The sequence below is a fragment of the Hypanus sabinus genome, chromosome 21, assembly GCF_030144855.1.
Source record: "Hypanus sabinus isolate sHypSab1 chromosome 21, sHypSab1.hap1, whole genome shotgun sequence".
Classification (NCBI taxonomy): Eukaryota; Metazoa; Chordata; class Chondrichthyes; order Myliobatiformes; family Dasyatidae; genus Hypanus; species Hypanus sabinus.
In genome coordinates, this window is record NC_082726.1 from 32,289,946 (window position 1) to 32,362,034 (window position 72,089).

Below are 72,089 nucleotides of genomic sequence, written 5' to 3' on the forward strand. Positions count from 1 at the left end.
AGAGGTTCACAGATTCTTAATTGGTAAGGGAGAAGGCAGGAGAATGAGGTTGAGAGGAAAAATAATTCAGCCATGATTGAATGGTGGAGCAGACTTGATGGCCAAATTGCCTATTTCTGCACCTTTGTCTTATGCTCTTATCATCATATTAATAGCCCAAGCAACAGTATATCTCCTTGATCTGTCTTGTAGCAGAATTGTTGTTAAGATATGCCAAGTCAAACCAAGAAATAAAAACATTTTATTCATCTCAACTCATAAACTGAAAGTGAAGTAAAGGGAATGAAGAAGATAGGATGGGAGAGTGATAAAATGGAAAGGAATTAAATGGTATGTAGTACACATTTTCCAAATTCCAACTGTAATTAAAACCTGAAGGAATACAACATCATACCAGGGAATATTAACTTTTCAAGGCAGAATGGATGCTTGGCAGTAATTAGAAATCAGCAAACTTTTTGAAATATACCTGCTTTGGACTAAGCTCCATTCCTGGACAGATTTGTGGGCATCTAATCTATCCTGCATTCCCCAGTGATTTGACTTGGGCTACATCATCTGTGTCGGTATAATTTTCATACTGCTCCAAACTAAGCTAAAAAATTCTCTTTCTGGTAGGCCCTTTGGACATTTAATCTTGTAAGATGGGTCACTGTTCATTTGAAGTTGTACCGGCACAATAGATCACAAGTGGCAACAGACACAGAAAGGACAAAAGGAAGCTTCACATCTGGGGAGTGGGCATGTTCAATCTGTATGACAAGGACCTGAGGATTTTCAATACTCTGGCTCTTGATTGGAGCTGAGGTATGCTATTCTGCAAAGCAGATGGTCCAGCAGGACTGCACCTGTGAAGGACATGAGAGATCAGAGATTGGAGGGCGAATAGTGCTGACTCAAAACATCAGAGTTTCATCACTGATAACTACCTTGAAGAATTTCAAGACAATACATGACTGTTTCAGAGAATTGGACAAAGCAAAGTACTTTCACTGTAGTGACAGTCTTTCCCTGCTGCTTCTGGGTAACAACCCCAGAAAAACTCATCACAATCTGCCTCTGTAACTTGCTTTGTAGAGCAGGCTGAAGCTGACAATTTGTTTTCCAACATTTCAAGGTCAACCTAGCTTAGAGAGACGTATAATATTCTGTGTTACAGGTGATCTGATGAAGAACACAATACAGAGCTCACCCAGTCTGTCTGTTTGGTGCGGGCATCAGAATTCCTATGACACATTTCAGGAGAGATTGGAATTCTTAGGCCTAGATGGTTGGCCTCATGAAGAAGATGAGTGTGCTAACATGAAGTGTCACTGTTGAATTCCATAACACCCTTGGGCTCCATAAAAGAGTGCTGCTTATTGTTTATTAGAGCAGACATTGTAAATCTGATATTTATGCTTCCCCAAAAAGATATTTACTCTTTATCATTTTTGAGATTATCTTTTTTTCAAGCCTTTAATAACTGATCTTTATATGATTAGAAAAGCTCACTTGATTGATGTGTGTTTGACATCTTCAAGCCCAATAAAATGTATGTCTTCCTCAAAATTAATGTTAAGCATTTCAACAGTCGACCACACTGTGAGTATGCACAATATACTGAACATACTCACCAGGGTTGTGTGATAACATCTAACCTTGGTCACCTCTAGCACTGCAAAATGGTGGGTGATGGTAGTAGGTGCATGAGAGCACCATCCTCTTTAGGTTTTCCTTGCACTCCATATCCTTTCTTGGACTTCTATCACCTTTCATCACTCTGGACTTATATTCAAATCTAGAATCCATGACGAATGGAGTTTCTGAAGGAAAAATCCTACCCCTGTCGGCACAAATTAGCTGCTAATGACTACTGGAGACAGCGGTTCCCACTTAATCCACTTTCTCAGTCCATGACTCATGCACAGTGAATGGGAAGATTTTTTAAATTATTGACAGATGGCCATGGGTTGAAAAAATATTAAACTACCCACCAGGCAATGCAAATGGTCCTGCCCAATAGAATACCACCAGCATCCTAGGAATTTCTAATTCTGTTGCTCAAATGATCACAAAAAGGTAAATCTGTAAAAAAAAATTGAAAAATATTTGACACTTTCTATTTGGACCTTCATAGAACACGAAGCCTGCATTTCTCAGTCACTAATTGTACTTGCGAATGTGTATTACAATGTAGTCATGCCAAAAGACACTTGAATCTTTGCATTTGAAGTAGTGTCTCCTCTGAGCGGCTCTGCAGAAACAAGTGATTAACTTCAAGTTCAAGTTTAATGTTGTCTGACTACCAGATGAAACAATGTTCTCTCAAACCATGGTGCACCCACACAACATATTACACATGATATATAAAACAAAATATTATAATATAAGTAATTTAATAAAATAAAATTCAAAATGCATGTAGTAAAGTGCAGCTTATATAAACAGTAAACAATTAACAGCTTGCTGACCTAGTAATAAAATCTCAATGGTGGAAGGGTATTCATTAGTCTCACAGTCTGAGGGAAGAAGTTATTATCCATTGGCAGTCATAGTCCTAATGCTTCTGTACCTCTTTCCTGGTGGTAGTGGGTCAAAGACGTTAAGGGATACTTTGGACCCTTTGCTATATCGCTCCAAGAAACTGTCACTGGGGGTGGGAAACACTGATGATCCTCTTGGTGGTTTTTACTGTCTTCTGTCGAGTTTTGTGGCCTGATGCCTTGCAGCTTCTGTACCGCACAATGATACAGCCAGGCAGGACAATCTTGATGGTGCTTTGTAGAAAGTTGCCTCAATCTTCGCAGAAAGTGTCGATGCTGCTGTGCCTTCTTGACTAGTGTGGTGGGTCCAGGTTAGATCATCCATTATGTGCTCACCAAAGAAGTTTGTGTTCTTCACTCTGTCCATGGCAGAGCCATCGATGTGCAATGGAGAGTGGTCAACCTGTGCCTTCCTGAAGTCCACAATCACCTCTCTTGTCTTGCCCATGTTAAGACTCAGGTTGTTATTCTCACAAGCCTCGCTACCTCTTCTCTGTATGGCAACACAATTGATGCTGATGAGGCCAACCACTGCAGTAGCATCTGTGAACTTAATGATGTGGTGTGGGCTGAATCTGGCAGTGCAGTTGTGAGTCAGCAGCAAGAATAGCAGTGGACTGAGGACAAAACCCTAGGGGGCATCAGTGGAGCCTGAGATATTCCTGCCAACTCAGACTGACTGGGGTCTTTCCATCAAGAAGTCCAAAATCCAGTTGCAGAGAGGGGTGTTAAATCCCAGTGAGGACAATTTATCCACCAGTCTATGACAGACAGACAGACAGACAGACAGACATACTTTATTGATCCCAAGGGAAATTGGGTTTCGTTACAGCTGCACCAAGAATAGTGAAGAAATATAGCAATATAAAATCATAAATAATTAAATAATAACATTAATCATGCCAAGTGGAAATAAGTCCAGGACCAGCCTATTGGCTCAGTGTGTCTGACACTCCGAGGGACAAATTATAAAGTTTGATGGCCACAGGTAGGAATGACTTCCTATGACGCTCAGTGTTACATCTCGGTGGAATGAGTCTCTGGCTGAATGTGCCTAACCAGTACATTATGGAGTGGATGGGAGACATTGTCCAAGATGGCATGCAACTTGGACAGCATCCTCTTTTCAGACACCACAGTCAGAGAGTCCAGTTCCACCCCCACAACATCACTGGCCTTATGAATAAGTTTGTTGATTCTGTTGGTGTCTGCTACCCTCAGCCTGCTGCCCTAGCACACAACAGCAAACATGATAGCACTGGCCACCACAGCCCCGTAGAACATCCTCAGCATCATCCAGCAGATGTTAAAGGACCTCAGTCTCCTCAGGAAATAGAGACGGCTCAGATCCTTCTTGTAGACAGCCTCAGTGTTCTTTGACCAGTCCAGTTTATTGTCCATTCATATCCCCAGGTACTTGTAATCCTCCACTATGTCCACACTGACCCCTTGGATGGAAACAGGGGTCACCGGTGCCTTAGCCCTCCTCAGGTCCACCACCAGCTCCTTAATCTTTTTCACATTAAGCTGCAGATGATTCTGCTCGCACCATGTGGCAAAGGTTCCCACCGTAACGCTGTACTCAGCCTCATCTCCCTTGCTGATGCATCCAACTATGGCAGAGTCATCAGAAAACTTCTGAAGATGGCAAGACTCTGTGTTGTAGTTGAAGCCCATACACATGATGTGTCAAGTTAAAAGCTGAGCTGAAGTCGATGAACAACATCCTGGCGTACGAGGCATTGTTTTCTAGATGGGACAAGATGGAGTGGAGAACCAAGGTGATGGCATTATCAGTGGACCGGTTTGAGCAGTAGATGAATTGGAAAGGGTCCAATGTTTCTGGAAGGTGGGATTTCAATTTGAACTAACATCAGAAATATGGCTACAGACCCTAATCCTTTTAATTTCATATAGTTCAGCATGGAAGATGATCAGACGAGGGACTAATGTGAACTTTAGTAAGTATATATTCATGCATCCTTGCCATCATTCTGAGAACTGCAGTTGAAAGACTGGGAACTAAATTTAGGAATGAAGGAATAACATAGCAATAGAGGTTATAGCCAAGAATCATAGTTAACAGCTTGAAATCAGAAGTTCTGGAGTTGCTGAAAATGTTACATGTATATGATATGCTATGGAACAAGATCTTGGTAGGTTCCTTTCAGTGCAGAAATTATGATTGGAATAGAAGCATTGTTCTTTGTAGACATGTGTAATTATTTCACCTGCAGAGGATTGAGAGCTCCTTGTATCCATTTATGTAACAGAACTTAGCGAATAATTCCAAATCAATGCAAGTTGTGTGCACTATAAAAGCCTATTTTAGTCATCTATTGTATATAAAGTGAGATTATTATTCATTCATTGTACTCAATACAACAGGCTGCACCAGCCCATACACAAAAGCATGCAAGCCTTCAGGTAGATAGGGTAGTTAAGAAAGCTTATGGGGTGTTAGCTTTCATAAGTCGAGGGATAGAGTTTAAGAGACTCGATGTAATGATGCAGCCGTATAAAACTCTGGTTAGGCCAGACTTGGAGTACTGTGTCCAGTTCTGGTCACCTCAGTATAGGAAGGATGTGGAAGCATTGGAAAGGGTACAGAGGAGATTTACCAGGATGCTGCCTGGTTTAGAGAGTATGGATTATGATCAGAGATTAAAGGAGCTAGGGCTTTACTCTTTGGGGAGAAAGAGGATGAGAGGAGACATGATAGAGGTGTACAAGATATTAAGAAGAATAGACAGAGTGGACAGCCAGCGCTTCTTCCCCAGGGCACCACTGCTCAGTACAAGAGGACATGGCTTTAAGGTAAGGGGAGGGAAGTTCAAGGGGGATATTAGAGGAAGGTTTTTCACTCAGAGTGGTTGGTGTGTGGAATGCACTGCCTGAGTCAGTGGTAGAAGCAGATACACTAGTGAAATTTAAGAGACTACTAGACAGGTATATGGAGGAATTTAAGGTGGGGGTTATATGGGAGGCAGGGTTTGAGGGTCAGCACAACATTGTGGGCTGAAGGGCCTGTACTATTCTATGTTCTATGTTCAATTTGGATCATGTCACCCATTTTGTTTTTGCAGTCCACATAGTCATATAGATTCTTGACCTCACAAATTGACTCAGTAAGATCTTGAATCTTATTGTCGACCTACACTTTACATTCTCCGTACTGTTCCATTTTGTTTTGCACTTTGTTAGTTAACCCTGTATTACCTCAATGCACTGTGTAACAAATTGATCTGTATATAAGACAAGCTGTTCGATGTACCTCAGTACATGTGACAATAATAAATCAGTTCCAATTCCTATTCCACTTCCCTAGATCCTCACGTCTATTTGCCTTCCTACCACAGGAACTGTGAACAAGATGAACAAGGGAAATAGCTGAGCAGTAGTGTAAAGTTCCAAAGGTCTCACGAAGATGAGAGTTGATTACCTCTATCAGTTCAAGGACATCTTGCAGTACACACGGAGCAGATGTGGAATCAGAATCTGAATCAGGTTTATTATCTCTGGTATATGTTGTGCAATTTGTTAACTTTGTTAACAATTATTTAGATAGGGAGATAATTCAAAATACAGAGATGCAAGGAGATTTGGGAGTCCTTGTGCAAGATACCCTAAAGGTTAACCTGCAGGTTGAGTCGGTTGTGAAGAAGACAAATGCAATGTTGGCATTCATTTCTAGAGGTATAGAATATACCTATATGGAAATGGAGAAAACATGGAAATCTCACAATATATAGCCAGGGTGATTTCCACCCCACTGAGCACAGAGTCAAGGACACAGGCCCTTTGGTCCATCTAGTCTGTGTCAAACTATATAAACTGTCTACTCCTATTGACCTGCACCCAGACCATAGCCCTTCATACCCCTGCCATCTGCAGAGTTCCCCTTGTTTTTGTTCTGGTCCATTGTTGTTTGTCATCTCTATCGATGATCTGAATTTTAATCTGGTTAACTAGATCAGCAAATTTGCGGGTGACACCAGGACTATAGTGGTCAGTGAGGAAGGCTATCAGAGTTTGCAGCGGGTTCTAGACCAGCTTGAAAAATGGTCTGAAAAATGGCAGACTGAATTTAATGCAGCCAAGTGCAGGGTGTTGCAATTCGGTAGGACCAACCAGGGTAGGTCTTAAGCAATGAACGGTAGGGCACTGTGGAGTGGGGTAAAACAAAGGGATCTGGGCTGCTAGTCTATAATTCATTGAAAGTGTGACACAGGTATATGGGGTTGTAAAGAAAGCTTTCAGCACATTGGCCTTCATAAGTCAATATATTGAGTATAGGAGATGGGATATTATGTTGAAGTTGAATAAAATATTGATGAGACCTAACTTGGAGTATTGTGTGCAGCTTTGATCACCAAACAACAGGAAAGGTGTAAGTATGGTTGAACGAGTACAAAGAAAACTTACAAGGAAGTTGCTGGGAATGGAGGACCTGAGTGATACGGAAAGATTAAATAGTTTAGGATTTTAATCCTTGGAACATAGAAGATTGAAGGGTGATTTGATAGAGGTATACAAAATTATGAGTACAGACAGGATAAATACAAGCAGGCTTTTTCCATCGAGGTAGGGTGCAACCACAACTAGAGGTCATGGATTGAGGGTGAAAGACGAAAAGTTAAAGGGGAACACGAGAGGAAATTTCTTCACTCAGAAAGTGGTGAGAGTGTGCAAGGAGCTGTCAATGTAGGTGGTGCATGTGACCTCGATTTCAACGTTTGAGAGAAGTTTGGGTAGATACATGGATGGCAGGGGTATGAAGGGCTATGGTCTGGGTGCAGGTCAATAGGAGTAGACAGCTTATATAGTTTGACACAGATTAGATGGACCAAAGGGCCTGTTTCCTTGACTCTGTGCTCAGAGGGGTGGAAATCACCCTGGCTATATATTGTGAGATTTCCATGTTTTCTCCATTTTGCAGATATTTTCAGCCTAGGGGAAACTCCCTGTGTAGTTTCAAGTTTTCCCTGTGACTGTGTGGGTTACCTGCAGAAGCTTCAGTTTCCTTCCATACTCCAAAGATATGTGAGCTGGTAGATTGAATTGGCTATTATAAATTGTACCTGCTGTGTATGGCAGTGGTAGAATCTGGTGGGATTGAAAGGAAAAGTGGGCAGAACTAAAACAAGAATTAATGTAGAATTGGTATAAATAGGTGTTTGACAGTAAGTTTGAATTTGATACTGTTGATTTATTTGACTACTGTAGGTATTTTATGACAGTTCTCATGACCCGCCCCTCTCCTTTCAATACCCTGTCCCTGGCACGTTTCTTATTGGCCAGGACATAAGAGTTCCTTGGAGTGAATGAGCCCTGCAGTCTCTTTCTCCTGGATGCTGCCTGCTGTCCGCTGCCACAAGAACTGTGCCAAACACTGGGGCTGAGGTCCTTCACTAAGTGTTCACTGGCATAGTGTCAAGAGCTGCCTAGAACTGGGTGAGATTCCACTGGGATTCCACAACTTTAGCATTTTTGTGTCTGCATGGAAACTAGTTTTAAATATGGCTAAGGTCAATTTTGCAATTTATTTTGTGGAGGACGTGGTTGAGTGTTACCTATAGATGCAGCCACGTTTTAACATTACAAATATGGGCGCAATCCAATTTCTAGGCAATTAACAGCAGCTGTGTAGCAGCGCTAATGGTTGTTTGACAGGAATATTTGTGTAACAAATGACTATTTTGATTGTTTCATTTATGACAGGGCAGTTGATTAGCTCTTGTCTCATTGGGAGTACAATGATCCTTACTGCTCTATCAATCACAAGTTTGCAATCCAAATTCGATTCCAGAATGGAGCATCATTTTGTGATCACCATAAAGTAAATTATTTCAGTTATTTATAATTTTGGTAGAAGAACAGTAGAAAATAATAAAGCCTCTCCTAATTGAAGAATGGAATCTAATCAGTGCAATAAAACAACATCAGTCTGAGTCTCAATGCTGTCAGAAATGTATTGGCTTCAATTTATATTTCCTCAGTCCCTCATGATGCTCCAAATAAGTGGGACAGAAGAAAGAGTAAATTTCAATCTGATCATAGGAGCAACTTTACTTCAGCTGAACTATGCAAAATATACTCAGGATCAACATTTACAAGGGAGGCAGTTTCTAGGTTACTTCCATCAGCTCTTAAATCCTCTGTGATGGATTTAAAGTTAGTTACTTTTCTTTGCATTAAATAGGATGACAATATTGTATTGTCAGAACTATGGTTATTGTACGTGCCCAATCAAACAGTGCCAGAATTCAAATCTGAGAGGAAACTCGGTCAATGATCTACTGATCTTACGGTGGAAAGTTCTCCATCTGTGTCTGAGCATAAATGCAGCCAATGCCAGAAATAAATTCAAATTTGGAATTGTTATCAATTTATTTGGAAAGTACTCTTGCTGGCATTCTCTTTCAAAGTTTGGCACTATGTAGATTGCATTTTAATTATCTCATATCAATATCACAACAGAGGCAACAAAAGAGTGGTTATTTTTCCTTTGTAAACTACAGGAGACATTTTTCGCACAATATACCTATTCTGTAACTTACAGAAATTATTGTCATCACCTCTTGTACAGTGTGCCCAATTTCCCACACTATTAGACCATAAAATTAGACCATTTTGGCCCATCAACTTGCTCTGCCATTCTATCATGGCGAATTTATTACCCCTCTCAACCCCATTCTCGTCCCGTCTCCCATAATCTTTGATGCTCTTACTAATCAAGAACCTGTCAAACTTCATTTTAAATTTACCCAATGACTTGGCCTCCACAGCCATCTCTGGCAATGAATTCCACAGATACACCACCTGTGGCTAAGAAAAATCCTTCTCATTTCTATTCTAGAGGAATGTCTTTCTACTCTGAGGCTGTGCCCTCTGGTCCTGGAATTCCCCAGTACAGGAGATATCCTCTTCACATCCACTCTGTCTAGGCCTTTCAATATTCGATAGGTTTCAATCAGATCCCTTCCTCATTCTTCTAAACTCCAGTGAATTCAAGCCCAGATCCATCAAACGCTGTTCATATGTTAACCCCTTCATTCCAGGGATCATTCTGGGAACCTCCTTTGGGTTTTCTCTGATGCCAGCAAATCCTTTTTTAGATAAGGAGCCCAAAACTGTTCACAATACTCCAAGTGCAGTCAGATCAATGCCTTATAAAGCTTCAGCATCACACCCTTGCTTTGATATTCTGGTCCTCTCAAAATGAATGTTAATATTGCCCACTCCTTCCTTGTTCCTTACCCTTGCACCTCTGATTTCTGATTTTGTCCCCATTTCGAAAATAGTCAACTCCTTTATTCCTTCTCCCAAAGTGCATGACCATATACTTCCCTCACCATACCTCATCTGCCACTCCTTTGTCCTATCTCCTAACCTAAGTCCTTCTGCAGACTCCCTGCTTCCTCAACACTACCTGCCTCTCCACTTTGTATCATCTGCAAACATGGCTACAAAGCCGATAATTCAATCATCCTGATCACTGACATACTATATATTGAAGGTATGTGATTCAAAAATGGTAGCCAATTGCTGCAAACATCTCCAGGGCTTATTAGATGCAAAAATGGAAACCACTGATCACTAAGCATTGCCTAATTCTCAAATTATTAGTCTTATTTGCTTTTCTATGTCAGTGAAGGCATATTTTTAATGCCACTTTGTGTGAAATTCTTTGCTATGCAACCTGACAGATGGAGAAGCGCAAAGAGTACTTCATTCTAAGACTCATTGTTATCATTGTGCTCCCGGGCTAGGTGTGGCAGGCTTAACTATTGGTTAATGTTCCCTTGCCTTTCAAAACGGTCTTTGTGCAGAACTGGGAGTAGTTTTGGGCAAAAATAAATCTGACAATTCTCTTTGTCACTGCAACTGTAACCCCCTGGGTCGCCTCAGGCTTGCTCAGCTCGTTCTCCTCTAGGGGGAGCAGCCTTCGGCCCCGCCAAACTGGGTAATCAGCTGGTGTGGATGCTGTGTGATGTCCCCGCCTCGCCCAAAAACAGACAGTACACCACATGCGATTAAATGAGTACAATTTATAAAGGTTACTATAACTAAGTGATTAATAACGATACAGTATATATGAAGAAAAAAATAAAGAAAAGGCGCCAAACTTATCAAAGTCCAAACTACTTCATGCACAACCATTGGAGCTCAATTACTGAAGTCTTCTGGCCACCATTCAATCCCCTCCGAACTCCTCGACTCGCAGCTTAGGACCATCTGAAGTGGTCAACCAAGCACATCTAGCTTCATCCCCTCTCCTCGGAGTACCTCCTGGCCTCAGACCCCCGCTTGGGGTCCGTTCCTCGCCCAGCTTACAGCATTGCATCCTCTCTCTCAACCCCTCGTGCTGATCTCCCCAAAAGCCCGCCAACAATAGCTTACAGACTCAAAAGAAAGAACAACATTAATCCCAATTGGTTTACAAAGGAATACAATTCTCGTTATCAGTAAATTTTAACCCAAACAAGCTTCTAGCACTCTCTCACAACAAAGAAGCATTCCTGCTTTTACCAAGACAAAGAAACTATCTTGATTACATACACAGTAACAAAGAAAAAAGAAGAAACCCCCTTTATACTCTCCCCCACCAAATAAAAGTCATGTCCTCATGACTATAAAATAACTCGCCACCTTTCCTGCCAACACACCGTAACCCAAGCACAAACAGAGACATCTCCTCCCCACACAGTAAACCTCACGCCCTGTTCCTCAGGCGCTACATAGGCCAACTATGTGGGAGTTCCCTAACCCTTCTGAGACCTCCGTACCCCCTCACCTAAACCCTTCAGGCTCGGACACAACTGGGGATACCTTGGGCCCACTACCAACTCCTCTCTCAACCTCTCACTCATGCCCCCCACTGCACACAGCTAACCCTCCCCACTACACCTGACTTAGTGGGAGAAGGGCCAAAGGTCTCTTCCTCAATCGAGGGAAAGTCAGCAAAAGGCAGCATGTACCACACGTCCAGCACATTATCCATTGAATCTGTATTCTTCCTCATTTCTGTGATCGGTCGATTCTGCTGTTTGATCTTCTCCAAACGGAAACACGTCTCCTGCACTGCTCCTGAAGTCTCTTCAGCCTCCTGTTCAGTATTCACGGCACTTCCTTCCAGCTTTTTCTTCCTCATGACTTCTTCCAGATCAACTTTCTCCAGTCTCTCCGTCTTCATTTCAAACTTGATTCTGTAGAGACAGTCACTCATGAGCTGCGACCTTCGCCAGCCCTGGCACGTGTCCAGAAAACACTAACTCTGTAGTTCTCAGCCGCTCCTGCAATGACCTCACTTCATATTCTCCTGAGGCAAATCCAAATACCAAGAGATCATCCACATACACCAAAACTCCAAATGCCTCCACATCCCCTATGGTCTTCCACCTGCCCCGCAGGAAGGTTGCAAAGGCTCCAGATATGCCCTGTGGCATCTTTTTGGACCGGAAGTCTACTAGGTAACTTATAACAGCCGTCTTCTTCTTGTCGGCCCCACTCATCAGGATCTGGCAACATCCACTCCTCAGATCCAGCACCTTAAACCACTTAGCACCACTCAAACTGGCCATCGCCTCTTCGGCCTTCAGGGCCATATTCTGGTCACTGACAGTGCACCTCTTCAGCGCAATATAATCCACACACATGCTGCCTACATCTTCCACGGCTTCAGGGGCCGGTTGCCGCAACCTCTCTCTCTCCGAGGTGTCTTCAGCAGTCAACTCCCCTCCCTCGTGGTATTTTGCAGCGTCCACGAAGAGGGTCTCACCCTCAGATACTTCCCCCAGGCCGTAGCACCAGCGGCTCTTGTTTGAGTTTGGTATCGGCCCAATGCTGCTACACACGTCCGCACAAGCAGCTCAAAACTCTGGGTGCATTGACAATGCCTCCAAACAACGCTCACCCGCCTCCTCCGGGCAGGCCCCCAAGTGCACCAGCAGGATATTGGTTCTCTCCAGAATCGAAACGCTGCCCGTCTCAACAATGTCCAGACACATCAGCATTAACAATTCATGAACCTCGGTCACCTCCACTTTTGCCTCCAAGAACTCCATTTTCACTGACCAATAACCGTTGTCTGGATAATCACCGGCACTGGTACCCCAAATCTCCAGTGTCCTCAATGTCATCAAGGGTAAATGCTTCCAATAATGGTTATAAAACAAACTGTACAGCAACTTAACTGGCGCCCAGGTGCCAAGGATGGCTTTAACTTGACTTCCATCCATCCGTAACAACACCTGTGCGCGTGGTCCCTCTATGCCTTCAGGAATAGGGTCTGCTCCTTTCGGGAGTTCCTTGGTACATTGCTGGGAACGTGGTCCCCCAGAGACCCCAAGCCGTTCCCCCACTGGGCCTCCTCTTAGTTTCCCAACACCTCTCGGATCAACGGAACAACTGATCCCCTTGACAGATCCCCTTGGCACCGCAAGCAATTTATCTGCCCCCCTAGCCAAAAGGGATACCCTAAAAACTTTCCACCAATCTTCTGCCATGGATATGATAAGCCCCCCCAGCTACGGCATTTGACTTCCAGTCGAACCACACGCATTTTCCCACACTTTCCTAGAACTGGCAGCTATCACTTCGAGGTAATTGCGCCCGACAGATCTAACAACGTCACCAGCCCGCCTACTCAAACCTTCAACCCGTCCCTTTCGATTTCCCTCAGCCAAGCACTGCTACTCACCCAACAACTGAGAGGTCCGCTCCGCCCACACTTCCGCCCCTTTAGGGCTGGACATTATTCCAACAACCGGGCGGAGCCCACCACTGCAGAAACATCCCAACCTGTCACTCCTCACTCTCCAAACAGTACGGACAACCCATGGTCCCACCACCATTTTGTCAGTGCTAGTCGGAACTCGAACAATGACCTCCAGGCTACCAACAGCAGCCACCCCACCCAACACACATGCAGCGATAACCAGCAATCGCACGCCCACAAAGGCACACCAGCTCTTCGCCGCAGACATAATTTAAAGAGGGTGATCACACAGCTTCCACAGAAATCAATCCCAGACGAGCACCCCACAATGTAACCCCCTGGGTTGCCTCAGGCTCGCTCAGCTCATTCTCGTCTAGGGGGAGCAGCCTTCGGCCCCGCCAAACTGGGTAATCAGCTGGTGTGGATGCTGTGTGATGTCCCCGCCTCGCCCAAAAACAGACAGTACACCATATGCGATTAAATGAGTACAATTTATAAAGGTTACTATAACTAAGTGATTAACAATGATACAGTATATAAGAAGAAAAAAATAACAAAAAGGCGCCAAACTTATCAAAGTCCAAACTACTTCGTGCACAACCATTGGAGCTCAATTACTGAAGTCTTCTGGCCACCATTCGATCCCCTCCGAACTCCTCGACTCGCAGCTTAGGACCATCTGAAGTGGTCAACCAAGCACATCTAGCTTCATCCCCTCTCCTCGGAGTACCTCCTGGCCTCAGACCCCCGCTTGGGGTCCGTTCCTCGCCCAGCTTACAGCATTGCATCCTCTCTCTCAACCCCCTCGTGCCGATCTCCCCAAAAGCCCGTCAACAATCGCTTACAGACTCAAAAGAAAGAACAACATTAATCCCAATTGGTTTACAAAGGAATACAATTCTCGTTATCAGTAAATTTTAACCCAAACAAGCTTCCAGCACTCTCTCGCAACAAAGAAGCATTCCTGCTTTTAACAAGACAAAGAAGCTATCTTGATTACATACACGGTAACAAAGAAAAAAGAAGAAACCCCCTTTACACAACTGTACTTATGGAAGTTAACTTCTTAGAGGAAAGGTGATTGAGGGAACAGTGAAGTGGCTCTACCCTCAGTATCAAACAGCTCTAAGATGATATTTAAAGACGTCCTTGCAAAAGAAAGGCCTAATATTACCAGGGAAAGGACCAGGTTGGAATCAAGATTTGGTAATTAGGTTTCCAAACGTTACTATTTCAAACGTGCAATGAGATTCTTGCTCCTTATTGTATTGGATTAGTATTGTCACAGGTACCATGATGCAATAAAAAGCTTTTGCTTCCATGCCATCCAACCAGCTTATGCCATATATAAGTACAAAATGGAAAACAATAACAAAAACCAGAATATAGTTACAGCTGAATTTTCAGTGAATTGTGAATACAACACAATCCATAAATCAAACCAGCCTCCCTTCCCTTACTCTGTCTGCACTTACTGCTGCCTTAGAAAACCTGTCATCATAATCAAGGATCCTTTATAGCTTGATCATTCTCTGTTTTCCCTCCTCAATGATCAGAAGGTACTAAAGTTTGGGAACACAGATCACCGTACTCAAGGGCAGCTTCCAACCCACTATTATGAGGTTCTTGAACAGATCACTCCTACACTAAAGGTGAACTCATAATCCATTGTTGTTTCCCTAAAACAACAAGTATATGTGGAACGAGCTTCCAGTAGAAGTGGTAGAGGCAGGTTCGGTATTGTCATTTAAAGTAAAATTGGATAGGTATATGGACAGGAAAGGAATGGAGGGTTATGGGCTGAGTGCGGGCCATTGGGACTAGGTGAGAGTAAGCGTTCGGCACAGACTAGAAGGGCCGAGATGGCCTGTTTCCATTCTGTAATTATTATATGGTTATATAAAATCTTATTTTCTCTCCAGATAAGTGTTCCTTCAGACCCCTGACATCTTTAGATGAAATTAATTATCACCGGCTAAGGTAAAAGAGGTATACTGGCAAACTGATAAACACAAGAGATTCTGCAGATGCCTCACATTCAGAGTAACACACATAAAATGCTGAAGGAACTCTGCAGGTCAGCATTTATGGGAATAAATAAAGAGTTGATGTTTCAGGCAGAGACCTTTCTTCAGGACTGGAAAGAAATGGGGAAGAAGCTAGAAAAAAAAGATGGGAGGGAGGAATGGAGTACAAGCCAGAAGGTGAAATTGTGGGTGGAAGGTAAGCTGTGGGAGAGTGGGGTGATAGGTGGAAAGAGTAAAGGGCTGAAGAAGAAGGAGAGGAGAATCTGGTATGGACAGAGTGAAGATGCTTGACAAAGCAATCTCTCAGCCGAAATCAGGTATACTCCCAGTACAACCTCCAACACATCAGTGAGGCCTTTATATTCTATCTTCACCTATCACCTCCTAGTTTGTATTCCTTCCTTTCCCCAACCCCTTCTAATTCTCCTCCCTTTCTTTCCAGTTCTGATGAAGCTTCTCAGCCTGAAAAGTCAACTCTATTCCTTTCCATAGATGTTGCCTGATCTGCTGAGCTCTTCCAGCATTTTGTGTTAGTAAGTTGATAAATTGGTTCATTATTTTTACTAAGGTACAGTGAAAAATATATCTTGCATACTGTTCATTAAGATCAATTCATTCCACGTGCAGAGGTGGTACAAGGTAAAACAGTAACAAAGTGCAAAATAAAGAGAAATCCAGCTACAGAGAAAGTGCAGTTCAGGTAGCCAGTGAGGTGCAAGGTCATAGTGAAGTAGATTGTGAGGTCATCCTATCTTATTGGGGAAACATTCAATAGCCTTATAACAATGATATAGAAGCTATCCTTGGGCCTGATGGAATGAACTGCCAAGCTTTTGTTTCATCCACTGTGCTTTGAACCGAGGCTGAGGCTGTGGCCTGCGCCGGCTTCTCCCAACTTCATGTCTGAGGACTTACTTTCGTTCGAAATGCTATTTGATTACTATTTGTTTGCACTAATTTTATTCTCGCTCTGCACATTGGGTGTTTGCCCATATTTTCTTTTAATTGGTTACTTTGTTTTGTGGCTGTCTTATAAACATACTTTGACAATAAATGTACTTTGAATTTTGAACTTTGAACTGCTACATGATGGGAGGGGGAGAAGAAAGAATGACTGGGTTGGGTGGGATCTTTGATTGTACTGGTTGCTTTAGTGAGACAGCAAGAAGTGTAAGTAGGGTCCATAGAGGGGAGGTTGGTTTCCATCTTGTGTTCATCTGTGCCACAGCTCCTTGAAGTTTCTTACAGTCTTCAGCAGAACAGTTGTCATACCAAGTAATGATGCACACAGATAGGATGCTTTCTTTTGTTCATCAATAAAAGTTAATGAGAGTCAAAGAGGACATGCCAAATTTCTTCAGCTTCTTGAGGAGGCACTGGTGTGCTTTCTTGGCCACAGTGTTAATAGTTCAACAGTTCCATTTAATATCAGCATGTATACAATATACAACTTGAAATTTTTACTCTCTGCAGACATCCTCGAAATAGAAGGAAAAAACCCCCAATGAATGAATGACAGAAAAAAGACATAATAACTCCAAAGCCTCCTGCCCTCTCCCAAGCACAAGCAGCATCAACCCTCCCCCTTGCCCCACTTATTCTAGCATAAAGCATCAGCATTCCTACCACCACCATCCAAGCAACAGCAAAGCCCCCAAAGACATCATGATCTACGGCCCACCAGAAACTAGCTGTACACACCAGCATTTCAACATCCCAGAGGCTCAGTCTCTCCCGCTAACAAGGGCGAGGCAGATATCGCTCCTTCCACAGCGACGGGGAGACAACAGTCGCTATTTCAATGTTACTATCAGGTTGAAATGTTACTTTTTTTAAATTTCGAGTTCCCTGACTCGAGAATCAGAAAATCGATCACCGAGTGCTGAGCCCTTCGAAAGCCACTCTCGCTGTCTTCGATGTTCCAGCTCCCACTACACTGTAGTACATGACACTGGCATGAATTTATATCCACAGGGCCACGTAGACCCCAAAATTGCCCGTATTCAGTCTGAAACTGGACATACAGAAATGCAGCCGACTGGCAAGTTCCAAGAACGGGAACATGCTGTCATGCAGAACTGCAGTTTTTGAGCATTACTGTAGATCAAAAATCCTGATAGGACTCCAGTCACTCTGAAAAGGAAAATAGAGACTTCAGAATAGAAAGAATTTGACTGTTTCACTGATGAGTTGGGAGAAATCGCCCTCTGGTGTATTTTTAGCTCTGCCCACATTTATAGTTGGACCAATTCTGGCTATTGGTACTAGAAACGTGAAACTCTCAACCTTAGTACCACTGATGTAAACAGGAGCATGTGCACTACTTGAGGTCAATGATCAACTCTGTTGCTTTGCTGACATTGAGGGAAAAGTTGTTGTCATTACACCATGTCACTAATCTCTCTATCTTCTTTCTGTACTTCAACACACCATTTTCTGAGAATTGACCCACTGCAGTGGTATTATCTGCAAACTTGTAGAGCAAAATCTGGCTCGGCAGTCAAGAGTGAATAGAGAGTAGAGTAGAGGACTGAGGATGCAACTTTGTGAAGCTCAGAGACGAGAATAATCATCGCAAAGGTTTTGCTGCCTATTTTTACTGATTGATCTTTGTTGGTCAGGAAGTCGTGGATTCAGTTCCAAAGGGAGGTGTTGGAAATGAGCTTGCTTCTGAAGGTTGAGCTTTATTCAATAAACAATATAATATGGTGACTTTTCTGTCCAGATGCTCCAGAGAGGAGGGTAGACAGGGAGATGAGATCAGCCAAAGACCTGTTTCTCTCTTCCTGCCATTACAGACATTTACACTACACGCTGCATCCGCAAAGCAAACAGCATTATGGAGGACCCCAGACACTCCTCATACAAACTCTTCGCCCTCCTGCCAATTGGGAAAAGGCACCGAAGCATTCGGGCTCACGACCAAACTATGTAATAGTTTCTTACCCCAAGCTATCAGACTCCTCAATACCCAGAGCTTGGACTGACACCAGCTTACTGTGCCTATTGTCTTGTTTATTATCTATTGTAATGCCTGCACTGTTTTGTACACTTTATGTAGTCCTGGGTAAGTCTTTAGTCTACTGTAGTTTTGTTTTTCTGTGTTGTTTTCACGTAGTTCAGTGTAGTTTTTGTACTATTTCACGTAGCGCCATGGTCCTGAAAAATGTGGTCTTTTTTTTACTATGCACTGTACCAGCAGCTATGGTCAAAATGACAATAAAAAGTGACTTGATCATAGTTCAATTGCAGTGGGTTGAGGTTGTTAGGGGAGTAGGGGCTGGAGTTAATATATGCCCTGAAAGGCCTCTCAAAGTACTTCATTATGGTGGATGTCAGAACAAAGGACAATAACCATTAAGGCACCTTACCTTGTTTTCTTTATAGTGGAAAACACTATCATGGATGATGGTGGTCTTCTTAAAGCAGGTGGTTAAGGAAAGGTTAATACATTAGCCAGCTGATCTGCATTGGATCTAATGACAATGCCAGTGACACCAAAGAGCCCATTACTTTCCACAGGTTCACTCTCTGTAAGAGTAAACTTAAGTCTACAGAAATTGCTGTGGGTTTGTGTGCATGGTGGGTTGTCAGGGCAGTGGTAACATTCTAATCCCCTTCTGTTCGATATGTGCATAGAATGTGTTAAATTCACTGGGATGGGGTGTGATGTTGTCAGAAATGCTGCCTGACTTTGTTTTGTACCCCGATATATGAAACATAGGCCCCACCACAGCTAACACTGGTCTGGGAATCAATTTTGGATGGCTATTATCCCTTGACATCCCTGAAGGTTATTGGAGATCATATCTTGATTTCCAGTAAAGTTCGTGGTCACCTAATTTGAATGATGCGGTCCCATACTTCAGGTAATCCTGTCAACAATACCATGATTCTCAGAACACTGTAACTAGACAAACTGTGAAAGATTGCTGAGCTCACTTTAGATTCATTGCATGTCACCAGAGAGCAAAAGTTCCTATTGCTGAAAAAATGCATTCAAGATACACCTTTTTAAATCAAACATAGATAAATATGGTAATTTCTAGTCACTTCTCAGCCTCTCTGAGGTCACTCATAGTCACCCATGGCTTTTGTTAACGTCTTCTAATCGCTCTGTTACGGGGGTTCCCAACTTGGGGTCCACACACTCCTTGCTTAATGCCAATGGTCCATGGTATAAAAAAGGATGAAAACCCCTACTCTATTGTCACTTCTAGTCACTCCAGGTTCGCCCTCAATCTGACCACCTTTAAATCCTATGTAGTTATTTTGTGATCGTGCCTACCAATTAGAGGACAGACCTTAAAATAATCTCAATATCTTTTCTAACATGTAGATTCTTTGATGCAACAAGATTAGATCCATTTTAGTTTTTGTTAAAAGTTTAAATAAGGACATAACATCACAAATACCTTAGCATCCAAAAATGTATTTTGCAAGGTAGTGTTTCCGTTATAAAGACAAAAATTATTACTGAAGTGAACAAGTAGAGGTCAATGTCAGTCACACCATTTTACTGTGATTTTTTTTACTGAAGAGAGTTTGTGTTTCACTGACATCTGATTAGGTTTTTACTGGATTCTGCTCTGAATAGAATACAACAACCAGCAGTTGTGAATGTGCCCACCCTGACCTGGAGAGTCTCAATCTAAGCCAATTAATATCTACCTGTAGACCGGCAGAATTCAGCCAGCCGTGGCCTGATCTGTACCACATTTTTGCTGGTAGCGTGCTGCATTGGTTTTGCTCTTTGATTGGCCAAGGTTAACTGAATTACGAGCCTTGCAATATTTCCTTTATCTATCAACGCCCGAGCCAAATCATCAGTTGCATTTTGCAGGTTAATAACATGGCTTCTAAAGGTTGTCCGTAAGACTTGATGAATAAAGGAAAATATTCTCATAGAATGCTTTGATGTACTTAACTACTCTGCTATTGCACATGACATATCACTCTGCCATTGTTCCTAAGAATTAAGTTCTGTAATAAACAGTCTGCACTTTGGAACCCCCTCCCAGCCCCCACCCAAATTAAAATAGTCTCACATCACTGCCCAGATCTAACATTTTAACATAGAGGAATTTGGTCTTAATCACTCATCCTTCCTTCCTCTCCCCATGCAATTGTCCAGAAAGCAAAGGAAGCCTTCTGTAAATCAAAGTCCAGCTTAGTGTCATTTGCACAAGTGTAATGAAAAGCTTTCTTGCAGCAGCAACAGTCACAAAGCGTCATATAAGCAGCATTCACTGGAGAAAAAAAAACATTAATTAAAACAGTTTTTACAAGAAAGAACACATTTAGAACAACAATAGCTGTAGATGGAGATTGTCTAGTGAAGTAAGTTCTGTGTAACTTAATATTTTCCATCTAAGAAAACACCAGATCAGACTATTGCTCAAAACTTTATACCCACCTTCTCACTATTCTTGGAGGCACTCATCTCCAAGTCTGAAACTTCATCAGGCCGTTCTCTCAGCATGAGTATCAATTAACATACTGGACAGGAGAAGGACAGGTCCCTGATCTACCCTCTTGTTGCTCCTTTTTTCAACATATCCACAGATTCACCTTCATTAGTCAATAAAATCGGAAGATGTTGAAGGTAATCAGCAAGTCGGTCAGCCTTTCTGCAGGTTGAAACAGTTGATGTTTCAGTTCAGATATACAAAATGATGGAAGAAATCAGCAGGTCAGACCACATTTATGGAGGGAAATAAATACAGGTAGTTGTTGCTTTGGACCAAGGACCTTATCGGGATTAGGAAAGAAGAAGACAGAAACCATAGCTGAGGCAAGAGGGAGGTGTACAAGCTGACAACTTACAGGTGAGTCCAGGTGAAGGGGAAGAAGGTAGGTAGATGGGGAGGTGGGATGAAAGGGGGATAGACAGAAGAAGTAAAGAGCTGAAGAAGAGAGAATCTGATAGGAGATGTCAGAAGACTATGGAGTAAAGAAAAGGAGGTGGGGAACCAAAGGGAATTCATAGGCAGATAATGGGGGGGGAGGAGGAAGAGAAGGGCAGAGAGGTCCATCATGGCAACATTTGAGGGTTCCCTCCTGCACTCAATTCTGGGCTGTATTTGTCATTGACACAAAGCATATTTCACTACACAGTCGGCCCTACTTATCCACGGGGAATTGGTTCCGGAACCCCCCGTGGATACCAAAAAACGCGGATGCGTTTTAACCTGACCCTTACTTAACCTTTCTCAATGTGGTGGATCTTAGGTCCCAGCGGAACCCCAGACATTATTTAACCTGACTCAGTACGGTGGACATTAGGACCCGGCGCAGCTCTGAATCCACTGTGTTTCTGTTCACAAAAATAATCACGATCACAATTGAACATAAAGTGGAAGCAATAAAGCGATCGGAAAGAGGTGAAACACCATCAGTCATTGGAAAAGCATTAGGCTACGTCGGTCAATGATGGGAACAATTTTAATGGAGCACATTAAAGGCCCTGCCCTGATGAAAGCTACAATTTTTACTCAGCAACGCAGTGGTTTGATTATTGAAATACATACATTTCTTAAATGTTTTATATGTATAGGTAAAATATATACTGTATGTACTAAGACAAACGTTTATCACCATATAACATTTACAGCACGGAAACAGGCCATCTCGGCTCTTCTAGTCCATGCCGACATTTACATTCACCTAGTCCCACTGGCCTGCACTCAGCCCAGAACCTTCCATTCCTTTCCTGTCCATAATTTGACGAAATGACGCTAAATAATACTGGATGTACTGTTCCGACTTCAAATTCGTTTTAAAGAAGGACTCAGGAATGGAACTCCTTCATAACTTGGGGACTGCCTGTACTTTTAAATCATCTCTAAATTACTTATAATACCTAAGACAATGTATATGCTATGTAAATAGTTGATATACTGTATTGTTTAGGGAATAATGACAAGAAAAAATAGTCTGTACATGCTCAAACAATGAGTGCTGGAGAGAGAACTTACGGGTTTTCCTGAACCGCAGTTAGTTGAATCCATGCATGCGGAACCCGTGAATAAGGAGGGCTGACTGTAAATGCTTCAATGTTTTGATGTGCTTGTGACAAATAAAGCTATCTCTTTCTATGTATTGGAATGAAGGAAAACAAAATGGTGATGGGGGTGGGGGTTGAGTGGAGGGACAAAGGGGAGTGGTTACTGGAACTTAGAGAAATCGACATTCATACCATCATGTTGGAGAATATCAAGACAGAATATACTTCTCCAACAGCCTGCATGAGGCCTCATTGTGTCTGTAGAGGAGGCTGTGAACAGACACGTTGGTGTGGGAATGGGAAGTGGAACTGAAATGTGTAGCTACCATGAGAACCTGCCGATGGCAAAGGATTGTACAAAGGTGCTCAACAAAGCAGGGGCATTGGATTTATTGCATCCAGTGCCTTGGTATACCATCGTAGACAAGGCCATACCAGGGGCACTGGATTCAATAAGTGACCCTGACAGACTTGCAAGTGAAGTGCTGCCTCACCGGGAAGGACTATTCAGGGTCGTGATGATAGTGAGGGAGGAGGTGTAGGGGCAGATGTAGACATAGTATGGTCGCAGGCATAAGTACCAAGAGGGAGATCTGTGGGGAGGGTGAGTAAACAAGGAAGTTGTAGAGAAAGCGATTTTGCGGAAAGCTGAAGAGAAGGGAGGGAAAGCAGAGACAGAGGGTCTGAAATGTTGACTGCTCCCTTCCCTCCACAGGTGCTCCCTGACCTACTGAGCTCCTCCAGCATTTTGTGTGTTGCTCATGACTTCCAGCACCTGCAGAATCTCTAATGTCAATGTTTCAGCCAAATGGTCTTTTACACATTTTTCAATGCAAAACATTCACACAGACTGTTCATCAGCAGTAGGATTTGAACTGACAGAGGGCTTATACCACCAGGGCAATGACAAACTGATTCCTTCAGTGCTGGAAATCTAAAATTCCATTGTATTCATTCTTGGGGCATGAGAATTGCAGGAAGCCTGGCATTATTGCTCATGCCCTGAGGAAGTGATGGTGTGCTGCAATTTAATTTCATTGACTGCATTGATATATCAGTTCACAAAGCCAGAATGAGAACAGGATCTGGAACCCCACTTAGACCAAATGAGTTAAGGGCAGCAGGTTTCTTCCCATCAAGGACATTAGTGGCTAATTGCCAACAGCTACAACTGCTACACTCAATTTAAAATCCAAAAATAAGAAGATGAATATATAACTATTTCTTTATTTGTATTTTTGGGTTTTAAATTGAACTCAACTTCTTAACTTCCTTGGTGGAGATGTGTACTACCATTATTTGATTTATTAACTTGGTCGTTCGACTAGGAGTCCAATAACTATGACTAATAACTTAAAAGCTCTGAGCCTTAAACAATTCTGGATTTTTCATAACCTTCAGCTGAAAGGGTCCAGACTTAGAAATAGGAAGACTACATTTCAACTGGGTGGACTAGAAGTCCTAAACACATGGCTGGGAGAGAATATTGAATAGATTTGACTTTCTCTAGCCAGAGTTTGTTTACCAGTGTTGAAGTTGCAGTCGTAGTTGCATCTTCTGGATTTCCAGCACTCCAGCATCAGTAGCCGAGCTTCCTGATACCAGACTCTGGAATTCCTCCCTTGTGTCTTTGCCTTTTCACCTCTCCTTTCTACTCAAAGATGTTTTCTAAAGAAAACATCCTTTTTGTTCCTGCACGTTGGAAAGTACTACGTAAGTGTAGATTGTTGTTGTTTGTGATTCCCAGTTCAAAATTTGATAGATGCCGAGGAATGCCCAGTAGGAGCATGCTGAAGACCTTGTCAGAACTGCATAAAATTCATGCAGAAGCTGAATACAATGCCTTTAATTGACAAAAATTAACTGTTAATCAATCCCAAGGCCTTTCTACTGACAATGCATTAGTCAGAAGTGTGATGGAATACTTTTCACTTGCATGACGAGTTCAGCTTCAATAATACTCAAAAAGCACAACACTACTTAGTACAAAGCAGCCCGATCAATTAGCTCCCCATCGATCACCCCAAACACTTGCTCTCTCCACTTGGGATGCACAGCTCCTACAGGGTGCAGTACCTAGTTACCCAAGGAGTTCAAGACAAGTGGAGCTTACTTTCTTGTGCACAAGTATAGTGAGATACAGGCACGGTGAAAAAGCTTGCCGCAGCATCACAGGCACAAAGATACATTAACGTAAGGAATGTAAATGATCTAAAAATTATACAAAGAGAGAGAGAGGGAGAAAAGAAGGCTATGCAAATGCAAGACTTCGGTGAATAAATAAAATACAATCAGACACATACATAGTAGTGCAAGAGGTAATCTGCAGTGTTCAGTTGCTGAGGTAGGATTGGGGTTGTTCAGGTTGGTTCAAGAACCTAATGGCTGCAGGAAAATGGCTGTTCCTGAAGATCATGGTGTGGGTCTTCAGCCTTCTGTACAACCTGCCTGCAATGGTAGTGAGAAGATGGTATGACTCAGATGGTGGGGATCCTTGATAATAAACACTGCTTTCTTATTTGTTTATTTATTTATTGAGATACAGCATGGAATAGGCCCTTCTGGCCCTTCAAGCCCCATCACCCACCAATCCCCCTATTTACTCCTAGCCCAAACACTGGACAATTTACAGTGACCCTTATGCATGCTGTCTCCTCCCATACTAGTTGCCTCCACCACCATGTAGGGCAAGGGCACTAAAGACTGCTGGAGTTAAGGACTTCAGTTATACAGAGAGATTGAATTCTCTGAAGCAAGTGAGGGTGAAGGGTGAATTGATAGAAGTTTTTAAAATCATAAAAGGTGTAGATGGGTAGACAGTCATAATCTGTTCGCCAAGGTGAGTATATCATTAATCTCCCACACTTCTGCTCTCAACCCTCTCAGACAGAGCTAGTTCTTGCCCTTCTCACCAGCCTCCACTTTCATTGTATAAATTTCATAATTTCCATAAGTTGCAATGGGATCTCTTCACTAATACTGTCCCAGAATTCCAAAGGAAGCATTCTCTCCATGACTCCCTGATTCTCCTCTTCACCTTGAGCGAGAAACACTTCCCCAGGCAGTCACTGGAGCAGGAGACCCTGCCAAGTGAAGCAGAGATTCGATTGTACTACTTCCACTTCAGTGAATTACATTTCCTATTGTTGGTTATCGAAATCGCAAGGGCATGGATATCAGGAAGTGTAGTGGAGACTTGATCCAAAAGCAGAGCAGTGAATATGATGTTAATAATGGACCACCAAATTACAAGCTATGAGGGGCCACAAAACAAGAGAGAACAAAAACTAAACACAACAGGCAACAAGGTAAACTTGAGGTAGGGAGATTGAAGGCTGGAGCATCAAGTTGAGATCAGCTGGTTTCATGAGTAAACAAAGATTGAGGATGAGAACTGGGGTTAAACAGGCTGCAGGTGATGAGTCTGGAATGGGCAGCAGGTAACTTCCATTATCTGTGTGGAGACTGGGAGCTGCCAGCAGGAGCAGGCTGGGAGCTGCCAGCAGGAGCAGGCCTAACAGGAAAACCTTCTCACCGAGGCTGTCCCCAATGGCCCAGGACAACTCAGACGAATCCAGTAGAACTCATTGATGAGTGATGCATCTAAGATGTAGCTGGGTGGCACCCAAGACATCTCCTCTGGACTGTACCTTTCCCAGTTGACCAACTACTGCACATCCTGTCCACAATGATGATAATCCATCAACCAGTGAACTGTGCACACTGGACCCTTTTCCAACATGCTAGGTTTCACAGGTGCTGATTCCAGTGGGGTTGAGTGGTCCATAGACCATAGACTTGAGGCATGACATGTGGAGGGTGGGTGTGATAGCCAGACATGGTCCCCAGGCTGGAGTAATCTGCCTGGCCAGTGGACATGGTTGGTAGTTAGGACCACCTTCCATGCCCTCCTTCAAGCATTCCTGCAGCAACAAACCAGGGCCCTGCTGGCTGGAACCTCCACTATGGTCTCCTCCATGAGGAAAAGAGGGGTTGGTTGACATGAAGCACTTCAAAGGTGACATACCTGTGACAGATGAGGTTTGTAGATTGTGCGACAGTTCAGCCCAGAACACATAATTCTTCCATTTGGAAGAGCGAGAGGTGGAGAAGCATTGTAGATACTTCTCAACATGCTGATTGGCTCTTTCTGACTGACCGTTGGTCTGCAATGATAACTAGGGGACAAACTCACTGAGGAGTGGAAGAGGGAGCAGAAGATTCACCAGAAGTGGGAGACAATTGTGGACCCCTGTCCAGCACAATGGCCTGAGAACACATGTTGGAGAATGTGGTCCACTATATCAGCAGCTGATGGAAGCTTAGGGTAGGAAATGAAATGAGCTGCACTGGAGAACCAGTCCACTGCTGTTATGATCACTGTGGCCCCATCAGAAGGTAGTAAAGTTGAGATGAAATCCATGGTGACGTGGGATCACAGGCATGACTGGGTAGGGGCCACAAAAGACTAGAGGCCCATTGGCTGGAGGAATTGGACAGGGTACACTGAGGGCAGGTGGCGACCAACTGACATAAATCTGTGATCACGGTGGGCCACTAGGTCTGGCATCACAGAAAATCCAGAGTCCATTATGTGTCTGGATGGCCAGAGTGGTTGAGGATTGGGCCCACTGGAGTACATCAGAGCACATGGCACTTTTATGTGGTTGTCAGGTGTATCTGCCAGAGCAGGTTTGTGGTGTACAGCCTGGCGGATCTGGTTCTCAAGGTCCAAGACAATTGAGATGAGGATCTGAGAGGATGGAATCTTGGGCTGAGAACTCAACTTCATTTCTGCTGGATCAAACTATCATGATGGAGCATCCACCTTTGTGATCTTTGAATTGGCTTCGTAGGAAATGGTGAAGTTGAATTATTCAAAGAAGAGCGCCCAGCAAGACTGATGTGGGTTGAGTTGGCTGGTCTTTTGTATGGAAATAAGGTTCTGGTGGTCAGTCCAGATCAGGAAGGGCTCAGTGGGTCCAATCAGTCAACGTCTCCAATACTCCAAGGCCCATTTGGTGATGAGTAGCCCCTTGTCTCCTGTTTCATAACAGTGATGTGTAGAGTTGAACTTGTGCAAGGAGAAAGAAAAGGGTTGGAGAAGTTGATGTTATCAAGGTAGACGAACCTGTGTAGCATGTCTCGGAAGACATCATTGGTGAAAGTTTGGAAAACAGCTGGATCGTTGGACAATCTGGAAGGTGTCACCAGGTATTTATAGGAGCCCTCACCTGCATCTCTCTATTTCCCACTCTTCGGCCCTCACCCCATCCTCCCATCACCACAACAAGGACCATGTTCCCCTTGACCTCACTTACCATCCCACCAGCCTCCGGATCCAGCATATTATCCTCCGCAACTTCCGGCACCTTCAACAGGACCCCACCACTAAGCACATCTTTCCCTCTCTATCCCCTCTCCACTTTTCGCAGGGATCATTCCCTCCACGACTGCCTGGTCCACAAGTCCCTCCCCACAGAAGTGCTACATCTGTCCCTGCACCTCCTCTCTTACCATCATTCAGGGCCCCAAACAGTCCTTCCAGGAGAGTCTGTTGGGGTCACCTATTGCATCCGGTGCTCCCAGTGTGGCCTTCTCTACATCGGTGAGACCCAACACAGATTGGGGGACCGCTTTGTCGAGCACCTACACTCCATCCGCAACAACAGACAGGATCTCTTGGTTGCCACCCATTTCAACTCTGCTTCACATTCCCATTCGGATATGTCCATACATGCCCTCCTCTACTGCCATGAGGAGGCCAAACTCAGATTGGAGAAGCAACTCCTCATCTACTGTCTGGGTAGTCTCCAGCCCCTTGGTATGAACAGTAAATTCTCCAACTTCCAGTAATTCCCTCCCCCTCCCTTCCCCCATCCCACGTTCACTCTGCCACCTCTTCCAGCTGCCTATCAGCTCTCTCATGATTCTGCCTTCTTCTACTACCCATTGTGCTTTCCCCTTACATTCCTTCTTCACATTTCCTACCTATCGCCTCCCTGCTTCCCCTCCCCCACCCCTTGATCTTTCTTCTGATTGGTTTTTCACCTGGCACCTAACAGCCATCTCCTTCCCACTCTCCCCTCACCTTCTTTATAGGGCCCCTGCTCCCTCCCTCTTCAGTCCTAACGAAAGGTCTCGGCCCGAAACATTGTTCGCTTCCATGGATGCTGCCTGACCTGCTGAGTTCCTCCAGTGTGTTGTCCGTATTGATTTGAATCTACAGGGGCCAATGGATGTTAAGAATGGCATCTTCCACTCATCTCCCTACTGGATGTGGATCATGTTGTTCACACTTCATAGATGCAGATTGGTTTGAATACCATATCCATCAAGAGGAGAAGGTAACAATAGTGATCTTGTTGAGTCTATGATAATCAATGCAGGGATGTAGACCCCTGCCTTTCTTTCTGGCTGTGCTGTAAAGTTTCAGTGATATAGTCATTCATGGCTCCGGATCTCAGCAGGAGAGAATAAGAACAGATGATCTTAGTCCCCAGGAGCAGGTCAGTTGCACGGCTGTGTGCTCAGTGAGCCTTCCCTTTTACTGAACGTGATGGTTAAGTTGTAGTTTTCCTCTGGGAGTTTGGGGAGGTCAAGTGTTTCCTGTCTCCACAGATTTACGGGGTGACGCCAGCTGAAGTTGCAGGCAGGTGGTCCAGTAGGTGGGTCTCCAACTCAGCGATGCACCAGATGACCAGGCAAAGTGAAGGTCATGAGTGGAGAGCCAGGAGGAACCCAGGCTGATAGGGTTGTGTGAGTCAATCAGGAGGAAATGGATGGAATTGGAGTGTTCTCTGATACTAATGTGCTTGCTCTGACCATCCCACACCCCAAGGGACGACCATCAATGGCTGTGATATTGAATGGGTAAAAGATGCATTTGTTAGGGAGTCCAAGCTGCACACACAGAGTCTGATCGAGAAAGGTGTCTGCTGTGCCGGAATCCACCAGGGCCTTCTGCACATGTAGACCTGACAGAGTGTGGAGGACAACAGAGAGAATGAGATGGATTATGGTGTTGAAATGAGGACCTGGGGTCAGCTTGCTAGGTAGGAGGCTCCCTGGTCTCTACGTGGAGGCACTGTTTCCTAGACACAGTGGATATTTGATGCGTAGGTGGTCAGCTGCTCCGCGATAGGCACACACACGTTGCTTCTCCACTGACGTTCGCTTTCCTGGGAGGGGGGGGTTAAGAAAGCTCTCCTTAATGGCCTGGTTTTTGGAGGCTTGGTGATGGGGGTCCTGCCATCTTAAGTTGTTCTGGGAACAGAACTGAGGGTCTGGCTGACGATCTGGAGGGCCGATCCATAAAGCACTCGTCAATACAGAGAGCCAGAGTGAATAGGTTTCGAGATCGGTGAACATCTTGTCTTTCAAGAGGCCATGATGGTAAAGGACCGGCAGTGCTTCTGCATTCCAGCCACATTTTGCCGTGAGGGTCCTGAATTCCACAGTTTAATTAATATAAATTACCAAAAATATAATTGACAAAAAAGTCCTGATATATAAACTACTCAATGTTTTTAATTAAAAGATTCTGTCCATCACAGTCTAATAGGAGGGAATTTAATGCCTAAATGTAGGGGGTTATGAAACTGCTCAGAAGATTAATCCCTGAATTGGAGCAGGAGGGTATGCATTGGGACCGGTATGTGTAAAGTTGAGTGGATGTCTAGGGTTATTCAGGGTGAATTCAAATCAGATTATCTGGAAGTCCAGTGAATTGATTTAACAGTTTTAAAGGGTTAGAGCAACACACACAAAATGCTGAAGGAACTCAGCAAGTTAAAGGGTAAGATCCCGTTAATAAAGTTAATGCCTGGAGGCAAAATAAATAGTGTTGTCTGATCGGGCATGAAAAGTCAATGCTGCCATAACCTGGCAGCTGCTCACTGCGGCCCATTGCAAGGACTGTTTGTTTACAGGGGATGTAAGGACCGAGAGGGCTGGCTACATTAGCAGGCTGCAGGAGTGAGGACTGAACGGGGGCTGCGCCGGTCCCGGCCGTCAGAGGGAGCAGTGACCTCGGCTCAGGGAGCCGTTTATACTTCGCCCGGCTCTCTGTGTGCTCCGCCCGATTTTACTTGGGACCTCTGCACATTTCCAGACTATTCTGTGTCCCTGTTGGAACCCCGAAAGGTCAGTTTTTAAAAGATTTATCTCCTACCTAATTCCAAGGGATTTAGCGGAAGTCGGTCCCGTGAGCGTGGGGCAAGTTAATTTAGAACTGACTTAAATGACTCATGAAGGAAGTCAGATGAAATCATGAAACTGTTCGGCCGGACTTGTGGTTGCCCGTCCTTTTACAAGTGAGATTCACCCTCAAGCTCTCACTTCATTCCACTCTCCAAGTACCTTTTGTAAATTAGCTGAATAAGTTAGGGCAGAGTCAATTGTCATCATTCACATTATCTTCTCTCGCTACAAGAGTCACTGACCCTGTTGCTAGGGGAATGAACTTTCACCGGTCGCATCCTTCGTTTTTCTGAGCACCGTTGTAAAAACCGGTTCCTGAGAAGGAGAGGTTGAGTAGACAATAAATGTATTCTCCATTATTCGAGAGTTTACAAAACTCATACAGGGCTAAAGTGTGTGGAGACATGGAGGATGTTTCCCCAACCAGGCGTCACGGTCTTGGAATAAAGGATGGAAGAAGGGAAAATGTCGGTACCCTAGACCCAAAGACTCAAACCGTGAGTTAAATCACGACAGAGACTGGCGTTGTTCAGGAAGAACTTCAAAACAAGAGGTTCCTGAACATCGAGGGAATGAAGGGATACAGAGATCCTGCAGGAAAATGGTGTCCCAAGATCCGCCAAGATATAATTGAATAGTGCTGCTTTTTCTTATTTGACATCTTCACCATTTCTGCTACAAATAAAACCTGGCTTCTGCAATCTCTCCCTGTAACAGAACTCTTTCAATCCTTCCAGTTTCAATTCTGAACTCTATTGTGCACTCTATGGGACTTTCTCAAGCCTTCTTAAATGACCTGAAGACCAGCTGGTCAAGAATAGATCTTTTCTTGCCAAAGCTTTGAGCAGAATGCACTCAGTTTGATCAATAAATCAACAAAGGCCCAATTTAGTATATTCAGGTAACATTTGCTTGTTAGGCTCTGGAGCTGATGGAGGAATAATTTGTTCTGCTACTCTTCTGAAGTGCTGATTTAAACAAAATATTGAACTTTGCATTGCTATAAGTACAGTGCATATTTTGGGAATTAATATTGTAAATACCAGAGTGATGTATTAAAGAAGTGATTTCATTGAAGATGGTCATAAATGTATAAAGAAACCATACAAGAGCAGCAAACATTATGCTGGAGGAAGTCAGCAGGTTGGGTAGCATCTGTGCGGTGAGTATGTCATTTCAAAACTCTACATCAGGACTCCAGTATCTGCAGTTACTTGTGTTTCTAGTGCTATACAGTACAGGGTTGCTTCTACTTTGCAAAGCTGAAATACGTGCTGTTAACCCACATTGGGTCTGCTCGGCTCTAGAAGAAGTTACCTGTCTGCCATTCTGGCCAGGATTTTGTGTGAAACGTTTAGAGCAATGAATAATTGAGTTGAATTGAACACAATGTATTATGTAAGAAAGTCTTTGAAGCAGAAGTGAGTACCATCAGATTTCATCCCAACAGCTCCTTCTCTCAAGGCAAAATGATTTTGATTTCCTTTCGTGAATGAATTATCCCACTATTTACCCAGCACAGTAATCAGGACCTGTAGCTTTTTACCCTCCTCCTTTAGAACGTCCTTCCAAATTTCTGTGATATTCTTGGCCCTGGCACCAGGGTGACAACATACCAATGTGGATTATGCCTATGGCTGCAGAAATGCAGGTTTGCTGCTACATTATTATCATGTCCCTGATCACTGTTATTCTTGGATTCCAGCTCCTCTCATGCCCCCCAAACTACCCATCCAGCTGAAATACTCACAGTGCCATGGGCTCAGGTGTAGTCAGACTTCACAGAAACACATTCACACCAACCATTTTGCAACACTGATGTATGGCCTTGGAATGAGATGTATTGTGAAGGTTTCCCTGACTGGTATATACAAGAGACTGCAGATGCTAGAATATGTGACAAGCAATCTGCTGGAGGAACTCAGTGTGTCAAGCAGCATAGAGTCATAGAAAAGTACAGAACAGAAACAAGCTCTTTGGGCCATCAAGTCCATGCCAAAACCATTTAAACTGCTTACGCCCATCGACCTGCACCAGGACCCTAGCCCTCAATACCCCTACCATGTACCTGTCCAAATTTGGTGTAAACATTGAGATTGAGCTTGCATGCACCCCTTGTGCTGGCAGCTCATTTCACACTCTCACGGCCCTCTGAGTGAAGAAGTTTTCCCTCATGTGCCCCTTTTCATCTTTCAGCAATAACTCATGACCTTTCATTGCAGTTCCACCCAACCCAGTAGAAAAAACCTTGCATTTACCCTATCTATACCCCCTTATAATTTTGTATATCGCTATCAAATCTCCCACTCAATCTTCTACATTCTAAAGAATACAGTCCTAACCTATTAAATCTTCACTTTTAACTCGGGTCCTCCAGAACTGGCAACATCCTTGTAAATTTTCTCTGTCCTCATTCAACCTCATTTACATCTTTCCTGAGGGCAGCGACCAAAACTGCACATAATACTCCAAATTAGGCCTCACCAATACATTATACAACTTAAACATAACATACTGTATTCAGTACATTGATTTATGAAGGCCAATGTACCAAAAGCTTTCTTTATGACCCTGTCTGTCTGTAACACCACTTTATCATATATCATGACAAACAACAAAGCACCCATCAACAATCCCTATGGCACACCACTAGTCACAGGCCTCCAGTCAGAGGTAACCATCTACTACCACTCCCTGAGTTCTCCCACAAAGCCAAAGTCTAAACCAATTTATTACCTCATCATGAATGCCGAGCGACTGAACCTTCTTGACCAACTTTCACTTTGTCTGCTAGAGCAACTTCCTGCCTTCTTTTAGCCTTCCTGGTTTCTTTCTTAAGTGTTCTCTTGCATTTCTTGTACTCCATAAGCATCTCATTTGTTCCTACTTGCCTGTACCTGCTATGCACCTCCTTTTTTCTCTTAATCAGTGCTTCAATATCTCCTGAAAACCAAGGTTCCATACACTTGTTATCTTGAACTTTTATTCTGACAGGCACGTACAAGCTTTGAAGAAGCAGAGTAGAAGATGGGGAATTGTTGTCTTAAAATCATTCCCCATTTTAAAATGTGGAGTGATTTCCATTTCTGAATTTGAGCCTGCTGGACGCTGGAAGCCAAAGAAGACAGCATACCTTCAGGTTAGAGGACTCCGTATGTGGGTGGGTGGGATATTGTTTCCACCCCAACAGTATCCAAAGTGATATTGTATTGAATTGATTTTATTTCTTACATCCTTCACATGCACGAGGAGTAAAATTCTTTACGTTATGTCTCCGTCTGAATGTGCAGACCTATTGCTGAGGGGGATGGCCACAGGGGTAGTCTGCACTGACTCCTTAACCCCTTTCCCCTCCTCTCACCCAGTCTTCTGTATGCTCATGTAACTGCCTCTCTACATACCCTATTTATCACCCCTTCCATCTCCTGGATGATCTGGAGTTCATCCAGTTCCAGCTCCAACTCCAACTCCTTAAAGCAGATTGTTAAAAGCTGCAGCTGTATGTATTTCTAGCAGTTATAATCGTCAGAGATGCTGGAGATCTCTCTGCCTTCCCACATCCTGCAAGAGGAGCATTTAGCGATCCTGCCTGGTATCTCTACTCTCCTAAATGGGCAAAGGAAAGGGAAAAAAACCTCTACCTAGTCCTTTCCTTTTTTTGCTTTCTAACTGAAGTCTCAAAATTACCACTAATTCTGTCCACCCAGACAAAGGTTGCTGCGCTTGCCCCGCCTTCCTTTAATTTATTCTTGCCCATCAATCACAGACACCCATTTGTCGCTGGTGAGCATCTGTGAGATGAAAGGAATCAACTGATATGGGTATTTACAGGCATTTTTTAACCTCCCTGCTTTAGTCTGTGGTTCCTTCCTGCTTTAAGACCACTATCATCCCAGATGGGGAATCTCAGATGGTGACGAGGAGGCATACAGAAGCAAGATGGATCAGCTGGTTGAGGGGAGTCGCAACAATAACAATGCACTCAATATCAGTGAGACCAAGAAATTGATTGTGGACTTCAGGAGGGGAAGTCAAGAAAACATACACCAATCCTCATCATGGGATCAGCAGTGGAAAGGATGAGCAGTTCCACGTTCCTGGATGTCAGCGTCTCTGAAGGTCTATCCTGAGCACAACATATCAATGCAATATGAAGAGGGCAGGACAGCGGCTACACTTCATTTTGAAGAGATTTGGTATATCACCAAAAACCCTGGAAAATTTGTATCATGGAGAGCGTTCTAATTGGCTGCATCACTATCTGGTATGGAGGGGCCATTGCACAGGATCAGAAAAAGCTGCAGAGGGGTGCTAATTCAACCAGCTTCATCACTGTTACTAACCTCCCAGCATTCAGGATATCTTCAAAAGGTGATGCCTAAAAAGAGGTGGCATCCATCATTAAGCATCATCATCATTCAGGGTATGCTCTCTTCTTATTAATACTATCAAAGAGAAGATACAGGAAGACAGACACACAATGTTTTAAGGACAACTTCTTCTCCTCCACCATCAGATTTCGGAATGGACAATGAACCAACCCATGAAAGCTGCCTCACTACTTTTGCACTGCTAATTTAATTTTTTAATATATATTTCTTATTGTAATTTATGTATTGCACTGTACTGCTGTTGGAAAATAACAAATTGATATTAAGCTGGATTCTGATTCTGAAGGGAGTGCATTGCACATGCTATTGCCTACATCAATCGTATTGAGGTTGAGAGCTTCAAGTTCGTAGGAGTGAACATCACTAATCACCTGTCCTGGTCCGACTACATAGACACCACAACCAACAAAGCTTACCAGCACCTCTACTTTCTCTGGAATGCAAAGAAATTTGGCAAGTGCCCATTGACCGTTTTTAATTGACACACTATTGAAAGCATTCTATGTGAATGTGTAACAGTGTGGTATGGAATCTGCCCTGTACATGACAACAGGAAAGTGCAGAGAGTTGTGGACACATTCACTCAGCACATCACAGAAACCAGCCTCCTCTCTATGGACTCTGTCTATATTTCTCACTGCCCCAGTAAAGCAGCCAGCATAATCAAAGACCAGTCTGCCCCAAATAGTCTCTCTTCTCCACTCTCCAATCAGGCAGAAGATATAAAAGCCTGAAATATTATCAGGCTCAAGGGCAGCTTGTAACCTACTGTTATAAGGCTACTAAATGGTTTCCTAGTACAACGTGCACCCCTTGACAGACAGACATACTTTATTGATCCCGAGGGAAATTGGGTTTCGTTACAGTCGCACCAACCAAGAATCGTGTAGAAATATAGCAATATAAAACCACAAATAATTAAATAATAATAAGTAAATTATGCCAGTGGAAATTAGTCCAGGACCAGCCTATTGGCTCAGGGTTTCTGACACTCCGAGGGAGGAGTTGTAAAGTTTGATGGCCACAGGCAGGAATGATTTCCTATGACACTCAGGATTGCATCTCGGTGGAATGAGTCTCTGGCTGAATGTACTCCTGTGCCTAACCAGTACATTATGGAGTGGATGGGAGACATTGTCCAAGATGGCATGCAACTTGGACTTGGTAGATTGACCTCACAATCTACCTCATTATGATCTTGAACTTTATTGTTTACTTAAACCTAAATTTGTAGCTGGTACATTTTGTTCTGCATTGTCACTTTTTTAACCTAGTTCTACCTCTGTGCACTGTCATGGTTCAGTCTATATGAACAGTATGCAGGAAAAGCTTTTCACCAATACACAGTATGTATGATGATAATAAACCAATAACAATACCTTGTCAGGAAATAAAGAGGAAGCTTGACCCAAAAGCAGAGCAGCAGAGGAGGTTTAGCAGTAAACTATGTTTTACTAATAAACTGCAAAATAACAAACCATGAGGGGCCAAAAACACAGATACTTAAAACAACAAGACAACAAGCTAATTGAAGGCTAGCAGAAACTGATTAAGGCTGGCCTGCTCAATGGGTGAACAAAGGGTTATGGATGAGAGCTGGGTTTAAATAGGCTGGAGGTGATGAGGTGGAAACAATTACCAGGTTACTCATGTAGCTGGTTGGAGATTTGGAAGTGACTGCCTGTGCAGGCCTGGGAGCACACCCAACAGCCCAGGACGATCCAGATCGGTCTGATGGAATTCCTCAAGAGCACTGGATTGAAGATGAAGCTGAACAGCATCCAAGATCTCTCCTCCAAGCCATAGATTTACCAGGTACTACACACCTTCTTCCACTATCCTTGGCTCTGGAGGTGCAGGCTCATATGGTTGAGGCAGGACATGTGGAAGTTAGGTGAGCACTTCAGGGATGGTGGCAGGTGGAGATGGTAAGTGACTGAACTGATGCAATGGGTCATCTTAAAGGAACTAATGAACTGGGGTGAGAGCTTGCAGGAGCCGCCAAACAGGGGGAGATCTCAGTTAGACAGTCAAACACCATCAACAGGCCAGAGTAGTCTGGTTAGGCGCAGATGGTGGTTAGTCTGGTGGCAGTAGGCATAGTTTGAAGCTGGGATGGCCCTCTTCCAAGTATTCGGACATTAGTCAAGCAGGGCCATTGCGGATGGGACCTCCAACATTGTCTCCTCCATGAGGAACAATGGAGGTTTTTAGCCATGAAGCACTTCAAAGGGTGACATACGTATGGCAGGTGTGTATACTGTGAGGCTGTTCAGTCCAGAACAGATACTACTTCCGTGTAGGAGGATAGAGGCAGTGAAGCAGCGCAGAAACTTTTCCACTTGCTGACTGGTTCTTTCTGATTGACCATTGGTCTGTGGATGATAACCAGAGGACAAACTGAATGAGGTGTGGAGGAGGGAGAAAAATTGTGGACTCTGGTCCTTCACAATGTGATGAACTGACATACAGCTGCAGAGGGTCATAGACTCAGCTAGCTGCATCACAAGTACAACTCCCCCCCCCCAATACCGAGGACACCGTCAAAAGCCAGTGCCTCAAGAAGGTGGCATTTATCATGAAGGATGCTCACCAACCAGCACATATGCCTTCCTATCATTCCTACCACCAGGGGTAATGTACAGGAGCCTGGAGACTAGCACTCAGTGATTCAAGGACAGCTTCTTCCCCTTTGTCATCAGGTTTCTGAATGTGTTTGTTTTTATTTGCACTGTATTTATTTCTGCAATTCATAGTCTTTCATGTCTTTGCACTGTATTGCAGCTGCAAAACAACAAACTTCATCTCATCTGTCAGTAAGAATAAATTTGAATCTGATTTCTGATTTTGAAATATAAACTTTGCCCATACATACAAATAATATGACAATATTGTGCAGATACGTGCTGTGTGTAAAAATGGTGAGTGTACATTGAAAATAACATGAATGATGGAATACAGAAGACTCTCCAGAAATGGGAAGCTATTTCTCACGTGTGACTTCAGTACCAGGTCAAGGACATGAGATTCAGATGTCCAAATGGTCAAAGTGCTGGAAAGGTCAATGGAACATGTGGTCATATGTTGGAAAGGATGAGACTATGGGTCAAGGATTCAGGGAATTTGCTGGACAAAGGTGGATCGAATGTTAGACAGTGGAGGAGCTTGACAGAGGTCAAGCACCAGGGTCAGGTGTTGGAAGGTTCAAGAGGTCGCAAGTGAGGTTTCAGCCCGGACCTGATTTCCTTGTGCTGTTAGCTTCAGAAGTGCAGTGATTTCAATCCCTCGGGTCCTGGCTGAAGTAAAATACAGTTTATGATCCTAAGAGTAAAGGTGTAAGCAGGGACAGCTGACAATGGAATTGAGGATCATTTAGGGAGAAGTTTTCCCAGAAGTCAGCGAGGTGGGACCTGAGGGCTGAATTGGTTATATAGACTGAAGGAAGTGAGTAGGCTTTGTCTGAGGAGGGACTGCAGCAGCTGGCACTGCTCTCTGTAAACAGCAAAACATGAAACATGTTTATCCGGAGTGTTCAATGTGAAGAGGGCTTGTGCTGGAGGAAATAGCCATCTGTTACACTGCAGGGAGCTTGCTGACCAGAAGGGAGAGATTTCAAATAATTAGGTGAAAAGACCTTTTTTCTGTTTCATAGCAATTTTTGTCATGACCTGATAATGTGAATGAAGCAGATTTAATAGCAGAATTGAATAAATATTTGGAAGCAAAGTTCTACACCAGTGGGCAAAGTGCAGAAGTGAGGGAATACCTCCACAGTGGAAATCTCTTCACGTCAGGGTCCTTTTCCTTGGCATTGAGGACCTGGTTTGGAAGGTGTTGCACACAGCAGGACCATGTAATAGGTTTTTAACTGGAAGGTTCCCTCCTTGCATTTGCCCATTCTGTGACTGGGAAGAGTCAGTGTACCAAGCATGTATGGGGTGTAGGGGGCTGCAGTTCCTATTTGAAGATCTGAAGGGGCTGTTCCTCAGGTCTTGGTTACACTTCAGCCCCGTGACCCTTATATATGGGCACCCAGTACAGAAAGGGGCAGGTCGCTCAGAGGATTTATTGGTGGGCTTGCTCCTGGGCCTGGACAAGATGGCTATTCACAGGTCCAGGCAGCAGATGGTGAGGGCTCTGCCAGGGCTGACTGCCTGCCCCTCTTCCACAGATAAGTTTGTGCCTGGGTGTCCTTGGAAGTGGGCCATGTGGTCATGATGGGTACAGTGAGGGATTTCCAAGAACAGTGGGACCCCAGGGAATTGACTTTATAGATAGTAATGATCATATTTTAATTTGAATTTGGTCACTAGCTTGTAAATGCTTGATGTTTGCATTTTGTGTATTTTTGTGTAAATCGACTTTTGTAGTTTTGGCCACCCAGTTCATTCTAGTAAAGTCGTAGAGTGCACAGTACAAAAACAGGCTCTTCGTCTTACTTAGTCTAAGTTCAAAGGTCAAAAATCCAAAGATCAAAGTACATTTATTATTAACTATGTATGCCAAGCTTGAGGTTCATCCCCTTGCAGGCAGCTACAAAACAAGTTTGTGCAATGGAATGCATTAAAAAAAAAACCCCACACAACAAAGACTGTCAAACATCCAAAGTGTCAAAAAGGAACGAATAGTACAAACAAGTTTTTAAAAAGTAAACAAATAGTACATAGAACTAAGTCCCCGGAAGTGAGTCCACAGTCCTGGAGGTGCAGCTGATCCACAAGTGTAGTGGTAGTTCAGTGCTAAGGTGAGTATAGCCAGTCTAATGCCTGATAGTTGCAAGGCAAAAACTGCTCTCAAACCTGGAGGTCTGGACAAAGTCTCCTGCCTGGTGGTAGCATCGAGGAGAGCATCTGTGAGCCCACGCCAATGTGGTCTTCTCCTAGTCCCATCTACCTGAACCTGCACCATAGCAATCCAGACCCCTCCCATCTATGTAACTATCCAAACATGTCAACTGTTTGGATAGTTACAAAGTTACAACTGAATCTTCATCTACCACTTCCACTGGCAGCTCAATCCATACTCTCTGAGGAATGATGTTGCTGAAGTTATCCCAGCACTTTAGCAGAAAGCAAACAAAACACAAATTCTACAAACCCTGTTCCACACAATGATAATATGCTGCATAATTTCTCACAAGTTAAGTCATCAGCATGTTTTATCTTTATTTATATTAAGTCAAGTTTATTGTTGTGCAGAACAATGGCAGGAGGGGGAAATACACGTACAATGAAAAGCTCGCTAGCGGTAGCATCACATTCGGTGTGTGTTCATGTTCTGGAAATAGCATTCAACCTTAGTGGACTCTACGATGGATAATAATGGGTTTATACATGGTATAGATCCCATCACACTGTCCAGCCTGGTTATTATTATTCATCTCTGATAATTCTCGTTGCCCATTTGGCTACCATGCTGCCTAACAAATAGGAAAATACACATATATGTATTCATGGGATCATCCTCGGAACCTTCATTCCAGCTTTAGCTAAATATTATTCGGACTCTTTAAAGTTAGCATTTGTCTAACAATTTTACCCCTGCGTTTGCTGTGCATGGGGAATCTGCAAACTTTGCACTCGGGTTTACCCATTGGCAGCTTCCTTGTTACCTTGGGCAATTCCAGAATTTTGTGGGAAGAGTGCACAGGCACTCCTGCAGGAGCTGTGAGCCTCTTTGGATTGAATTGAATTGAATTGAATTGATTTTATTACTTACATCCTTCATATACATGAGAAGTAAAAATCTTTACATTATGTCTCCATTCAAATGTGCAATTATAGTAAGTTAATAAATATTATGTACAACAGGAGAGTCAATATAACATAGAAATACAGTAGTGTCTACATGAATTAAGCAATCTGATGGCCTGGTGGAAGAAGCTGTCCCAGAGCCTGTTAGTCCTGGTTTTTATGCTGTGGTACTGTTTCTCAAATGGTAGCAGCTGGAACAGTTTGTGGTTGGGGTGACTCGGGTCCTCAATGATCTTTGGGGCCCTTTTTACACACCCCTGTCTTTGTAAATGTCCTGAATAGTGGGAAGTTCACATCTACAGATGCACTGGGCTGTCCACACCACTCTCTGCAGAGTCCTGCAATTGAGGGAAGTACAGTTCCCATACCAAGCAGTGATGCAGCCAGTCAGGATGCTCTCAATTGTGCCCCGCTAGAAAATTCTTAGAATTAAAATTCTTAAAAACTTCTTCAACCCTATGAGATGAAAGGGTCACTGTTGTGCCCTTTTCACCACACAACTAGACAGACAGACAGACATATTTTATTGATCCCGAGGGAAATTGGGTTTCGTTACAGCCGCACCAACCAAGAATAGTGAAGAAATATAGCAACATAAAACCATAAATAATTAAATAAAAATAAGTTAATCATGCCAAGTGGAAATAAGTCCAGGACCAGCCTATTGGCTCAGGGTGTCTGACAGTCCAAGGGAGAAGTTGCAAAGTTTGATGGCCACAGGTAGGAATGACTTCCTATGACACTCAGTGTTACATCTCGGTAGAATGAATCTCTGGCTGAATGTACTCCTGTGCCTAACCAAGTACGTTATGGAGTGGATGGGAGACATTGTCCAAGATGGCATGCAACTTGAACAGCATCCTCCCTTCAGACACCACCGTCAGAGTCCAGTTCCACCCCCACAACATCACTGGCCTTACGAATGAGTTTGTTGATTCTGTTGGTGTCTGTTACCCTCAGCCTGCTGCCCCAGCACACAATAGCAAACATGATGGCACTGGCCACCACAGACTTGTAGAACATCCTCAGTATCATCCAGCAGATGTTAAAGGACCTCAGTCTCCTTAGGGAATAGAGAGAGCTTTGACTCTTCTTGTAGACAGCCTCAGTGTTCTTTGACCAGTCCAGTTTATTGTCCATTCATATCCCCAGGTATTTGTAATCCTCCACTATGTCCACACTGACCCCTTGGATGGAAATAGGGGTCACTGGTGCCTTAGCCCTCCTCAGGTCCACCACCAGCTCCTTAGTCTTTTTCACATTAAGCTGCAGATGATTCTGCTCGCACCATGTGACAAAGTTTCCCACTATGGCCCTGTACTCAGCCTCATCTCCCTTGCTGATGCATCCAACTATGGCAGAGTCATCAGAAAACTTATGAAGATGGCAAGACTCTGTGTTGTAGTTGAAGTCCGAGGTGTAGATGGTGAAGAGAAAGGGAGACAGGACAGTCCCCTGTGAAGCCCCAGTGCTGCTGACCACTCTGTCTGACACACAGTGTTGCAAGCGCATGTACTGTGGTCTGCCAGTCAGGTAATCAATAATCCATTACACCAGGGAAGCATCCACCTGCATCACTGTCAGCTTCTCACCCAGCAGAGCAGGGTGGATGGTGTTGAACGCACTGGAGAAGTCAAAAAAACAAGACCCTTACAGTGCTCGCCAGCTTGTCCAGGTGGGCATAGACATGGTTCAGCAGGTAGATGATGGCATCCACAACTCCTAGTCGGGGCTGATAGGCGAACTGGAGGGGGTCTAAGTGTGGCCTAACCATAGGCTGGAGCTTCTCTCGAATAAGTCTCTCCAGGGTCTTCATGATGTGGGAGGTCAATGTACTAGTATGTACTGACCACTTGAGATCCTCGGTGATGTTTATGTTGAGGAACTCAAAGCTGTTCATCCTCTCAACCCAGACCCATTGATGTCTATAGGAGTTAGCCTGTCTCCATTACTCCTGTATTCCACAACCAGCTCCTTTGTTTTTGCGACATTGCAGGAGAGATTGTTTTCTTGACACCACCGTATAAGGATGATGACTTCCTCTCTGTAGTCTGCCTCATTATCATTTGAGATTAGGCCAATCAGTGTAGTGTCATCAGCAAATTTAATTAGCAGATTGGAGCTGTGGGTGGTGACACAGTCATGGGTAAACAGAGAATAAAGGAGGGGGCTTAGTACACAGTCCTGAGGGGCACCTGTGTTGAGGGTCAGAGGGGCAGAAGTAATGGAGCCCATACTTACCACCTGCCAGTGATAGTTTGGTGGGAATGACGTGATTTCGTGAGTACAACTGCCCTTCACTGAATCAGTGCTTTACATTTTTGGACCTTTGGAGTAGACTGACATTGGCCAGCAAAAGGCAATTAAATAAATTAGAGACATCGATGATCTCAAGGAGACCATCTGTCTCTTCGGAGCAAGTTTTGTAGGCAAGTGTTCCAGCTTTAGACAATGGAAGGGTGATGAGGGGTGTTGAAAAAGCAACAAAATTATTACAATAATGAATGCTGGGTCAATTGAATGAAGTTGGACTTTGAACTTTACAAAGTAATTTTTCAACTTTGCTGTTTGTGTTCTCACTGCTCTCTCCTTCCATCATCAATGAGAAGTCTCTCTGGCCCACACACCACTGAATTGATGTGATGTAATCTTTGCAGAGTAGTTGAATTTAATGCAGTCCAAACATGGCAAGATTAAAGTGCAAATGATTTATTTAATTCTAGTTCAAAATAAAACTTGGCACACGTTGAATCAGGTTTAATTGTTACCAGCAATTTCAATGCCTGCACTCGTACTTCTTGCTGATGAATTGATAACTGCTCTTTGTTCCACCGCCCTTCTGACTGAGGTTTGTAAATGTAGAATTTAACACTGTAGATACTGAATAAAAAGGATCACTTTGATAACAGATGCAGAGTATCAACTAATGGATCAAGGAGACAATGCATAGGTTGGAAAACCAAAGGTGCTTTTGAATTTTTGTACCTGTCAGCCTTGTCCACTGGTAATAAAAGGCCTGAGTCAGTTAAAAAACTGGAGTTAACAGGTTAGGTTCAACGACAACTTCTTCCCCCCATCATCAGGTTCATGAAGCCCAAATTTGTAGACTGTATGTCTCTATCTCTCAATTTTGTACTAGTTATGCTTATTTTGATGTTTAGTTTGTATGTTATGTATAATTTATGTTAATTTATGTTTATGTTAACTTATTTTCATCACATTTCTGATATCCAATTCTGCTGCAAAAGCTAAAGAGTATACTGACTGGTTGACAGCCTGGTTTGGAAACACCAATGCCCTTGAATGGAAAAACCTACAGAAGGTAGTGAATACACCCCAATCCATTACAATTGACCCACTGTTTCTTTTTTTTTGCATTTGCACAATTTGTTGTTATTTGCACATTAATCATTTGTCTGTCTTTGGTATGTGCAGTTTTCAACGTTCCTATTGTGTTTCTTTGTACTTCCTGTGAATGCCTGCAAGAAAATGAATCTCATGGTCGTAATGGGAACATAGTTATTTATGTACTTATCTGGAGATAAAGTGTGGAAGAGGCCCTTCTGGCCAAACGAGACACTCCTCTCAGCAACTCACCTATTTAACCCTACAATTTACAAACACCAATTAACCTACTAATCAGTTTGTCTTTGGACTGTGGGAGGAAACTGGCATACCTAGAGGAATCCCATGAGCTCACAAGAAAGATGTACAGACTGTTTGGGATTGAACTTTGAACTCCGACACTACAAGCTGTAATAACGTTATGCTAACCTCTACGTTACTGTGGAATGATGTGTACTTTGATAATAAATTTTTTGAACTTTAAACATTGAACATTCTTAGCACCTCTATTGACATCTCAGGGAAAAAAGTAGGTACTAATATCTATTATAAATTCACAGACTCCCACAGCTATTTCAATTTCACCCTCTCCCTTTCTGCTTTTTGTAGGAAGTGAAAAAAGTCCATCTGCATCTCTGTTTAGTAGTTCTAGGAGATTCAACATTCATTTGAAGACTCTGACAAACTTCTGCAGATGTGCAGTGACAAACTTGTATGATGATGCACGGTAACTGATTGTATCATGACCTGGTATAGGAACTTCAAAGCACAGGATTGCAAGGGGCTGCAGAGCGGTGGATTCATCCATTTGCATCAAGGGTACAGCTCCTACAACCAGAGAGTAAAAGCATAACTAAAGAGTAAGAGCATAAGTAAATGAAAATGGACAAAAGAATGCAGGAGTTGTGAAATGCAGAGCAGGAAGACATATCTGCCAAGTCAGTATGGGTCTGTCCTCCATTCCCAGAGCAAAAAAAAGATGAAATGGGGAAAAATTGAGTCAATATCACAGATGGATGACTGGAAGATGAAGAGAAATCACATTTTTGGAAATTGCAGGATTCAATACTCAGTGCAGAAAAGGTTGCAACATGCGCAGAAGGAAGATGAAGTGCTATTCCTCAACCTTGAGTAGGAGTACATTGTAACAGCACAGAAGGGCCACAGTCTAATTTGGAGTGGGAATGGGATGGGATATTAAAGTGGCAGGTAGCAGAAAACTCAGAAACCACTGCAAATCAAACAAAACCATTTCATGGGGCAGTCATTCAACCTCCGTAGGGTTTCTCCAGTGGAGATGAGACCACTTTGTAAACACTGAATACAGTGAACCCATTTGGAAGTGCAAGTGAATTACTACTTCACCTGCAAAGGCTCCTTGGGCTCATTAATACAGGGAAGGGAGGAGGTGAAAGGATAAGTGTTGCATAACCTGTGGTTGCAAGGGAACATGCACTAAGAAGGGAAATGGTTATTGGGAGCAGAGAAGTGAAGCAGGCAATTGTGAAGGGAATAGTCTCTGTGAAATCCTGAGAGGGAAAGAAAGAGGATGATGGACGAGATTGTGAAATCTGTTTGAAGATAATGAAAACTGGAGCATGATCTGTGAATGTGGAGGCTAATGGGTGTAAGGTGAGGACCAAGAACTCTATCCATGTTCTGTACTGGGTTTCAGGGGCTGAAAACACAGATGTAGGAAATGGATAAGATGTATCCAGGGGATTTGATGGAGGGATTTGAAGAAGGAAGGTATCTCTAAGGCAACCACAGAGAATCCTTTTGTTCTTGCCACTTCTCTCCCCATCTCTGGAACCTTATTTTTCTTACTTTTCCAGTTCTGATCAAGAGTCCCTGGTCTAAAATGTGACTCATTCTCTCACTTAGACTGCTGAGTGCTTTATGTATTTGATTTGGATCGGAATCTTTTTGCTTCAGTTGTTACTTGAACTAATATCGCTCAGAAGCATTGCAGTAAATTAGCTCCTCCCCATTGATATCCAAACACAATTATGCAACTTCTCCTTGTGGGAATGCACAACTCACTGCTTCAAGGTTGCTAGCCTGTGAAGTCTCTTAGATACCTCTTCAAGTAGCTTCTAATTGTAATCTTCTGTTCCAGAGTGGTGAACGTGGCAGCTTGATTGCAGAGACAAGGATGAATGTCCTGAAGAATATGAGTGATCACAACCTGGGAGATCTTGTAATTATATTTCCTACATGGTAATATTGTGTCTGCAAGCCATTGTGACATCAACAACAGTTGATATTTTGCCTGGTCTGCTCTGAGCTGAGCAGCAGGATAACATAAATCAAAATTTCCAAAACACCTTGGCACTCGCCAAATTAGTATAAACCCATGGACCAGATTCATTCGCCATTGCTTGTCATCCATCACCAGGTTCAGGCTGACTTCGGCACAGAAATTGATTGTTTTATCCAGTTTGGGAGAAACAGGTGTTGGGGGCCTTCAAGACATTCATTTCGTCTACTATGCTATCCCAAATTCCATGATGATTCTTCCACTTAGGTCTAAATTATAAGACATCTATCCAGGACTGAGACATAGAAACTGTATTGTGTGGTCTTTATTCCCTGCATACCTCTGTAGAAATTCCTGAACCAATTTGCATACAGCTTCAGGGGCTTATCCATACATGGTTGTGTGATGCCATTGGGCAATGTCTGCATCACTGTTTTTGTAATGTGAACAAAGTCACCAGAGAGACATAGAAAAGCTGTACAGAAGTGTTTTATTCAACAATATGGGACACTGTCGGAGGAAGAGGTATGTTTGACCCAATATTACAAGGCATTTTATATGCTGAAAGTCAAAGGACAATTGTATATTTGCAAAGTATCTACAATGGAGCCTTTGAATTGCATATAATTTTCCCACCCTCTCTTCGCACCCACAATCTAGACACCCAAAATGAATGTTAATCAGCATTAACCAAGAGAAAATCTGCAGATGCTGCAAATCCAAGCAACACACACAAAATGCATCTATGGAAAAAAGTGCAGTCAACGTTTCAGGCTGAGACACTTCAGCAGGATTGAAGAAAAAAAGGTGAGGAGTAGATTTAAAAGGTGGCAGTGGGGAGAGAGAAACACAAAGTGATAGGTGAAACCGGGGTGGGGAGAGAAGAAGTAAAGAGCTGGGAAGTTGATTGGTGAAAAAGTTACAGGTTTGGAGAAGGGGGGAGTTTGGTAGGAGAGGACAGAATGTCTTGGAAGAAAGAAAAGGGGAGAGGAACACCAAAGGGAGGTGATAGATAGGCGAGAGAATGGTGAAGGAGAGGAAGTTAGAGAAATCAATGTTCATGCCATCAGGTTGGAGGCTACCCAGATGGAATATAAGGTTTTGTTCCTCCAACCTGAGTGTGGCCTCATCACAACAATAGAGAAGTCTGTAGATTCACATATCGGTATGGGAGTGGGAAATGGAATAAAAATGGGTGGCCACTGGGAGATACCACTTCTTCTGGCAGACAGAACGTAGGTGCTCGGTGAAGCGGTTTCCCAATCTATGTTGAGTCTCACCAATATACAAGAGGCCACACCAGGTGCACCTGACACAGTATATAACCCCGACAGACCAACAGACTCATAGGTAAAGCATCGCCTCACCTGGAAGGACTGTTTGGGGCCCTGAATAGTGGTGAGGGAGGAGGTGTAGGGGCAGGTGCAAAACTTGTTCTGCTTGCAAAGGTAAGTCCAAGGAGGGAGATCAGTGGGGAGGGATGAATGGACAAGGGAGTCATGTAAGGAATGATCCCTGTGGAGTGCAGAAAGTGGTGGGGGAGGGAGAGATGTGCTTGTTGGTGGGATCCTGTTGGAGATGGTGGAAGTTAGGAAGCTAGAGGTAATTGAACCCCTTGGAAGTAGTGATCATAATATGATTGAATTTGAAAAGAAGAAGCTGGTATAAGGTGTATCAATATTTCAGTGGAACAAAGGAAATTACAGTGGTATGAGAGAGGAATTGGCCCAAGTTGATTGGAAAAGTAAGCTAGATGGAGGGACAGTAGAGCAGAATTGGATGAAATTCCTTCAAGAAATAAGGGAAGTGCAGGAAAAATATATTCCAAGAAAAAGAAAATCATGAATGGAAAAATGGCACAAATGTGGCTAACGAGAGAAATTAAGGCTAAAATAAAAGCAAAAGAAGCAAAAGTCAGTGGGAAAACTGAGGACTGGACGACTTTTAAAAACTTACAGAAAGAAACTAAGAAAGTCATTAGGAAAGAAAAGATGAATTATGAAAGGAATTTGGCAATTAACATAAAAAAGGATACTGAGTTTTTTTTAAGTATATGAAGAGTAAAAGAGTGACACAGGTAGAGATAGGACCATTTGAAAATGATGCTGGAGAAATTATAATGGGTAACAAAGAAATGGCAGAGGAACTAAATGAGTATTTTGCATCAGTCTTCACAGTGGAAGACATTAGCAACATACCTGATAGCCAGAGGCCTCAAAGAATAGAATTAGGTATGGTCAAGATTACTAAAGAGAAAGTGCTTGGGAAGCTAAATGGCTAAGGATAGATAAGTCTCCCAGACTGGATGAAGTGCACCCACGAGTTCTAAAGGAAGTGGCTTTGGAGATTGTGGAGGCATTGGAAATGACCTCCCAGGAATTAATAGACCCTGGGTTGGTTCTGGAGGATTGGAAGGTCACAAATGTAGTTCCACTGTTTAAGAAAGGAGGGAGGCAGCAAAAAGAAAATTACAGATCTATTAGTCTGGCATCAGTAGTTGGAAAGTTATTGGAGTTGATCCTCAAGGACAAGGTTATGAAATACCTCAAGGTACATGACAAGATAGGCCCAAGCCAGCATGGTTTCATGAAGGGAAGATCCTGCCTCACCAACCTATTGGAATTTTTTGAGGTAATCTCAAATAAGATTGACAAGGGAGAGGCTGTGGATGTTGCGTATTTGGATTTTCAAAAGACCCTTGATAAGATGCTGCATAAGTGGCTGCTTAATAAGATGAGAGCCCATGGAATTACAGGAAAGATATTGGAATGGGTGGTGCATTGGCTGATAGGCAGAAAGCAAAGGGTGGGAATAAAGGGATCCTATTCTGGTTTGTTGCCAGTTATTAGTGGTGTTCCACAGGGGTCGGTGTTGGGGCCACTTCTTTTTACACTGTATATTGATGATTTAGATTATGGATTAAATGGTTTTGTGGCTAAGTTTGTGGATGACACCAAGATAGGTGGTGTCTGAACACTTATGCACTGTCCGCCAGAAGAAGCAGGACCTCCCAGTGGCCACCCATTTTAGTTCTACTTCCTATTCCCATTCCAGTATATCCAACCTTGGCCTCCTCTACTGTCGTGATGAAGCCACACTCAGGTTGGAGAAACACCACCTTATATTCTGTCTAGGTAACCTTCAATCTGATGGCATGAACGCTGATTTCTTGAACTTCCGGTAATGCACCCACTCCTCCTTCACCATCCTCTCATCTTATCTCCTTACCTGCTCATTACCTTCCTCTGGTGCTCCTACCCCCTTTTCTTTCTTCCATGGCCTTCTGTTCTCTCCTATCAGACTCCCCCCTTCTCCAGCCCTCTATCTTTTTCACCAATCAACTTCTCAGCTCTTTACTTCACCTATCACTTTGTATTTCTATCTCCTCTCCCCCCACTTTTTAAATCTACTTCTCAGCTTTTTTTCTCTAGTCCTGCCGAAGGGTCTCAGCCCAAAATATTGACTGTACCTTTTTTCTATAGGTGCTGCCTGGCCTGCTGAGTTTCTCCAGCAGTTTGTGTGTGTAAACCAGCATTGTCTGGTTTTCAATTAATTGGTGTCCTCATCTCCAGGAAACTATTGTCCAGGGCTGCATTTTAAATTTAAACTACAGTCCACATTCAGGTCTAAAGACTGAATTTAATATTTGCCATGTTACTTTAACTCCAGAATATACCCTAATAACTATAAAGAATAGTGCACATTATCCCTCCCATTGCTTGGAATGATTTGCAAAGATACATGGATGGTATGATGTTGCTAAATGCAAGCTTTACAGATTGTATGGTCTTTGATCTGTGAGCTGTTCCCAGGGACACATATACGAACAGGTATCAAGTGCTGCTGGAAGTTCATAAAAGTTTATGAACTTGGTAAAAAAAAAACACCCTTTGGTCTGCCAACTGGCACATTCCAGGCTGCAGGAGAAGATACTGAGAGATTCTCTGAAGGTTGGTGCAGCCACCACAAGTGCTCAGTGGGGGAGGGGTGGGAAGAAGATCACAGTATAAAGTTCTTCCATGTCTGGACATGGAGGGGCTAGATTGGGTGAGGAAGCCTTTCAATTATTGTAGTACTGTACCACACCAGGGGGCTACGTGAGTGGCAATGAAGCTATTGATTTTAAGAAGTTGTGATTGAACACTACTAAACTCTTGTCTATGAATGTTAGAATGAATGAGCATTGCATAGATTATTCTTATAAATACTTTTATTATGAATGAAATTTATTTTGGTTAAAAAAGATTGTGCACCAACATCACAATAATGAATGTTCTTTTCTAGGTTTTTGTGTACGCGCGTGTGCGCGCGCGCACGCACACACACACACACACACACACACACACACACACACACACACAGCTAGAGCACCTCAGACTTTTGCACAGTACTGTAGTAATTTTATGTATTGCACTGTACTGCTGCTCCCCAAGTTTAATGACATACATGTGTGATAATAAACCTGATTCTGATATGAGTCTCTGTTGTGGATTGAGAGTGTGAAGGGGGCAGGAAGAGGGGAATCATGGTTGGGAAAAGGGGAAGGGAGAGAGAAGCACCAGAGAGACATTTGGTAATGATCAATAAACAAATTGTTTGGAATCAAATGACCTTGCAAAGTTTCTCAGTGCTGGGGGTTTCTGCATGTTGCCAACCCCTGCTCCTGGCACCATTTCTCTGCCACCTGTCCCACACCTGCAGCACTCCATCCTCATCCCGTTCCCAAGATCCTTCGCTCTTGCCAAGGATTTCCACTCTACCTTGACATTTATAGTACTGTGCAAAAACTTGAAAACTTGGGCATCTTAGCTATATATATGTGCCTAAAACTTCTGCACAGGTGTGTGTGTGTGTGTGTGTGTGTGTGTGTGTGTGTGTGTGTGTGTGTGTGTGTGTGTGTGTGTGTGTGTGTGTGTGTGTGTGTGTGTGTGTGTGTGTGTGTGTGTGTGTGTGTGTGTGTGTGTGTAATTGAGGCACTCTATATTTGAAATAAAGGTATATTCTTAGAAAATTAAAGCATTAATACCACAATGACTAATTTTCTAAGGTTTTGTTAAGTGAGTGGGCATAGATAATGAGGGAAAACATAAAAGTACCTATTTTGGCAGAGAAATGCTTAAAGACCTCAAAGCCCTGAGATGCAAAGAGATCTGAGTGTCCTAGTGAATGATTCACCAAAGATTAATATGTACTGGAGGTTTAGCAAACAATTAGGAAAGTTTGCAAAGTTTATTACTAAGGGAAATGAATAACAAAATAGTAAGCTAGGTTATGCTTCAGTTATGTTGGTGAGACCTCATATGAAATTTTGTGTATACTTTGTTGTTTAAGGAAGGGTGTAAAAGAATTGGAAGCAGTTGAGAGAAAGCCTCTAAAAACTGTTACCTGGTGTTTAGAAGAATGAGAAGGAACAATTTAAAAAAAAAGGCCCTAAGAATATTTGACAGGATAGATATGGGGAGGATGAGGAGCATCTCAAACCGCACAGTTTAAAACCCATTCAAGATGAAAAGATGGAACCCAGTCTTACTGTAGGACTTTGGTACAGGTTGATGTGTAACTGTCTATAATCACACACCAACAATGATTCTCATTAGCCCAGATATACATTGCAAATTCAATAATGTTATTTAAGTGGAGAAAGCTTGGTAATTTTGCTATGTCAGCCACATTTCAACTATGCTACTCATGCCTATGACTCTGATTGGCCAGGTGGGATTTAATTGGGTTGTGGATTTGGAACCTGTTGTGGGTGCAAATCTTCCTCTTGAGATTTAAACATGAAATCACTATACTGTAATCGATTGTCGCACTGCTGCACTGTTAAAGAACCACAGTCTAGCTGAGATAGAACATAGAAATCTACAGCACATTACAGGCCCTTTGGCCCACATGTTGTGCCACACATGAAACCTATTCTAGAAACTAGCTAGGGTTTCCCTACTGCATAGCCCTCTGATATTAAACCAAAAGGACATCTACAATTCTCTGTGAACATAAAGAGATTCCATGTCACTATGTACTTGAAGAAATGCCTGGGGGTTCTGCTTGTCCTTTGACAAGATTAGGACACTGTACCGGTGTTACTAGTAGGGATGCTGCCTCACAACTTGAGTGGCCCGGGTTTGATGCCAACCTTCTGTGCTGCCTAAGTAGAGTTTGCATGTTCGCCGTGTGGGTTTACTCCACGGGCTCCAGCTTTCACACAGATACCAAAGATGTGTGTTGGTATTTAATTGACCACTGCAAGTTGGCCCTAGTGAGTAGATTAGTGGTGGAATCTGGAGTCTTGATAGGACTGTTGGACTGTGGAGGATTAGTGTAAATGGGTGCTTGATGGTCAGCATGGACCAGTGGGTTGAAGGGCCTCTTTAGGGACTGTACAACTCTCTGGCTCTATGATTCATGGCCCTAACACTGGCAATATTGAATTGCGCTTCCCCAAGCACTAGATATTGGATATTTCCTAAAGACTTAGAGTTGTAAGGATGCTATTCCTTTGTATCTCAATGCGTCTGCTGGAAACTCAATGGAATCCAGTATTTGGCAACTCTTGTTAGCCAAAGTCAGCTTCAATGGTGTGAAGAAGACCAGCTGATGTCAACAGTTCCCTAGTTCCTTGAGCTGGGATTGTCAGAGAATGCGAAGTGAGAAATTTGAGAAGGATAGTGTCTCGGGATCTCCTTGGGGAGAGATTGCTTTACAGGAATACAAGAGACTGGAATCTGGAGTGAATAAATAAACTGTTGAATGAGATCAGTAGGTCAGACAGCACCTGTAGAAGGAAATTGATAGTCAATGTTTCGCATGGAGACTCTTCAACTGGACTGCTTTACAGATATTGATGTCCAACACCAGGTACAGCTTCACTATGTTTGCTCTCCAGAAAAACTGCTTCCTATGCAAAAAGAGTGACAAAGTCCCCTAAAATAAAAGACAGATTTGTTGCATTTTTACACATTAGAATTTTGTTCATGTGTGCACAAGCAAGAGGCTATAAAATAAGCACGATGGCTCCAGATGTTGAAGACAAGTTACTTATACCTAGATGTGTTTTCTAAAAAAAATTCTAGGAGATCCTTCACTCCATCACTGGCCATTTCCCTTATCCTGATGTCAAGCCCCAGGCTGAGCTGGACACCACATTCTCTCCCAGGGTCTCACTGACTGAAAGACTTTTCACCATTCACCAACCTGGTACCTGGCTCCAGTTGGATCACATGGAGCACCAGTACTGTCAGCCACAGATTTCAGGTTTTGTAGGATCCTTGTGCACAGCAAGGGTCCAGGTAGTCAAGATAACCTCTGATATCACCCATTGTGAGTGGTACAATCTGACACATTATTTCATTATTGCTGTTGTTTATGAAAACCTGCTGTGTGTTTTTCTGCCATTTTTCCCCAAAATGTTGATACAGATCATTCTTCAGAAATATGCCCAAGAGTTTGAAAAGTGCTTTGCTGCATCATATAAGGCAGTATGGTAGTGTGGTAAACTATGTATACCTGTCTGGACACGCCTCTCTGCTGACTGCTCCTGTGGCTCCTCCCACTGACCCCTGTATAAAGGCGATTGGAGGCACTGCTCCCCACCTCAGTCTCCGAGATGTCGTGCTCCGTTTTGCTGCTAATAAAAGCCTATTGTTCACCTCCCGTCTCTGAGAGTTATTGATGGTGCATCAATTTTATTAGCAGCAATTTTAAAAAATGGAGAGCATTTCACAACCAGGCAGATTGGATCTCGACCCACAATCCCAGGAAGCCGGTGATGCTTTTGAACTCTGGCTAGCATGCTTTGAATCGTACCTGGAGGAGATTCATGTGACCGAGCCTGCCACGATGCACAGGGTTCTCCTCTCCAGAGTCAGTGCAAGGGTCTACTCCATGATCAGAGACCAAACGGACTACTGGTGTGCAATGGATGCCCTCAAAAGACAATACCGGCGGCCGGTGAACACCCTCTACGCAAGACATCGCTTAGCGACACAGCAGCAGCAGGCCGGAGAGTCGAGTGCTGAGTTTGTCCGGGCCCTAAAGACACTCATGCGGGCCTGCGACTGCAGGGGACTGATGGAGGAACAGCATGTGGAGCTGCTAGTAAGAGACACCTTCGTTACGGGGATCAGGTCAGGGTATGTGCACCAGCGGCTGCTGGAACATGCCGATTTTGCCTTACATTCAGTGATCGAGCTGGCCGACACGCTGACATTGTCCAGGCGTGCGATCTCCAGCCGGCCCCGTGAATGCTGCAGACCCCGCAACCTGCCAGCGAATCGACCTCGGCTGCTGCCAGTCGCAAGTCCGCGCAGTGTTACTTCTGCGGACTTAAAAAGCACCCCCGAAAATGCTGCCCAGCCCGAGAAGCTATCTGCTCCAGCTGCGGAAGAAGGGCCACTTCGCCAAGGCCACGAGCAGGGTCGAGCAGCGCCGTGTGCAAGGCATGGAGTTCGCCATCTTGGTCGCCGCCATCTTGCCTGCCCGCCTCGTGTGAGGCATTGGGGCGGCCATCTTTGCCGGCGCCACCTCGCCCCACATCCGACCCATGGGTGCTTACCAGGCACCAAGACGGCGATTCAACTCTGGCCTCCGTGACCCTCGACCAAAGCGCCCCACACCAGCTTGCAAGGTCAACGATGGACATCCTGGTGGAGGGGCACAGGACTAGCTGCCTGTTTGACACGGGCAGCACTGAGAGTTTTATTCACCCGGACACGGTGCAATGCTGCGGACTCGTGACACAGCCGGTAAGCCAGAAGGTCACCATGGCTTCTGGATCGCATTCCACAGATATCTGGGGGGTTGTGTAGCGACATTGGTGGTGCAGGGCACAGAATATCAGGACTTTGCGTTACTGGTCATGCCTCAACTGTGTGCCCCTGTGCTATTGGGGCTGGACTTCCACAGCCACCTGAAAAGTGTGATAATGGAGTATAATGGGCCCCTCCCACCACTCACTGTCAGGAATCCTCAGTTTTATGGGACTTAGTCATATACCCCACTACTGACCACACACACACACACACACACACACACACACACACACACACACACACACACACACACACACACACACACACACACACACACACACACACACACACACACACACACACACACACACAATGACCCACACATCCCACCCAGCACCATGCCAGCAGCCGCGCTACTGACACCACTTGCGGCCTCTCCACCCTCAAGATCCCTCCCCCACCACTGTTCGCCAACCTGACTGCCCACTGTAAACCTTTGGCAACTAAAAGCAGGAGGTACAGCGCGGGGGACAGGGCCTTCATTCAGTCGGAAGTGCAGCGGCTGCTCAGGGAGGGGATCATTGAGCCAAGCACAAGTCCTTGGAGGGCCCAGGTGATCGTTGTTCGGACCAGGTAGAAAAACAGGGTGGTTGTGGACTGTAGCCAGACCATCAATAGGTTCACGCAGCTTGACGCGTACCCCCCTACCCTGCATCGCGGATATGGTCAATCAGATAGCTCAGTACAAGGTGTACTCGACCATAGACCAGAAATCCACTTGCCATCAGCTCCCCATCCGCCCGGAGGACCACCCCTACACCACCTTTGAGGCGGGCCGCAGGCTCTATCACTTCCTGTGCATCCCCTTCAGTGTCACGAATGGTGTCTCTGTCTTCCAGAGGGAAATGGACCAGTGCCAACTGAAGGCCACATTCCCATATCTGGATAATATAACCATCTGCGGTCACGACTGGCAGGATCACGACACCAACCTCCAACGATTTTTCCAAACAGCTAAAGCTCTTAACCTTACCTATAACAGGGACAAGTGTGTGTTCGGAACCACCCGACTCGCTATCCTTGGGTATGTCGTGGAGAACGGGGTCATTGGCCCTGACCTCGACCATATGTGCCCCCTGTTGGAACTCCCTCTTCCTACCACCCTCAGAGCCCTCAAAAGGTGCCTGGGCTTCTTTTCCTATTACGCCCAATGGGTCCCTCACTATGCAGACAAGGCCCGCCCCCTGGTCAAGTCCACTGCATTTCCCCTCTCAGCCGAGGCCAGCGCGGCCTTCAGCTGCATTAAAGGGGACATTGGCAAAGAAACGATGCATGTGGTGGAGGAGACCATTCCCTTCCAAGTAGAGAGTAACGCCTTTGACTTCGCGCTGGCTGCTACCCTCAATCAGGCAGGCAGGCCAGTAGCATTCTTCTCTCATCCCCTTCAAGGCCCTGAAATTCGGCACTCCGCGGTGGAGAAAGAAGCTCAGGCCATAGTGGAAGCTATTAGGCACTGGAGGCACTATCTCGCCAGCAAAAGGTTCACCTTGCTGACCGACCAGCGCTCAGTTGCATTCATGTTCAGCAACCAACAGCTGGGCAAAATCAAAAATGATAAAATTTTGAGGTGGAGAATAGAACTCCCCACCTACAACTATGACATCCTGTACCGGCCTGGAAGGCTCAATGAGCCCCCTGATGCCCTATCCTGGACCAGCTATACGCCCTCCATGCAGATCTTTGCCACCCAGGGGTCACCCGACTTTACCATTTCATGAAAGCCTGGGACCTGCTTTACTCCCTTGAGGAAATCAGAACGATGACCAGGGACTGTCAAGTCTGCGCTGAGTGCAAACCGCACTTCAACCATCCTGAAAAGGCGCAACTTATCAAGGCCACCCACCCCTTTGAGCGACTGAGTGTCGACTTTAAGGGCCCCCTTCCCCCCACCGACCGCAATGTATACTTTTTCAACATAATTGACGAGTACTCGCGGTTCCCCTTTGCCATCCCCTGCCCCAACACCACTGCCACGTCTGTCATAAAAGCCCTGCACCAGCTCTTCACTCTGTTCAGATATCCTTGCTATATCCACAGTGATAGAGGGTCCTCCTTTATGAGTGACGAGCTGCGCCGGTATCTGCTGGCTAGGGGCATTGCCACTAGTAGGACCACGAGCTATAATCCCCGGGGAAATGGACAGGTGGAGAGGGAGAATGCCACCATGTGGAAGTCCACACTCTTAGCCCTTAGGTCAAAGTGATTGCCGGTCTCTCACTGGCAGGAGGTCCTCCCCAAGGCACTCCACTCCATCCACTCCCTGTTATGCATGTCCACCAATGCCACCCCTCATGAGCGACTTTTTTCTTTTCCCAGGAAGTCTGCCACTGGGACCACCCTACCAGCTTGGCTGACGTCCCCAGGGCCAGTGCTGCTCCGGAAGCATGCGAGGAGCAATAATTACTCCCCGATGGTCGAGAGGGTTCACCTACTTCATGTGAACCCCCAGTATGCCTATGTGGTTTTAACTGATGGGCGGGAGGACACGGTCTCCGTCTGCGACCTGGCACCCGCAGGAGCACCAGAACCCTACCCTGAACACTCCACGGTGACTATGAACCCCATACCCACCAATGTATATTCCCACGAGACACCGCGCACACCAAGCCCTACACAGACTCCTCATGACACTCCCATACCGGGCGCCACGCACATGCATGAGGGATTACTGACGCCTAACGGGCTGGCACCTCAAGTCAGGCCGGAGCCAGCACAACCACTGTCACCAGTGCAATCACCACCGGCACTGGTGCAACATAGATCGCAGCGACAGACTCGACCGCCTGATAGACTTAACCTGTAAATATACTTGTAAGAAACTTCGCCCCGTGGGGACTCTCTTTTAAAACAGAGGCGGGGTGAATGTGGTAAACTATGTATACCTGTCTGGACATGCCTCTCTGCTGACTGCTCCTGTGGCTCCTCCCACTGACCCCTGTATAAAGGCGATTGGAGTCACTGCTCCCCCCCCCCCCCCAGTCTCCGAGATGCCATGCTCCGTTTTGCTGCTAATAAAAGCCTATCGTTCACCTCCCGTCTCTGAGAGTTATTGATGGGTGCATCAGGTAGTGTAGCTGTTAGTGTAACACTACTACAGTGCCAGTAACCTGGGTTCAATTCCAGCACTGTCTATAAGCAGTTAGTACATTCTCCCTGGGTAAGATGGTGCAGGTGGAACTTGGTGACCCTTTGCGGGCAGCTTATGATACTTCTATATATACTTTTTCTGAACTACTCTCTGTGACAAGAGACCAAGGCGAGGAAGGTTGGACCTAAGTGCTGGAGTATCCAAGGGTGGAATTGAGACACAATGCAAGACTGAAACAAGAGCAGAATACTAAATTAGATGCTAGACAATAATCCAAGTAGAATAACGATTGAGCACCAAACCTCTGTTCACATACTCCTTAAATATAGCATCTTGGCACCAAAACAGCAGATGCCATTTCATTGGTTCGTCACTCAACCCTGGGAAATCTGGACAATGAAGATCAGGATGTTCTTCAGTGACTACAGCTCAGCATTCAATACTACCATTCTGTCAAAAATAATCAATAGACTTCAAGACCTTGGCCTCCATACCCCCTTCTGCAACTGAATCCTTGATTTCCTCACTTGCAAGTCAGTTTGGTTTTGCAACAACATCTCCTCTGCAATCTCCATCAGTGCAGGTGCATCAAGTGCTCAGCCCTGTCTTCTACACTTTACACTTATGACTGTGATGCTAAGCACAGCTCCAGTGCTGATGACACCACTGGTGTAGGCCAAATCAAATGTGGTGACGAATTGAAAATCTGACTGACTAGTGTCACACAGCAACCTTTCACTCAATGTCAGCAACATCAAAGAGCTGATTATTGGCTTCAGTAGGAGGAAATTGTAGGTCGATGAGCCAGTCCTTCTCAGGGCATCAGAGATGGAGAGGATCAGCAATGTTCAACTCCTCAGGACTGTCCTGGGTCCAGCATGTAAGTGCCAGTACAAAGAAAGCACAGTAGCACCTCTACTTGCTTAGAAGCTTGCAAAGATTCAGCATGTCATCTAAAACTTTGACAAACTTCTTTAGACACGCAGTGGAGGATATACTGACTGGTTGCATCACAGCCTGGTATGGAAACACCAATGCCCTTGAATGGAAACGCCTACAACTAGTACTGGATACAGCCCAGCCCATCATAGGTAAAGCCATCCCTATTATTGAACAGATCTGCATGAAACAGTGTGGCAGGAAAGCAGCATCAAGCATCAAGCATCCTCAACACCCATGACATGCTGGTTTCTTGCTGCTGCCATCAGGAAGGAGGTACAGGAGCCTCAGGACCCACACCATTGGGTTCAGGAACAGTTATGATCTCAATCATTAGGCTTTTGAACAGAGCGATAACTTTACTGAACTTTTCCCACAAACTATGGACTCACTTTCAAGTATTCTTCATCTCATGTTCTCAATATTTATTGTTTATTTTATTATTATTATTATTTCATATCTTTGTATTTACTGTGAATGCCTACAAGAAAATTAATCTCAGGGTTGTATATGGTGACATATACATACCTTAATGAATCATTTACTTTGAGCTTTGAGCAGTGACCCTGTGTGTGAGGTTCATCCAGGTGTTTTGGTTTCCTCCCTGTACAGGTTAGTAGGTTAATTGGTCACATGAGTAAAATTTGGTTGTATATTAAAATAATAGAGGTATTATTGACAAAATCATTTTAAGTCCAAATATTTCTGAACTCAAAAGCAAATATGCTGCAGATGCTGGAAATATGTAATGAAGTAGATGTTGCTGGAAGAAGTAGGCAGTTCAGGCAGCATCTGAGGACAGAGAGAGATAGTCAACATTTTTGGTCAATGATCTTTTGTTGGCCCAACTTCTTCCATTTGGTACTGTAACCTCTGACCAGGAGGCTGACGTCAGAACATCTTTCATGAGGGTGAACCCTCTCAAGCTGTCGAGCCCTGATGGTGTACCTGTTAGGGCATTGAAAAGCTGTGCCAACCAACTGGTGGGAGTGTTCAAGGACATCTTCCGTCTCTCACTGCTGCAGTCAGAGGTTCCTACCTGCTTCAAAAGTGCAACAATCATACCAGTACCCACGAAGAGCAGGGTGAGCTGCCGCAATGACCAATGCCCAGTTGCTCTCATATCTAGTTGATTAAATGCTTTGAAAGGTTGGTCATGCCAGGATCAACTCCTACCCAAGCAAGGACTTGGACAAATAATGATGTAGTGCACAAGGTTCATGGATCATTCAGAAATCTGATAGTGGAGAAAGAAGCTGTTTTCAAAACAGTGAGTATGGGTCTTCAGGTTCCTGTATCTTATTCTGATGGTAGTAATACAGGGAGTATGTTGTGGATATATCAAGTCAAGTCACTTTTATTGTCATTTTGACCATAACTGCTGGTACGGTACATAGTAAAAATGAGACAACGTTTTTCAGGACCATGGTGTTACATGACACAGTACAAAAACTAGACTGAACTACGTAAAAAAAAACAACACAGAGAAAGCTACACTAGACTACAGACCTACACAGCAAAGTGGTGCAACCATACATTATCTACGAAGTCAATATACACCAGCAAGAACATTATGTTCTTCAATGTTCAGAAAGGTTCACTTGGAATACCCTAGATTATAGAATCATACAGTAGGATGTAAGATGTCCTAGAATCATATCCTAGATCTGAAATTCCTAACATGGGGTCCATAAACTCCTCAGTTAATGGTAGGGGTTTATTACATGAGAAATGTTGGGACTTCTGGTCTAGATCATAAAATCATACAGTACAATGTATGATATCCTAGGATCATGTCATAGATCGTAGAATTGTACAGCATGGAAACAGGCCATTTGGTCCAACTCATCCATGTTGGCCATTAGACACCCTTCCACATTAACCCAACTACCCAGTACTTGGATCATACCCCTCTACTATTATGGTCAATTGCCCAAGGGATTTATTATCTTTCACTCCAGGGAAAATGAACACAACCTATCCAAATTCTTGCCGTAACAAAAGTCCTCCAATCAAGGAAACATCCCAGTGAATCTCCTCTGCAGCATTCTCTCCAGAATACTTACATCTTTCCTATAGTGTGGCAACCAGAACTGCCAGAAGAATGATCCACCCAATACTTTGTAAAGTTGCAGCATAACATTCTAACTTTTTTCTCTCAGCTTACCTAAGTCGGCAAAGGTGCTATATGCTTTCTTCACCACATTTCTCCCTGTTGCCATTTTTAGGAAGCACAGATTATCAATTAATCTCTGAATTTATTCAGGTTTAATGGTAATTAATAGTAATTTGCAAGGCCAACTCAACTTGATGTAACCAGGGGTTTGCAGATCTGGATAATCTTAAATGCAAGAAATTCTACAGATACTGGAAGTCCAAAGCAAATCACACAAATTGCTGGAGGAACTCAGTAGGTCAGGCAGCATCTGTAGAAATGCACAGTCGATGTCTCAGGCCGAGACCCTTCTTCAGGACAGGAAAGGAAGGGGGAAGATCCTGGAATAAAAGGGTGGGGGGGAGGAGGTGTAGGATAGCTAGAAGGTGAAAGTTGAAGCCAGATGGATAGAAAGGTGAAGGGCTGGAGAGGAAGGAATCTGATGGGAGAGGAAAGGAAGGAGGAGAGGTAGGAGGAGGAGGTGCTAGGTAGGTGAGAGAAGATAAAGAGGTCAGAGTTGAGGATAGAAGAAAAGGGAAGGGAGAAGGAGTTTTTATTTACTGGTATGAGAAATCGATATGCCATCAGGTTGAAGCACACCCAAACAGAATATAAGTTGTTGCTCCCCCACCTTGAGGATAGCCTCATTATAGCACAAGAGGAAGTCATGGACCGACATGACAGAACAGGAATGGGAATGGGAATTAAAATGTTTGGCCACCGAAAGTTTTGCTTTTCCCAGATGTAGCAGAGGTGTTTGATGAAGCAGTCCCCAATTTACAATGGGTCTCATCAATGTAGAGAAGACTGCATCAGGAGCACTGGATACAATAGACGACCGGAGCAGATTTACAGTGTTGACTCACCTGGAAGAACTGTTTGGAGGTGTATGGGCAGGTGTAGCAGTTAGGCAGCTTGCAGTGATAAGTGCCGGGAGGGAGATTAGTGGGAAGGGATGAATGGACAAGGGAATCATGGAGGTGGGGGGGGGGGAATCACTGTGGAAAACAGAGAGTGGGTGAGGGGGTAAAGATGTGTTTGATGGTAGGATGCTTTGGGGAAGGCGGAAGTTGCGGAGAATAACATATTGGATGTGGAGGCTCATGGGGTGGTAGGTAAGGACCAGAGGAACTCTATCTCTGTAAATGCAGCGGGAAGATGGGATAAGTGCAGATGTCCAGGAAGTGGAGACGATGTGGGTGAGGGCAGCATCAATGGTGGAGAATGGGAAACCCCCTTACACATCATTGTCTTTGTAGCATTTGTATTTGGAAAGTAACTGAGTGAAGTAGGGAATACCTCAGATTTAATCAAGTTTTACCCTATCAGAACTCCTATATTCTATTACTCTTTTGATAATGTAATATCCTCTAAATTCATTTAGAGTACATATTCTAAAAACGGTAACTTTGAGGTGCTTTTCAATATTAAAACTGCCATTCAAATCCGCATTTATTTAAAACTGACAGGAAGCTTCTTTGTAAAAATCTGGAAGTCTGGAAAGCTGCCCTCTGAGTCATAAGATGCAAGTCATAATCATGACTTGGGTTCTGGGATGGATAGGGTGGGGAGGTGTTGTTGGGAAGAAGCGGCCAGGGGTTGTTCTAATCTTCTCACTGAAAGCAGAGGCTTGTTAGTGCAGAATGGCCCATGCATGAGAAATGACACCAATCCACTTTAATCTCATGCGTCGCAAAAGTTTCTCTTCTGAGCTGAGACTGCGTCAAACACATCAGACACAGCACAGATCCGTTCTCCTGAGCCTTACACACTTTTGCAGAGAATACAACACAGCGGAGAACTTGATGCAAGTGAGCAAAGTCTATTCACTGCTGTCAAAACAGATGGCAGCAAATGGCACAAAATCATATACGCATGATGTCAGTTCATAACATCTTGTCGACATACTTGATTTAATCGTCTAGCTGTCGACTCCGCTTGTGAACCCATATGGTCGCATAGCCAAATGAACCTCTTAGATTGCATTTACAATCTGGCACTTTAATCATTGCAAGCAGTGATAAAAGAGCACAGGCTTGGCACTGGGAATACAGGCACTAATATAAAGGGAAAAGCTTTGAAACTTTTGACAGGTCTGAACAAAAGTGTAGCAGGTAAAGCACTCAAACTATTTGGCTACAAAAAAGAAACTTTTAACTGCACTGTAACGCACTCTGATTTTCCCCGATGATTGCATCATTTTGATGCCCTTCATTTTGTCACAGTATGGCTTTTTGATGGTATGATAATTCATTGCTGAGTTCTCATTTACCCCCTGCTGTGAGTTGTCTGTGCACAGCAATTTTTAAACCAGAGGGGGAAAATATTTTAAAGGCAGTCAGTGCCTTTACTGCAAGGATGAAATGTGGAATTTATATATTTTCCGATTTCAATCTGTTTTTTTTTCCTGTTGCAGTGAATTACTGCACAAGCCTATTGTACAATTACTCTCAGCTGGTGTTGGGTGGTCCAGGTTAGAAAGGTAGTTAGTTGATTAAAGAATTAATAGAACCAATAGGTGTATTTTAAAAAAAGCTAAAATTTGTACACCACCTTTCTGGACCCTTTCAAGAGATCCCAAACCATTTATATCCAATGAATTTTTTTTCAAAATATAGATAAGAATTTGAGATTCAATTCATACATAGCAAACTCCTGAGGCAGGAACTCAACACTGATCAGAAAAGTTGTTTCAGATAAAGTTGACTTTGTTGGCCAGGACAGCAGAGATAATTGCCCTGGTCTTCTTCAGAAAAGAGCCAGGGAACCTAATGGAATAAGCAATATGGTCTCAGTTTAACGTCTCATGTGTGAGATTGCCAGTTTGAAAGTGTACCATTCCCTTAGTACAGCAGGGGAATTTCAGACTCAAGATTTATGTTCAAATCTCTGGAGTGGGTCTCATATCTTTGAAGCAACAAACAATGTACTGAAGGAACTCACAGAGTGCCCATGGGGCAACTGGTTCTTAAGCCTCTAAAGTTCTTCATATCCTTTCATCCTTGTGAAACAACAATAAAATTATTATTAATGTTCACAAGGACCAAAGTCATCTGATCAGAGGTATTCATCCTAGCTTACTCCTACAAAATTCAATAACTAGCTACTGGTTAGTGAGTATCAGGAAGTGTAAGAGAGTTTGTAGTGCACCAAGTGATGTTTGAAGAAACAAACAATCTGCTTAAGGAACTCAGTGGGTTGAACAGCAGATATGGGTGGAAAAGAATTGTCGATATTTCTGTTTGGGACCCTTCATCAGTACTCCAGATTCCAGCATTTACAGTATTGTATCAATAAGAGATGTTTACGTTTCGGGAACAAATACAGATAAGCTCAGATCTATATACTGCTGAACCGGCCCAACCTATTAGAGGCCTTTCTCCTAGCTGCTTAGCTACTGTACAGTGTGGAGTGGAACTCTGGTAAGAGAACTCCATTCAGTCTCTCCAGGACCCCCCTTTCCATGCTCCACCATCCAGTATGGATTGGCAACAACTTCTCCTCCACAGTCACCATCAGTGCAGGGTGCATGCTTCACTTCCTGCTCTACTCAATTTATACCTATGACTGTGTGGCTAAGTACAGCTCCAATGCCATATTTAAGTTTGCTGATGGCATTAATGGTGCTGGCCAATTCAAAGCAAAGGTGGTGACAAATTGGCATATAGAAAGGAGACTGAAAATCTGATTGAATGGTGCCATGACAGCAAGCTCTCACTCAATATTGGCAAACTAAAGAGATGATTAATGACAACAGGAGAAAGAAACCAGGGGTTCATGACCAGTCCTCATCAGTGGATTGGAAGTGGAGTGGGTCAGTAACCTTAAATTCCTTGGTATTATCATATCAGAGGATCTGCCCGGGACAAAAGTGCCATTACAAGGATGGCACGCCTCTACTTCCTTCGAAGTTTGCAGAGATTTGGCATGTCATCTCTAACTTTGACAAACTTTTATAGATGCACAGTGGAGAGTTTCCTGACTGGTTGCATTATAGCCTGGTTTTGCACAGTTTGCTTTCTTTTGCACTCTAATTATTTGCCCGTCTTTGTTTATGTTTAGTTTTTCATTGATCCTATTGCACTTCATTCCACTGTGAATATCTGCAAGAAAATGAAGTTTAGGGCAGATTCATGATAAATTTACTTCAAACTTCACTTTGAACTTGCAATATATAAACTCACTGGCAATCTGCATTCAATGCTAAAACAGGGTCATATCTGTGCACAGTAAGGAAGAGAGATTTAAAGTGAAGGACAATTTGCTGAGATCAACGCAAGTGTTGGTTTCTAAGTATCGTGAAGAGAAAGGTATTTGGGGAGGGATTTGGGAGTTAGAACTGTTAGTCAGGAATGGATCAGCTTACGAGAAGTCAGGAATGGACTGAGGTTGGGGGTGGTATTTGTACTTGCGATAGGATTGAATTTAGGAGTACATTGACACTCAGGCACACCTGTGCAACTGTTCGTTAAAGCAAGTATCTAACCAGCCAATCATTGGCAGCGACTCAACACATAAAAGCATGCATATATAATTAAAAGGTTCCATTCCCAAACATTAGAATACAGTAGAAATGTAATCTAAGTGACTTTGACCAGGGAATGATTGTTGGTGTCAGGCAGGTGGTTTGAGTATCTCAGAAACTGCTGATGTCCTGGGATTTTCACATACAGCATTCTCCAGAGTTTACAGAGAATGATGTGAAAAGCAAAAAACATCCAGAGAGCACAAGTTCTGGGGGTGAAAATGCCTTGTTAATGGGAGAGTTAGAGGAGAATGGCCAGACTGGTTCAAACTGACAGGAAGGCGGCAATAACTCTTCTGCACACCTCAATGTTATAACGGAAAAGCATCTCTGAACACACAACTGTTTGAACCTTGAAGTTGAAAATTATTTGGAAGGGGCGTGGTTGATGGTTGAGTTGTTCTCTGATCCTGGCAATTTACTTGCAAATGTTTCTTCGTCATGTGAACAGACATTACCAGTGCACTGTTGATTATGTGTGTCCTGCGAGCACTTGGCCTTTATATACTTTTCAATCAGCCGGTTGGGCATCATTTCGGAAACTCAATTGTGATGTGGAGAGGAAATCTCATTGTTGATTGGCTGTGTGGTGAACTTGTACATTGTGGCCAGAAATTTTGCCTGCATCAATCATAAATAGACTCAAAGTCTATGTGTTTGTTTCAGAATTGTTGGTGTAAGACCACACTTCTAGAAATTCTCATGCATCAGTTAAAGTCATGGCGGAAATGATCACGTGGCATGCAAGAGAATCCCTAGAAGCATGGTTTTCTGTGGACTACTCTGTAAACAAACACGTAGACCTCAATCCTATTTATGAGCCAATGCTGGCCACAACGCATGAAGTTTGCCACACAGCCAATCAACAGCACACTGATGATGTCTTCTTGCATGGTGATGAAATGTTTGCAAGTAAATTGCCAAGATTGGAGAACCTTGAAGTGGATGGGCTATAGCAGCAAAAGATCATGAACACACACTCAGTGGCCACTTTATTAAGTACAAGAGGTGTCTAATAAAGTGGCCACTGACTGTAGATGCTGGGAATAGGATTAGTGTGGGACAATTCAGCAGTGGCATTTGGGAGCAAGTGACCAGGTCTATCCTCAGTGATCAGCAGGAAATCTTAAAGATCAGTCAAAAATCATTGGTTTATTCTCATGTTCACAAGTACACGTATGTACAGATGCAATGACAAACCTTCAAGCAGCAATAACCCAGTCACATAGCATCATATAAACAGCAGTCACTAGGAAAACATAAATTAAACATAATTTGTGCATAATTTTTACAAGAAAGAGCACGTTTAGAACAACAAAAGGCAGAGATGAAATATGCCTAGTGAAGTAAGTTTTGTGTAACTTAATATTTTCCATCTAAGAACTCACCAGCTAGTTCGGTCTATTGCTCAACACTTGACACCCAGTTGCTCACCACTCTGGGAGGCACCCAGCTCCAACTCTACAACTTCATCAGGTCATAAGCACAAGCACATGCGTACCATGCAATGAAAAACTTCCTTGCAGAACATCACAGGCATATAGCATCAGTCACACAACATTCACAAGAAAACGTAAATTAACCTTATATTATGCACAGTCTTTACAAGAAAGAATACAATTATAACTAAAAAAACACAGTCTCTTGTGGTGTAAAGCTGTTGAAGTTGTCATAGTGCTGCTGTACTCAGGTTAGTGATTATGGTTGTGCAGGTTAATTCAAGAACCAAATGGTTGAAGAAAAGTAGCTGTTCTTGAACCTAATGGTGTATGACTTCAGGCTTCTGTACCTCCTGCCCAATAGCTGCTGTGTGAATTGGCATGGCCTAGATGGTCAAGGTCTTTGTTGATTGATTTTCCTTCTTGAGGTAGTATCTCTTGTAGATGCTTAGTAAAAGAAATGGAGTTTGGGGGCAGGATTGGAAGTCAAATGTGCGACCACGAGTTAGGTGAGTGAGGTTTGATCAGTAGTCAAGTTATCAGCACTGAAGTTTGCAGCCTACAATCGGGGTTCAGGATTCTTTTTAGCTAATACGAGTGGATTCCAGATTCAGGGGCAGGATCAGAGTTTAAGGAAGAGGATAAGAAGCAGGGAATCGGATTACAGGTGGCGAGGGCAGGATTAGGGCAAAGGGGATGTTTCATTGGTTAAGAGCTGGTGTTGGACTGGATTGGGGACAGAACCAAAGGTCATGATTCAAGATCACCTGGCAATTGGAGACAGGTTTGGCTTGTTAATGGTCAGGATGGGGTTAAGCCATTATGAGATAAAGGGGATGAGGTTTGGTTCAAGCAGGTTTTGGGAGCATGAAGATGATGGGGTTCAAAGGGAAATGGGTGAGTCACTGTTAACTTACATTGAGCACAATTTGGTCCATAGCTGACTGAGTGGCCAAGGATGGGGTGGGTCATTCAGGAGCTGTATCAGGTATTAGTCATACAGCTCAACCTGCATGAAGATCCTGATTTTCAGTTATGTTTTAATTTAGAAATCAGATTTTGAAGGTCACAAAATATGACATCAAGTCATCAATGTTTTCAATCTTAAGTACAAGTTGACATTATTGTAATTACCAACATTAACTTATATTCTGGGAAGGTGTCAACAATAACTAGCTCCTCCAATATAAATCCAAGCTCCTAAATCATAGGATTACACAAGGAAGATTGATTAATCCAAAAGATGGTTTGGCATAGTGTAACTGGATGAATTTGATGCCTGGGCTTCTGAGGGTACAGTCATCTGTGGTGAGGCCAGCAAGTATGTAAGAGGGTGCAAGTATGGAGGAAAACAAATGGCTGGAGGATTGTAAAATAATAAAGTGCACTTGGACCCTGGATAACAAAATGAAGCAGCAGGATATTAAGAATATAAGGAATGCAGGATCTTAATGTCAGTGGTTGGCTGAATAAAATGAAATAAAAGGAGATCAGTCTTAGCATATTGGTGGCAGAACTATTTAGAGAGAACACCTTCTTTCACTCTGCCATGGTGACAGTGATAGTCCAGAGATACACTTCTGAACTTGAGTCAGCAAAGCCCAATATAAGCTGAAGGAACAATATCTTATCATCTGACTGGACGTGGCATTGTCTTCAGGACTCAATACTGGAATCAGCAAGTTCAGATAACATGCCTTTCCAATTTATGTCAGAAGTGGCGAGTTTTGTTGCGAGGTCATCAGTCTTTGTTGTCACTTCACACGCTACCTGACCTGCTGGGTGTTTTCAGAATTCTGTTTTTTTTTAGATTCCAGCAATTGCTGTATTTTCTGTCTTGCAGTCCTGGCATTCTTTTCCTCTTTCTTCTCTATGCCCATCATTTGCATCTACTTCAAATTGATAAAGGACAAGACAAAGGAGATGGTTATTGATTTCACAAGCCACACGGACCACTCTTCACGTTGGTGGTCCATCAGTGAAAACTGCAAGCAGTTTGAAACTCCTGGGAGGGAACATCTCACACCATCTCTCATTGCCCCTGAGCACATTCTCCTCAGTCAAGAAGGCTCACCAACACCTCTACTTTCTGAGGAGGCTGAAGAAAACTGGACTGTGCACATCAATACTCACAATCTCGACAGTTGCACATTTTGAAATCATCCTCACATGTTGCATCACTGTGTGGTATGGAAACTGCTCTATGGCAGATAGAGGTAGTTAGAACTGTCCAACCTACACACCATCAAGTACATACTGTATATACTGAAAGATGCAAGAAGGCCAGTAACTTCATAATATCATAAAGGATCCCAAGCTGCTTAAGGACTGATTGTCCTACTCCCATCAGGAAAGAGGTTATGCAGCATCCATGTCAGGACCACCAGACTCAAAAACAGTTACTTTCTCCAACCCATCAGGCTGATGAACACCTCCACCCACTAACTCAACTACCAACCAGCAGTTCCTCTACATCCATATCAGCCACTCCTCTTCACAGCCCCTCAACACCCTTCATCCTCCCATGCACTTCCACATTATAGTTAACTCATACATTATGCTTTAAAGGATTGCTTTTACATTTATATTTATTGTTTTTATTCTTATTGTGTACTTTTAGTATTGCATTAGATCCAGAGTACAATCATTTTGTTTTCCTTTACATTCGTGTACAACAAACAGCCTTGAATCTTGAAGGAAATATCAATAGGAAATAAAAGTAGCAAGCAGGCTTCCCCAGATCTAGATTTCTTCACTAACATATTTGGAAACATTAATGTACAGATTGTTGGCGCAATGAAACCCATTCTTTTGCCCTTTGAAATGCTGATAAGCCTATGTTTTCCTATCAAGTTCCATTGTGTTAATGAAAAATAGCATACAGAGGGACATTGTATGAATGATAATGGATTAGCACAATGAATTAGTCCTACATGTCCTTCCTCCCAACCATTTAGGGCTCCAAACAGTGAGTCTGTGGTGGTCATATACTGTGTCTAGTGCTCCCAGTGTGGCTTCCTGTATATTGGTGAGACCTGATGTAGATTGGGAGACCACTTCACCGAGCACTAATGCTCCATCTGCCAGAAAAAGGGGGATATCCCAGTGACAGCCCATTTTAATTCCACTTCTCATTCCCATTCCAATATGTCTATCCATGGCTTCCTTCACTGTCATGATAAGGCCATACTCAGGTTGGTGGAACAACACTTTATATTCTGTCTAGGTAGCCTCCAACCTGATGGCATGAACACTGATTTCTCAAATTTCTGGTAATAACACCCCCTCTCCTTCATAATTGCCCATTCCCTGTTCCCTCTCTTACCTTATCACTTTCCTTTCCCATCACCTCCCTCTCATGCTCCTCCCTCCTTTTCTTTCTTCCCTGCCTTTCGGTCCTTTTGTATCAGACTCCCCCTTCCCCAGCCCTGTACTTCTTTCACCAATCAACTTCCTAGCTCTTTACTTCACCCTTCCCCGTCCCGGTTTCACCCATCACCTTGTGTTTCTCACTTCTCTCTCACCACCAATCAACTCTACTCCTCATCTATTTTTCTCCAGTTCTGCCAAAGGGTCACGGCCCGAAACGTCAACCATCATCTTTCCCATAGATGCTGCTTGACCTGCTGAGTTCCTCCGGCATTTTGTGTGTGTTGCTTAGATTTTCAGCATCTGCAGATTTTCTCTTGTTTGTGATTGGACCGGATAACTCGAGGATTTACGACAAACAAACTGGTTAAATATGGCACAATCTAAAGGATATGGCTGAATCAGCCATGTGCAGAAAGACATGGAGAGTCCCTTGATATATTTTATAACATGATGTGTTACTTGTAGGCCTGTGAATGGTTGGTGTACAGTAAGTCTGTGAGATAGAGGGTTAAGCTCATAACTTAAAGAGACAGAAAGAGAGAGGGGACTGGAAGTTGTAATGTCAGCCATTATGTTTAGTTTTTGTAATCTCTCAACTCAAGTGCTGGCAGATCATTGCAGCATAATGAATGCTGGTCTGTGGTCATGTATTAAATCGCTAGGCTGACTCTTGTCTATGTTGTGATAGTTTAGTAGCTGAGTTGTTGTTGTCACAGGCAGATTAAGAGGAGATTCCTATCCTGCACATTTCTCTCCTCCTCTGCAACTTAAAACAGTTTTAGTCTTTTACCCTTTTCAGTTCCAATGAAATGAATCTGACCTGAATGTAAAGACTGATTTTTTTTTCTTTCTCTCCACAGATTCTGCCTAACCTGCTGGCTGTCTCTCGAACTTTCTGTTTTCACTTCAGATGTAAAATTCTGTCTCTTAATTTTCAATATATCTGTGTACTTGTAATGCTACTGTGATACTATAATTTCCTTTAGGATCAATAAAGTATCTATCTATCTAGAAGTCCAGTTAGTTTGTAACTTCAAGAGAGATTTTGGGGAGGATGTTGTTCCTTGTTGTTGCTGCTTCTGTATTTCTCAGCAGCATGGTTACAGCTGAAGGAAGTAGATGAGTTACTGCAATGAGCTCCACCATTGGTCCTGGAGTAGCACACAGGCTTCTGGAGGAACTCTGCACCTCTGGAGGGAGATGAACGGTCAATGTTTCATGCCACTGTATTTGGAAAATACCAGAGGTTAGCTAGTACCCGTAACTTAGTCAAAACAGTTCATGTCTGTGAACCAGTTGGGTTTCTATGATGCCAGCTGTTATGTACTGACCAGTTCAAATTCCATGTAAAATCGCATTTATTCTCAGGAAGTATAAGTGCGTAACACGCATTCTCAGGAGCAGAACCCATTGCCAATAAAGCAGAAGTTCTTCCTGTTCTGATTGATAATTAATGACCATACGCAGACTCAAAGAGGGAGTTAAAATGAACATCAAAACCATGGACAAGTTTTGTCTGTGCATCTCCTGAT

At 43.6% G+C, this 72,089-nt stretch overlaps 2 long non-coding RNA genes across 3 annotated transcripts; one reads left to right on the plus strand and one right to left on the minus strand.

Moving 5' to 3' along the window:
* Positions 1-16,935: 16,935 nt before the first annotated feature.
* Positions 16,936-31,637, minus strand: LOC132378925 (uncharacterized). The gene is made up of 3 exons (XR_009507227.1): positions 30,452-31,637; positions 20,689-20,902; positions 16,936-17,405 (listed from the first exon to the last, which is right to left on the minus strand). It is a non-coding gene; the product is annotated as an uncharacterized LOC132378925 (long non-coding RNA).
* On the plus strand, positions 30,137-44,449 carry LOC132378924 (uncharacterized). Of its 2 annotated transcripts, none has more exons than XR_009507226.1 (3): positions 30,137-30,423; positions 33,475-33,619; positions 43,873-44,449. It is a non-coding gene; the product is annotated as an uncharacterized LOC132378924 (long non-coding RNA). The 2 variants fall into 2 exon arrangements; XR_009507225.1 differs by lacking the exon at positions 43,873-44,449 and adding an exon at positions 34,337-40,612.
* Positions 44,450-72,089: the final 27,640 nt, after the last annotated feature.